Source organism: Odontesthes bonariensis, chromosome 18 (assembly GCF_027942865.1).
Source record: "Odontesthes bonariensis isolate fOdoBon6 chromosome 18, fOdoBon6.hap1, whole genome shotgun sequence".
Lineage (NCBI taxonomy): Eukaryota > Metazoa > Chordata > Actinopteri > Atheriniformes > Atherinopsidae > Odontesthes > Odontesthes bonariensis.
In genome coordinates, this window is record NC_134523.1 from 18,637,884 (window position 1) to 18,709,782 (window position 71,899).

At 39.5% G+C, this 71,899-nt stretch overlaps 4 protein-coding genes across 6 annotated transcripts; all 4 read right to left on the reverse strand.

Moving 5' to 3' along the window:
• Nucleotides 1-5,992: 5,992 nt before the first annotated feature.
• Nucleotides 5,993-26,965, reverse strand: LOC142368073 (uncharacterized). 2 transcript variants are annotated; one of them, XR_012767241.1, is made up of 4 exons: nt 26,737-26,965; nt 19,951-26,559; nt 19,583-19,773; nt 5,993-6,069 (listed from the first exon to the last, which is right to left on the reverse strand). XR_012767241.1 is itself a non-coding variant. In XM_075450124.1 (2 exons), exon 2 carries the CDS (start codon nt 26,330-26,332, stop codon nt 20,231-20,233), a length of 6,102 nt encoding a protein of 2,033 aa, XP_075306239.1. In that variant the 5' UTR covers nt 26,333-26,559; nt 26,737-26,965; the 3' UTR covers nt 19,878-20,230. The 2 variants fall into 2 exon arrangements, 1 of the variants encoding a protein (XP_075306239.1); XM_075450124.1 differs by lacking the exons at nt 5,993-6,069; nt 19,583-19,773 and having other exon boundaries at nt 19,878-26,559.
• Nucleotides 26,966-39,479: 12,514 nt separating this feature from the next.
• On the reverse strand, nt 39,480-41,649 carry LOC142367836 (zymogen granule membrane protein 16-like). The gene is made up of 4 exons (XM_075449856.1): nt 41,496-41,649; nt 41,344-41,396; nt 41,046-41,169; nt 39,480-40,825 (listed from the first exon to the last, which is right to left on the reverse strand). The coding sequence occupies exons 2-4, from the start codon at nt 41,393-41,395 to the stop codon at nt 40,474-40,476; spliced, it is 528 nt and encodes a 175-aa protein (XP_075305971.1). The 5' UTR covers nt 41,396; nt 41,496-41,649; the 3' UTR covers nt 39,480-40,473.
• Nucleotides 41,650-47,319: 5,670 nt separating this feature from the next.
• On the reverse strand, nt 47,320-51,159 carry abrab (actin binding Rho activating protein b). Its single transcript, XM_075449682.1, has 2 exons — nt 50,255-51,159; nt 47,320-48,739 (listed from the first exon to the last, which is right to left on the reverse strand). Exons 1-2 carry the CDS (start codon nt 51,016-51,018, stop codon nt 48,256-48,258), a joined length of 1,248 nt encoding a protein of 415 aa, XP_075305797.1. The 5' UTR covers nt 51,019-51,159; the 3' UTR covers nt 47,320-48,255.
• Nucleotides 51,160-53,545: 2,386 nt separating this feature from the next.
• On the reverse strand, nt 53,546-64,262 carry rnmt (RNA (guanine-7-) methyltransferase). 2 transcript variants are annotated; one of them, XM_075449294.1, is made up of 11 exons: nt 64,217-64,262; nt 56,921-57,098; nt 56,711-56,840; nt 56,383-56,508; nt 56,055-56,170; nt 55,733-55,914; nt 55,252-55,416; nt 54,938-55,055; nt 54,292-54,393; nt 54,176-54,209; nt 53,546-53,746 (listed from the first exon to the last, which is right to left on the reverse strand). In XM_075449294.1, exons 2-11 carry the CDS (start codon nt 57,086-57,088, stop codon nt 53,709-53,711), a joined length of 1,179 nt encoding a protein of 392 aa, XP_075305409.1. In that variant the 5' UTR covers nt 57,089-57,098; nt 64,217-64,262; the 3' UTR covers nt 53,546-53,708. The 2 variants fall into 2 exon arrangements, with proteins under 2 accessions (XP_075305409.1, XP_075305410.1); XM_075449295.1 differs by having other exon boundaries at nt 64,203-64,258.
• Nucleotides 64,263-71,899: the final 7,637 nt, after the last annotated feature.

Below are 71,899 nucleotides of genomic sequence, written 5' to 3' on the forward strand. Positions count from 1 at the left end.
TAAACTCCATTCGTTTCAGCATGAGTAAATAATGTGTTACCATGGTATAGCTTTCACTGGGTTTACTCTTAAATCTTTTTAATCTAATTTGTTAATATGAAAATTCAAAGTCCCACACAGAAGTTCATTTCTGATCTGAGTAACTATCATGCATTACTTACACCAGTTACTACAAGAAAGTGTAAGGTTGCATTAGACTTTGTGAACCACTTCCTCTGTGCCGAGCTTATTTTATACCATCAGGATTCCCTGTCACATACTACCCTCTAGTGTCACAACTAAACACTGTACCTGGGTTTGAGTGAGGGAAGAGCAGCACTAAGACAAGCAGGTCCTCTGCCATTAATGTCATGTTGACTGAGTGAATGGCTGTTTGAGACACGAAGCCCTGTGTCGTCTGCCCTATCTCCACTGCACAGCTAATTAACAGCTCTGGCATGCTCTCCCCAGCTCGCCTTTCTTTCTTTATGTCTCGCTTGATTTCTTTTGGCCAGAGCTGGCAGGAGATGAAAATTCCCTCTATTAATTAATCTGTAACACGCAGGGATGGGGATGAGACCCTGGTATTTTTGAGTGTGTCTGAGTGTGTGCTTGGAGAGGGTAGAGAGGAGCTCAGAGAGCTGTGGATGGTTGACAGAATGACACACAATGCTGGATGAATTATTGAGCCTTCATAAGGAGCCTCTGTTTTAAATTGGATTTACAGGCAATACCTACTTTACTAAGGAACATCAAAGTACACAAGACCGCAGTATGCAGTCCCTGACCTTGGGATTTGGCAGGGTCCATAAAGCATAGCAGGGTATTTTAACACCAAACAAGATCTATTCACCTTGGGATTGATATTGATTACCACTGAGATGTGGTGATTTGCTATGGATGTTATACCCATCCACTGAGTCTAAAAGGCTGTTTTATGCATCTTGTTTAATCTATGGCTAAGCCCTGACTCCATTACAAATCCAAGTGGGCACATGAGTCATATTAAATCCAATATGTAAAAATGGACACCGATGACATCACAAACTGAAAATTTTCCAACAGTTTGCCTTCCAAGAGACAAGCATGACATCTGCATTTATTATTTATTCCCATTTATTCAGCACTTAATGAGAGATGATCAAAATAAGGAGTCTGTGCATGGAGAGCAGAGGAATGAGCTTCAATGTCTTATATTTTTCTGCACAAAACCATTTCAAGCAATATCAGAAAATGTAATTTGGGTATGTTTCTGTGGTATCAACTGAGATATGTCCTCTCAATTAAATATTGAAAACTTTCAAGCCCTGAAAGCTGATATCAGATTAAACCCCAGCCAACAGTCCTTTGCGCTTGAACTCTCTGTTCAAGAGTGGTCTTAATTCAAAGCAAGATTATTCAAAGTTTTGGCTATATTTAATTTCTATTTGTTTTTTTGTGTTTTGGAAAAAAAAAAAAAAAAGTGTTTGGACCCCTTGACATATACACTATTATACTATGTACTGTATCACAAAACAAAGTGGGGCGATTAATAATTTAGGGTAAAATTGTTCTTTGTGATAAAACTGGATTTGAAGTCATATTATAAAATAAAGCCACACTTGAATACTTTACTGGCTTTAATTGATGTTAACATGCCAACATTCTGTAAGTAGTGGCGAATGCTACCCATCACGTGGCTCTGTCGCTTAATGAAACAAATAACAATTATCTATCTTTTAAAGCAGCACTAGCGAGGTGAGTGAACCTTAAAACTATGTGCTCCTGATTATTTTTGAAGTACACTAACATTCATCATACCCATTCCTAGGCCTGAAACACTGTGCTGGAGCGCTCGGGGGCTGAGATATTGCAGTTTTTAACTTTCCTGCCTGGCAAATATCTCGCAAGAATTACATTTTGCCACCATGTCGCATGATAACAGGCCCTTTTGCCTTAAACCTGTCACGCTTTCGTCAAAATGGGCACCACACTGTAGCAGATGAAGCAAATAGAACTGAGACAATGAGATCACAGAAAGCAATAAAAAGAGAGCAAAAGAAACAAGACAAGAGTAAACATCAGACTGGCTTCTATTCATTGGAGAGAGCTCAGAAAAAGAAAAAAGTAACCAACAGAATCCAAGAATGACTTATGATGAAGCAGCTATTGGTAATGAACAATTAGCTCCCTAGTCTGTTGCGTTTGTGTTGCGTTTTCTCTGCTTGGCTTTGTTGGTAAAGTAGTCAACATGTGGGTTTATCGAAGAAAAGTTTACAACAATTTTGAAAGCCTTACAGACGTCTTCTAAAAATCTAATTTTTATATTGGTAAACTTGGCACAAAAATTGCAGCATATATTCCTGGGCTAGCTAGGTTCCCTTCTTTCCAGGAAATAAAATATTTGTAAGGTGAGTTTTGTTCGCCTTGCTTCCTTTGCCCTACATATGTTTTATTAAGGCGATAGTTTAGCAGCATATTATGTCTGCTTCAGTTCCTGTTGGATTATCATGACGCCATTCTGCGTAAACTATGAATCAGATGAGGTTGACGCAGGGGCTGATTCCTATGATAAAATAATAGAGGGAAACAAAGCTATTCTGTTAATTCATATCATTTCTAAGCAAACACTGCATTGAAACGTGTTCATTTACTCCAGGCATTTGTTTTTGGGCTCTGCATCATGGCAAATACACAACATTATGACAGCAGCGTATTCATCTCTGTTGAAACATCAGTTATAACCTTATAATTCACCTCAGTCCAGTTTTGGACTAAGATGCAAATAAGTTCTTTTTACATTAAAACGTTTGGTCAGATTTCACAAATCTCATGCCAAAGTCTAGGATGTTTACAGTCTTCCAAAAGTCTCTCTGCTTGTTACTGTATATGCATATATGTTAGATATATGCAAATTACGTTGCACGAACTGATTTCCCACACACACCCCTTTCAAATGCTTCAAAAATGTAAATAAGAAAAAGCACACTGTATGACAGAAATATTTTTTGTTTGTTTGTTTTTTTTTTTGTCTTTTTATAGTGTTAGTTGATCAGCGATTTCATAGTCCATCAAAATATGGAGTCTGATTCCTGTGAGTCCCTGTCACATCACTGTACCTATAAATCTCTGAATGCACTTTATCTAATGAAGTCTCCACAGGAAGTCCACATCAAATCCATTACAGACACAGGACACTGAAGACTCCAAGCTCAGTTAATTAAATCACTTCAGCAAAAGGTAACGCAGTTCCGATCTGTCGCTGCTTCAGAAAGACTAATGTTGAGTATTATATGTTAACACACACTGTGTTTTCACCATATATTAACTGGCAGAAGATGAGGGCATCACCACACTCTATTTTCTTTTTTTCTTTCTTTTGCTGTGTGTGTCTTAACTGAACCCAGGCTCGGTCTGAGGGGCTCATCCTGGGTTTACATATTGGACTGGTCTCTGACTCAAAGTACTTCCATTTGCTTCGATTGACAGGAGAAAATCAAAGATTTTACACAGAGAAATGAGAAGACGAGAATGTATCCACATCAAAAGCGATCACCCCTGTCTCTTCCCACTGTCCCAGCCACAGGCTATTTCTGGAGAGGAAATAAGGCATTATTTTTGCATTGCTGATAAAAGGGTCCTTTGATGTATTATCAGGAAGACTGAGGAAGACTTGCAACACAAGCTCGCAACAATAGTTCGTATTTTCTTGTTCACTGCATGTTAAAGCTGTGGTTTGTACCTAAGATGTAGATATAAACATGGGGATTGTTTATTTAAGTAAAGAGCAGGAAGAAATCAGTGCAACAGACACAATGTCGTTTTTCTGCATGTTCTGTAATTTGACCACAAACACATTTAATACAGTGCTAAGTAAAAGTGTAATAAATGTAAAGTGAAAAAAACAGTACACGCTAAGTCTCTGCGTAAAATTTCCTCAATGAGTCTACTGGCTGCAGCCAGTGTTAAAAGTATCACCCTCTTGATTTAGCCAGTTACAGTAAAAAAATGTTTCTTAAATTATCATTAAGAAAAACATCAGTTGCACATAAATGGACATTTTAATCGTTTTGTTTTTTTCTCAGGGTATACTGCACAATGCCAGTGCATGCATATATACCTCTGACAAGAATATTATGTTGTTGGTCTCTTTTATTTGCCTTTTTGTTAGCAGGGTTATCCAAGAAGTTATTAACAGATTTGCATGAACATTTTACAATAGGTGGGACATAGACTAAGTGATTCATTTTTGATGCCAGCCAGAATCTGATCCAGGTTGTTTACAGATTATATTTCTTATAGATTCTCTACTGCTGTAGTAATATGATTTTAAAGATATGTATATCTTTTTACATCAGTGGAAAGACTTCCTCCTTTGCAGAGCCATGCCTATATGTTGGTTCACAGCTGATGTTTTGGATATTTGATATTTAAGTTGCTAAATTCCAGTATTTGGGTCGAAGTCTATTGGATATCAAACTGTTTATCCAATCATCGTTTGTATTTTAAGGACTTATTGTTTATATCTCAACACTAATTATTTGGAGACAATGTACTGATGTTAAAACATGGTCAGATGATTATGTGATCGACCTCTCCAGGCGTTTCTTTTTCTGATGCTGGGTGTTCGCACTTGAAACGTCACATGGAGGATTGATCCTTTAGTTTTTGCACAATCAAAATATCAAATGGAATCAGATTCAATTAAATGTTTTCTAATATTCTCATAAAACATCTTTCAAAGCAAGATTTTGCACAGTCTTTCACGCAGTGTAGTGTGTGACGTACATCAAACGGCAGGCAAAGTTAGCCCATATCTATGTCCAAATTTGATGGAACCTAAAAAAAAGAGCTAAAGGGAGTCAAACTTTTTGAACAAATACAATTTCAGTGTAAAGCTACTGTCAGTAATGTTATTGTCTGGTTTCTTAACTTTCAATGTTAGCCATAACTCTATCATCATCTAGACTGTGCATCAGTGAAGCTGCACTCCTCAGTTGCCAGCATACTGTGGTGCACCAAACTGGAAAAGCTGTACAGGATTGGCCTGTATCACAGCAAAGATTTGGCACTGATCCTAATTGAGCATTCATGCCAGACATCACACGCCACCGCAAGACTTCCTGTGTCCATATCCGAAGGAGTAAGAGACATTTTGGTGGCACTCAGGGAATCTCCACAATATTAGGCAGATAGTTTCAACAGTAAGGGCTGATCAGAGAATATTAATGAGTTGTAAATGCTAAAGAAAGTGTGGCAGAATATAGTTTATATAATCTGTTTATCTAACTGTCAGTAATATACTGAAGCTTGGGCATAATTAAAACGCAGCCCATTCTTGTTCTTTAGGTTTATTACTGCAGGTGTCTGATGCCTGATGAATTGGGGTGCTCTAATATTCAAGATAGGACACCATAGAATTCCCTCTTATGAACTGAAGACTTGTGCAAATGTGCAGTTTGAGATAAACTGTAAGTGAAAAATGACCAGTGATGTTGCATGTCCCTTGTCAATGATTATCCATTTTAAATTACAAGTACTTTTCTCATCTGTTAAAAACTACTGAATGTAACATAAAACATTTGATTGAGAAGATGCTCTTGCATCTTTATCCAGTTTTGCCTCACATTTACCATGTAGAGACTCAGAGTTGCTGACTCTTACGCCCCTCAGTGGTAACATCATAAAAAACATGAGGAGAGGAACTATTTGATTTATTCTAAACCAAAATTACATACTTGGTAAAAAAAAAAAAATCAAAGCAAGTGTGGGGACATACTAATGCTTTTACATAATGAAGTTTTAAGAAAAGCTAGTTTTTATATCAGAGTCATAGCTATAAAATGATTGACATTTATACCAACACCACTTCTGTGTAGTGTGTTTTCAGACCGGCTCTTACCTGGGTTAGCTCAGACTCAGAGACGGAGCGGTGCGGCGGGGAGCGGCGATGGTACACGGGGGGGCTGATGTCCTGGTAGCTCGGGCTGTCGTCGTCCAGCAGCACGGCCCCAGCATCCACCGACTCCTCCTCCTCCTCCAGCTGAGACGTCATGTCCTCGGGACACATCTGATGGTCAATGCCATTCTGGCTCAAGTTGCAGTGAACAGCTGAATGGGTCAGAAAATAATAACTAGGTAAGAACAGTATAGGCGGAGACATTCTGTGAAAGGATGAACAACTAAAAGAAGTAAAAAAAAAATGTCTTTTCAATACCCAGAAGTGTTGTGCTTAAAATGCAAAAAATTCTAATAAGACAGTCTAAATGTCATTATGTCATCCATACGCTATTTGATAGTTGTATCAAAGTTGTACTAAACTGTTGATTAACTTAACCATGTGTGCTACATTCTATTTTTGCCTTAGTCTGTTTGATTATATCCTCCATAGATGGAATTGATATATCATTACTGAAATGAAATCGTGAGCAATAAATGTTGAATCACAGATTGAAAGTTAGACTGTATAAAATACACCAGATGGCAGCAGATAGCTAGCCTCAGTCTGTTAGTTTACTGTGTGATACAGTCTTATACTCGCACACAGTGATTACTTCAGTAAAACACAAGCAGACAACATATAACTCAATGTGATCAAATGACAGCAAATACAGAGCCATGTAGGTACATTTGGATTATTATCTAATGTACAGCACTGTCAGGGACGTTATTTCTGACGGATTGTAACTCCAAGCTTAAAGGAGGACTCATAGAGAACTAACTACTCCAACAACTATGACAGAGAGGAGCAGATCTTTTGCAGGGGAGCCGTACAAGATCCTCACACAGCCTTTATCTCAGCATCATGGAATCAATCTTTAAATGAAGGAAAGTTCATAAATGTGCCAACTACTTAACACTGATCTATGAATCATTCAAGAACAGGCAGACACCTAATTCAAGGGAGGATCCTGTGTTGGATCTACGCAGAACATCCAACTTAGCAAAGAACCAATTCTACATGGTATTATAAGGCACTTTGTTACAAGCAGCCTGTCACAAGCCGTTTTTAAGGAAGGGAAACAGGGAGAAAAGGCTGAGCTATGCCAAATGACACTGGATTGAAAAGTTGAAGTTTAAGTGTCAGCAGGTTTGATGGAGGGATGAATCCTCCCCAGAGCCCAGACCTCAACATTATTGAAGCAGTGTGGGATCATCCTGACAGACAACGGAACAAAAGGCAGCCGACATCCAAAGAAGAGCTTTGGGATGTCCTTCAAGAAGCCTGGAGAACTATTCCTGAAGACTACTTAAAGAAATGACAGAAAGCTTTTCTAAGCAGGTTCAGGCTGTGTTGAAGAATGAAGGTCAACTTTCAGGCTTCTTAGAAAGCACTCAGTCTTTGTTTAATATATTGTATTTTCATCTATGTTTGCACAAGTTTAAATTAATAGCTGTACCTATTTTCCGTTTTTCTGGCAATATATAAAGAAAGCGTGGCATGGCTAAGACTTTTGCACTGTACTGTATACCATATGTATGAGTAAAATACACAGATACACAGTATAGTAAAGACTTTGAAGTGTATTGACTTGTTTGACCGGTTTAAAGTTTAATGTTGCAACCCAAAAGTTTTCTTTAAAATATACTTAAAAGCATAAATGCCAACACAAATAGAACAAATCTAAAAGATGTCCCCCTGAGCTCTCTACTGTGAAGTATTGTAAACCAAGAATAATAAATAAATACCACAGCAGCAGGTTTTTATCTTCAACTAAGTAATTCCTGTTGTGTTGTGTAAAAGAATAAGTCCAAAGCCACCACTGAGGCTTGAGAGATCAATCTCTTTAACAGCTATAAATCCATAAAAACTGGCACTAAAGCTCAAGTTTCAGCCAGACGACTTGAAAAAGTGAGATGTTGAAGGCAAATCCATGGAACTGATACTCATATCCGTGTATGAATAAATGTGCTTCAGGGCAGATTGTACACTCAAGACTGAGAGACGAAGGACAAACGTTGCATATCAGCAGCAGGTTCGCATTACTTCAAAGAAACTTGTATTATACTACTTTGTCATTTCCTCTATGAAGTGTTTATTTTTAGCCTCATTCCTCACAGGAAGTGTCAGGCTAGAGCACTATTTTAGTCTCATTGGGCAATGAGGTGGGCACAGAAGTGACAGCCAGGAGTGAGTTGTTAGGCATCATCTGTCTTCATGCAACCTGCCCACCAGTTCTAAAAACACAGGCGGCCCATTTCGTGGAAGCCGAAAATTCTTTCATCACACCTGAAGGCCGCTTCGGGTTGTGCCACATCTGTGGATTTGACATAAAGGTCAAAGCAACGTTCTCCAAAATCCGCACATCCTGCTTCAACAAACAGGCCAAATAAGTGAGCGACTGAACAGGGAAACAGAAGATTGGATACACATGCATTATATGGTCTTAACAAAACACTAAGTGATGGCAATGAACCATATGATTGTCCACTATAAATTACTATGTGGAAGACAAACTGGCATGGCTGAGATTATAAAAATGACAGCTAAACTACACATTGGTCAAATACTAATGTCAGTCTGTTTACTGGCAAAGTCCAGGAAAACAGCCAATTGGAGAGTTTTTTCAGACTACTGCCACCAAGCAATTACAACAAGTCCGACACAATTCAGGTCATACTGGAACAGCCCAGTAACACCAGCAACAACATCTAAGCAGTCATTGTGTATAACAAGAGCAGGAGTGTGGAACCCACTATGGGTGGCCCTGTTTAATTCTACTGTGCACATCTGGGAGACTGAGAGGGAGCACAATATGTGAGAATCATCCCTCCCACTTCTTGTGCTTGAGTCTTGTACTATTCTTAACAATGAAAATAATTCTGTGCAAATTTGAGCAGCCCTGCAAAGGTCATGTCATATGTGTCAAATATTGTCATAAGTGGCTGCATGGGAGAGATGGAAATCAGTTGTGGTTTAGGAGGAGTATGAGTTAAGACAGGGATCATAATCGTAACAACAAAGCAGTTTATTAGAGATCTAAACTGTAATTTTCTCATGTAATGGGATTTCTTTCTAAAGCACCCAAAGCACCTTGTGGTTTAGTCATAGGGTAAATAACTTGTGGAGCATCTAATTGAAACTGAAAGGTGCCTTTGCACAAGTTCTTACTGCTTTTTCTGTAGGAGGGATTAATATGTGTAATTCTTTATCAATATGGACCCTGACTTTGATCATTTTAGCTTAAAACTAAATCAGTTTTTTAAGATCAACCAGCTATTTAGTCATGAATGATCTGCCATTTGTATGATGTTATTACTTTGTTTGATGATGTTCTGTATTGTCTGGTCTTGACAGATGTCATATTTCTATGTAACTATCATGCTTGTGCATTTGTATTTTAATCTGATCCTATTTGTATGTACTTTATATGACTGAAAGTCACATACTCCATGGACAGATACCGCATATTAGCTACAGTGTGCAGCATTTGCTCATGCTAAACATTTGTAAAAATCAAAATACACAATAAAAAAACCTTTGCACAACCCTGAAGGAAAAGTGTCTCATGCTCAAATTTTGTGTAAATTCAGTTTCATTTTGTAGGTAGTGGCCATAGTGCCTCATGTACTCACATAACACTCACAGACACGCTAAGCTGTACGGCTGAGAGATCAGACAGAAGCAGCCTTACCCTACAAGACTAATGTCTCCAACCTAACAGACCTTTATATCATGGCGGGAACAACCACAGTCCGAAAAAAATTGAATTCCATGAAAATAGAGGTCAAATGTGGAAATTTATTTTTCTGTTTGTAAGGAAGATTCTGCGAATGCTGCCAAACTTTATGAAACGTGTTGGAGAGTTGAAGTGTGAGCAAAGCTATTAAGCCCATAGATTTCTGGTGTGGATCCAGTTCACTTTCTTTAAATGGTGAAAAAAAAAGGACATTGGCCGTGGCAGAGAATATGCCCTCAGAGCCCACCTTGTTATATATACTGTTGTCACAGAGCTCTCCTGGACAAATTTCAGTTTGATGACTGACTCACAATTTATGTTTCTGGATAAATTGCAGGTCAACTGTCTCAAGGCCTGAAAATAGAGTACAATGTTCTGCAGCAGAGGGGGTGAAAAGGTTTGAGGTTCTCCTTTTTACTTATTTATTGTCTTTTTTTGAAAAGAAAAGTAAAAGTCTCCAATAACCCACAAAAAGCAATAATAGAAGTCATAAAATTACTCCTCATTATCCTCATTATTCTCTCCCCTTCTTATCCAATTAACTATTGATTAATAATAATGATCAATTATGATCATTATCAAGAATGATCACAGGACCTGAATTATCTAGTTTGAGTTTGAGTTTATTTATTTAAAGCAGGGACAATACATATTAATGAACATATACATGTAAATATGCAAGATTATAGCCAATGGCTAATTTTCATCTTTAGTCCCTTTAGTCCCTTCGGCAGATTGATGTCAACAACATAGGATAGTAAAATCAATAAAACAACAGTAACAACAATTAGAATAGTTAGCCTTCATGGCCAGTGTGAAAAGAGGGAATAATTACAGAGAGAGAAAACACAATAGGACAGAAAAGAAAAAAGAAAAGCAAGAACAATAAAGAGTTTAGTGGATCATAAAACACATATAAATGTTTAGGCAGGATTGTGGCAACAGTGCTGTTCCTCCAATAGCCAAGCTTTAAGATGTTTGGTAAAAAAATCTAAAAAGCAGTCCAGCAGTAAAATCCTGCTCCTGCACTGATGCAGCATATCAAAAATCCAGAGTTGAATATGATATTGCATCAGTCCAAGGGGACCATTTCCTACATTTGGATTCATTTACATGGGTATTTTTTAACAGATATTCAAGGTTTTTATTGCAGTACTTCAGTTTATCTTAATATTTAATTGTGCTGAACTTGAATAAACTATGTGAATATTCCTTTCAACATGGTCCAACAATTTCCTTCCATTTGCACTTTTTTGGGAGAAATTAACATTTAAGATTTAGGATAATTATGACATTTAGTATTTGGTATAACAAATAAATATTGGTGACACCGATGTGGTTTTGTTGAAGGTATGAGATAGCCTGATAAAAGTAATAAAGCCACTATGTTAATGAAGCCCAGTTGTACTTCACATAAGACACCTAAATGAACAAGACTGCCTGCCTTCCAAAAACAACCCCCTGAGTCATTTGATCATGCAAACAATTATCTTCAAAGTATGTGACCTCTAGTGGTCATGAGAGCAACTGCATATTAAGCATATCAATCGGATCATTGATGCCAAAATGGTGATGGTGGTAAAGATAAACAAAGATTTGATTTCGAACTCTAAACAAGTCATAACTAAAGTGTTTTTGTAAAATGTTGTTCTATTGACCGAATGCAACCCAGAACCAAAAATTTAAAAACAAGTCTTTTGAGCTGCATATGCCTTTAGGGGTGACAGTTTAAAGAGCTGTACTATGTGTCATAAAAGGGAATGAATAAGCAATCTGAAAGTTTTGGTCTTGTGTATCTTGTCATGGGCTCCACAAAACCACTAGTTTTCTGATGGTGTATAACACAAGACACTTTCCACGTGAGTTTTTCTGATATGTCTGTAATTCTTCAGAGAATCAGCAACGTTCAAATATACTGAAAGAATTTCCCAAACAGAGCTGTGAAAGCTACAGCAAACCATGCTTCAACCAAATGTTACAGCTCAACTGTTCCATTCTTGAAACTTATTTAAGTAACCATGAGTTGACTGGTCGTCTTAATGCGCTGATTTCAATTTCCCGCAATTTCTGACCAAAAATATGTGAATGAGTGCAGCTTTATTGGAATTTGTATCAATATACACTAATACTCTACTATTTTGACAAAAGGTTCATAGCATGTACAGAGCTCTCAGGCCCATTTGAGTCTCGTTGAGATTATACATGCAGGAGTTATTCAGTCTCCAACCACACTGTCTGGCTGTGTTTGTCCGGTCCAGTTTTTGTCGGACCACCACAGGAATTTTATTCTTTGTCTTGTGCATGTAAATGTAATTATTGACAAAAAAGGCTCACATATGCATTAATGGACCATACCTTTCTATCATTGACAAATAATAAAAACATACGTGCTTTTTTTCAACCCTGATTAAAAGGCAGAGAACTAAGATGCCCTGTTTAGACTATTGAAAGAATATCCATGAGAAGGCCATGTTAAAAACAAACCCAACTTGAGATGCGGTGCACGAAGCATTGCTCCCTCTCACTGCTTCTTTATTCCTCTCTTCCCCCAGCTCTCTCTTTCCCCCTCTCCTCTTCCCCCTGACTCAATGTGCAACGTCTCTAGTTGAGAAATGAATTATACATCCTCTGCTAAGAGCATCTGAACAATAGTACAAGCAGACTAAAGGGATAGGTGGATGACAAGATGATGCAAAGGGTTTGGCAGAGGAAAAAACACTGCAAAGAGGAAGGACAGTGGCAATGTTCTTCATTCTTTCAGGGGCGAAAGGATGGGCGTATAGGGGGCTAGGAGATAGAGAAATGTTTTTCTTTCTTTTTTTTTTAAACGGCAACAGTTACTAAAAATAGCGCCATTACATTCTTCTCTCTGTCCTCCCTGACATGCGCCGTGAAAGAACTGTGAAGGAAGAGACAGATGAGGGAGGGCGTCTGCCTCTATTCTCCAACTGCTGTCTTTTTTCATAAATGAGATTCAGAGAAAAAGGAAGGAATGATTGAAGTTGTGAAATTATAATTTTTTCTTCTATCACTGCATAGCTGAATGCCTTCATATGGTCTACATGATGATTAAGAAAGAACTAGATTAGTCTCTCTTCATTACTGTAGGTTGACAAAAAAAAACAAATTGGAGAATTTCCAGCTGACAAAACCACATGCATACAAGTATGTGTATGCATACATACAAGTATGTGTATGCATGTGGAGGAGCAGATAATACAAATTTTATAACTAATTGTTTATACTGTATTATTACATGAGATCTTCGCACCAAAAAGAGTGCTTCCAAAAAGCCGCAGCAGTTTTGAATTTTGGACATTTAGAATAAGAGCACCTTGAAGAAATATCTTAAGGTTAATGGTTACGTTTTGGGAGTTTATGTAACAGAGCTGCACTAAATGGTTCAAACTGCTGAAATGAAAAGAAAAATAAAGGTATTAAAAGTAGTGCATGCATATTAATTCATTCACCTGTGCTACTGTATGAAGCCTTTTATCAGGATCAGGTGATGCCAGATGCTTTCTGATATAACTTATTATATTCAGTCAAAGTGTCATATGATTTCAGTTTATACACACCTGTGAAAGGCCCCAGAATCTGCAACACAACTGTAACAGCACGGTTCACAGTGATTGATTCTAAGCACTATTTTCACATCAAAATCAGATTTTGTAAACAAATATTCCAGCTCTTAGGCATGTCTGCTTTTGAGCGACATTCATCGTTTGTGAACACTTAAAAAACGTTTCATGTGACGTTCTCGAACATGTCCTGGACTCAGACAGAATATCTAAGATGCTAGATATTTTGGCATAAGAATGGGCAAAAAGAAAGGGGTGGCTAAATATACCAAATTTGTGAAGCATACCCCGACAGACTTTCAGAGAAAATTGAAGAGAATTGCTGCTAAAAGGGAGCTCCCGTTTACTGAGTTTGGATGGGGACTACTTACTGTATGCACATGAAAGTTTTCTGTTTTGGGGGAATAATTCTTGTTTGTTTCACATTCAAAAATATTTTGTGGCCTCAAAGTAGTCAGGTTGTTGCTATTTGTTAGCTGTATTCAGACCAGAAGCTTTCTGATCTCTGCCAAAAGTCTTGTTCGTCTGAGAGTGTAGATGGCTCAGACGCAGTAAAGGGTTACAGTGTTTGCAGTGCTGGAAAAAAAACTGCAAATGTCTAAATAGTTGGCTCTTCTCTTTCCGCCTGGTGATTATCAGTGCTCAAGATACTCAACGCTTGGAATCTAAATTGTAGATAATGGCACTGTTTCACAGCACGAGCTGGTTCAAAGAAAAAACAGTAGTGGGTCCATAATCAAAAGTGAAGTTTGCTCTGTGTGGCTGCCCAGTCTCATAGGGATCTCTTTCTTGTTGGCTGCCTCCCAGAGTGGAGCAGAATTAATTGTTCCTGAGTAAAATAAACTGTTTTGACCCAGAAACAAAGTCTAGAGAAGGAGGCCAGGGTAAGCCAGATGACTGTGGAGCTCAACCAAGTTATGAGGCCTTTTGTTCGTTACTTGCTTTCAACAAAAGGTGGAGCCAATCACAATCTGCTGATAGGCATGAACACAGAACTGGAAGGATGTGCGTGCAATCATTCCAAACTAACGGATCCAACAGAAGCTCTTGGGAATTTGAAGAGGTGGTATGGCACAGATCCACACAGAATGACATTTCAGTCCTCCGCGCAGCTGTTACTTTGTTTATATGTTTAAAAGTGGCTTAGAGCTGAATCAGAAATTCCTCTCTGTCACATGGCCGGATAAAAAAAATTTGACTCTTAAAAAAAATCAAGCACTCTGAGGATGAATGTGTGGACTGGCACATGTTTTTAACAGAGCTGACCAGTTTCCTCCATCTGCCATCCCTCCCCAGCTCTCCCACGCATTCATTGCTTGCACAGACACACAGACACACATACATGCACAGATCTGCATGTGTCCACAGTGACGTGACCTGACTTATTCATAACCGTAGAAGTAGATACGCAAAGATGCAGTGCTAATTCTCACAGAGTCTGCTCTGAGAGTGAGCAAACCACGTAAATCTACACTGGGAACCAAATGAGCTTGTGCACTGCTGTCAAAATTTGAAAAAAACTTGTGAGAACATTGTGAGTGTGTATGGGAGGTGCTTCTGCTCAGCTGTCTACCCTGAGGACTTTGGAAAGAACATCTCCATCACAGGGTGACAGAGAAGGCACAGCCTTGTTACATGATTACTTAAATACTAATTGGAATACTTTTGAGGAATAGAAAGGGACAAGGGAGAGAAGCTCATGGTCTTCAGTTTGGAATGTTTTGGACAGGAGCCTCTAGGAAGAGCTTGCTGCACAGTGAGATAAAATACCAGAGACAGAATTGACAAGCATATAAATTATCTCAAAAGCCCTCCACTGTGGTTAGGCAAAAAAAATTTTTTCCTACCATGTAAAAAAAGGGGAATGAGGATATTTTTAAACATGTTGCTGGAATCTAAAGTTTATTCAGAGCATTAGTAAGTGTCTTGCCTAAAAGCATTCCTGCATTCAGTGACAGTACATGGTTTTGTGAGCTAACCAGGTATTCCACTTTAAGATGCATATAGTTTAAATATTTCTGCCCGTAACACTGAAAAAATAAGCTATTTGTCATTTACCCTACTCATCCATGAGTCATCCACAGACCTACCATTTAGAGCTTTTTGTATGACATTAAAATTTATGATCCCGCTCTGCCATCTGTGGCTCAGATGATCTCAGGTGAACAAGGCATGTAGTGGGTCAACTCTTATGTGGTCATCGCTGGATTCAAGGGAAAGATTGGTTTTAACACTACTGAATGATTGATTAATTAATGGAGAGGTTCAAACTGCTTAGAGTAAATACGCTCATTACATTAAGTTCATTTTCTGTATTTTGATGTAATCACAGGCAAACCAGGTTGGTGCAAACAGGGCTAAAAATCAAGCCGGCTGTCAAGTCAGATTCACCTTGATATTATACATCATAATCATAACTAACACACCATGGCATTGTGTGATCTTTAATATACTGACTTTAGCGCATTAATCAACGGCCAAATCATGTGACTTGAACGTGCAAATCAAAATGACTCTATAGGATGTAAATTAAAGAATGGAACTACGGATCCTGCATGAGCCAGGGAAAAAAAACAGTAGTTTGTTCATTGCATCCACACAAAAACCATGCATGCATCTTTTCAGACACACAAACTGGTATGTACAGAGAAAGAATGAGAGGTGCAAATATGTGCACAGCTCACATTCTTTGGACACACAATTTCAGAACATTTGAAGTCTGATATGATGTACTGAACACGTTAAGATGACAGAATTTAGATTTGCTGTCTTTGTGCCAGCTGATGTGTGTTTTCTCTAGTTTTTATCCAGCTACTTTGTATTTGTCTCTGCAGGGTTCTGAATTTACAGAGTTGCTTGCTTTTGTTACTTTTTTCATTCAACAGATTTAGTTTTGGTCATGATTCAAGAGCTGAGACAACCTAATAAAACTGATTTTACTGTGTCTAATTCACTGATGAGTGTCTTTTTTTTTTATTCTCCTTTATGGCTACTTTCATTTTCATGTCTATAAGGTTGTGGTGTAAACTGCTGTTGTGAAGTTGCCATTTTGTTCCCTAAAATGCACATTTGGAATGTGTCCCCATTAAAGATTGGCTAAATCAGGTAATTAGTCGGATGGATGAAACTGCGCGCAAATCCGGAAAGCCCCAAACATTCGGTGCATGTGGAATACCATGAACTGGCCTTAATGCAAAGAAAGCCTAAACTCGAATATATTACCCAGGCTCCGCCCTCGCAGTGACGCAACACCTTCGGCTCTGCTACACTTACTCAGGCAAACTGCTCATTTAGGTGGATGGTGGATTTGTCGGGAAGCAATCAACTTTGAGCAGCGGCAACGGCCCAGGGTAGAGGCGTGTTCAAGGTAGTGACGTGGTTGAACTGCCACTCAACCCATGGATTGTACACGGAAGCGCTTCATTCAATATCAACATGGAGCAGCGTCAAGCTTTTGACACTGCTGTAGATGCTGTAATGAAAGTGTTCGACGGGAGATTCTCGTTAAAAATCGAGCAAAGAACAGCCCTTGAATCATTTCTTGACAGGAAAGACGTTTTCGCCTTGCTCCCTACTGGCTTTGGTAAGAGTTTAATCTACCAGTTAGCCCCGCTGGTAGCTAAATCATACGTCAGAGGAAAGAGTGGTGTGATTGGCTTAAGCTTAGGCACAGCCTTTTCTGGCCACAACCAGTAGCAACCCGAGGGAGGCGGGTTGACCAGGCCATTTCGAATCGTATTCGTTATGGTCTTGGTCAGACCAGAATCTCGAAGAGATTTGAAAGTCTATGTTAATCAGGCTACGAATATATCACTCTAGTCTAAAAAAAAAAAGTCTTGAAAAAGAAACTTGTGAAAACCTAAACAAAACGATGAAAAAATGCATCAATTGATTGGCATATAATTAACTTACATAAGCAAAAAACTTTAAATGGCCGCAAAATAAACTTTTGGCTTCACTGGTGTTCATTTTTCACATACACTCATTCGGTTAGTCTCTCTTCTTAAGTTGGCTGTTGAGACATGAGGACTGATAGCATGACTAACTATCAAAGTGAAGTAAAGTACTTAGTTAGCCAGCCAGCTAGGCTATCAGTGGGGCTTAATTCACCCTGACATCCTATCAAAAGTTAACTGAGCTCAAACTTCAGTCACTGCCCTCCACAACCTCCGGGCCTGATCAGTTACGATTGGTTGGTACTGTGTCAAGCAGGCGCAGATGTGCTCAGCTTTGAACCTTTCTGAAGTGCAGAGAGTGGGCAAGGATAAGAAGAGGCATATAAAGCCGGAGGAGATGAAAAGAAAAAAGTTGGATGGAGACAGAAAGTGAGAGCAAGAAGGACAGATAAAATGAGTCAGTGAGACAAGGCTGGAAAAAAAGACAGTGAAATGACCCACTTTAAAGCTAAAACACACAGGAGCCAAATATATAACCGTTATTCAGTTGCTGTGAAGCATGTATTCCTGGCTTAAAGCTGTTAGTGTTCTCTGCTTCAAAGGCACACAGAGAAAGGGTGACAAAAATAGACTATTAATTTAGAGATGAGTACAATCTATTAATATTTAATAAGAAACACAAACTTCCTGCATTTAGCTCACACAACAGGAACCATTGCAGACTAAAAGAAAAGTTTATGATTTCACTGAGTCTATTGAACCTTTTACCTTTTACTGCAACAAAGTTTGCTGCAACTTTACTAACTAGATTGCACCAAACGACGAATACATTAGTAGTCACTAAGTAGTCACTTTTTCTTAAATCTGTTCATGAATGGTAGCAACAGCAAAGGTTTAGACAAAAATCTGGATAATGCAAAGTGGCAGGCCTGCTTTATTCTTTCTATGAATGACTGTTAAGATCAAAGACAAGGAGAATATGAACAATATTTGGTGTCTAAAAGAGGAATTCTAGCATTTTTGCCAAGTTGTTCAAACAAAATAAAGACAAGCACCATTGCTGCATTCTGGGATTTGTATCACACGAGATGATTGTGATTTGTTTAAAGTAATCATTGAAACCAGAGATGATAATGGGTGCAGACGGCTCATTCTCCAACCCTGACACAACACTCTGCAGAATTTGGTATGGCATTGCAAGACTACATTTATTTAAGCTGTGGTTGGTTGACCAAAATAGTCATGCATAGAATGTAAAACCTAAATATTGTATATGTTTCAATTGACGTCCGGGACAGCCCTGAACTGCAACATAAGGGGTAAAGCAGATACACACATCAGGCACAACATTTAAAGGTGGGGTCTGAGATCTTCGAAAAACGGTTCCTGCAAGCTATATTTTTGAAAATACACAACCTTGCCTCTCCCTTCAGCCCATCCCTTGAAACCACGCCTTCAAAACACATGAACGAGTCACGAGTCTGTGAACGCGCAGGGGGGAGGGGTGAGGGGGGCTGACGGTTGATTGGCGTGTCAGAATCCAATGGAAGTAACTCTCATCATTACTTCTATTGGTCAGACATTTCCTCTTGCTACACCCTCTACAATGGACTAAAATATTATTTTTTTTCCCCAAACATTCTATTTTAGTGGGTGCAATGGGGTCGTGAGGAGGTTTTCAGACAATATGATAAAAAATGCTCCAGAAAACATCTCATACCCCACCTTTAAACCACATTCCTAATATTATGTCATGTTTCCTTGCAAAAGAGCCCTAAACCTTTTTTTTTTCATGTTTATCCCCCTTTCGTTTGTCCTTGGCCACCTATTTGCTAGGCTTAATCTCTATAACTATTTGTTATAAATAATGCAACTGCAGTGCCTGTCTCTTTGCCTCAGCTCCCCACCAGATAATTCATTATGCAACCCAGTCTTCATGGTTCCTGCAGACCCAATTTGTTAGGATCTGTTACCTACCTTTAAGACTTTAACATGCCTGCTTTTGTCTGTTGCAGAGCAGAGATGCCGTGTGAGCCACTGTAAAGGCCCATAAAAACTGCAATATTAACACTGATGAGAGGCTTCGGAAAATAAAACAATGCTTTATCAGGTGTTGCACTTCCAGTGGAGTCAGAAACAGTCAAACAGACACGGCCACTTAACCATTGCAACCTATATTGTGGTTGAGGGGTGTATCTTGCCAAAAATGTTGTCAATGGAATGCATATAATGTACTATCAAGTGCAGGTCCTACTCCAGTTTTAACTGAAGCAGCGTCCCTGCATTTAAGAAACGTAACCTTGACCAAAATTAGTCAGATTTTAGCCAGCAGAATGATTATAGTTTTGCCATTTTCTCATTAATATATAAGAACTTCTTTCGGAGCCACTGGATGGATCCAGCTGATGGCTTCAACCTGTCCAGCATGCAGACTCCAGGAACACAGAAAACTTGAATTTTACCTCACCTGTCAAAACAGTTTTCTTTGCATCACTGTATCATATAGCATTATGCAGATATTGTCAAGTCCCACTTAGTTGACCTCCGAATGGACACACGGACAACTCTTGATTTCCAATTTTTATCAACTTTTTATCGTCCAACTTTTCTTTGTTGGTTGATCCAGTTGATTTTCAGAAAAATCATCAGGTTGTTAACCTTCGAACACAGAGAAGCAAGACTGTTAACAACCAAATTACACAGGTATTTTTCAAACGAGGTTTCACAATAATCAATCAACTAAAAAAGGTAAGTATAATTGAATTAATTAAATAAATCAGCTCAGTAAGGTAAGTATTCTACCAGTCATCAAAAAGAACAAATATAATCACCGACCATTGGTGTGTTGGAGCAACTTCTAGTGGGATCTTGCAGAGCGTTTGGCTGCTTGCTCTCTCCATGCAGCTTGTTCGATTCCTGAAGCAACTGAGCAGCTCCTTCCTTTCAGCTGCTTCCAATCAGCCAATTGGTGACCATTTTGCCCATGGCCTACTGGGAAATGTAGTTGCTCCGACTTTGACACCAAGTAGGGCAGGGGGCAGGGATTCATACGTGATTCTTGGTTTTTAACTTCACACCTCCCACTTGGCCTCATGGTTTCCTAAACCCAATGAGGTCACACTGGTCCTTCACTCCTTTGTTCTTCAGTGGGAATTAGAATGACAAGCCGTCTGACATCCCTATGTAGGATTGTGGCTGGGATTGGATGTTTGAGCCTCTTGGTTCTTGGGGTCGCTTTCTCCTTGTCATCTGCCTTCCTGATGGGGACAGGATAGCTGGGAAAGGTCCTCACAAGCACATCTCTTACGATGCCTTTGCTGTCAGTATTGGCGATGACTACTCTGGCCAGCTTGTACTGTCCTCTTAGGGCATTTTGGTCAGCCATCCAGACCACATCTCCGACAGCAACATTTCGCTTTTTGGTGTGCCATTTGTTCCTTATGAAGAGATGAGGTCCAGATAGTTGGCTCCATCTCTTCCAGAATTTGCTGACTTCAGTTTGAATCCTTTGCAGTCTTTTATAAGGATAACCCTCAAACTGGAAGTCTCCAGGGTCTCCCTTCGGGTTGGCACGCCCTAGGAGAAGAGAATTTGGGGTGACGTACTCCACAGAGTCTTCCCTGCTCTGGGTCCTTGCGTCAATGGGTCGCTCATTAGCAAGGTTGGCTGCCATGTACAGGAAAGTTTGGAATTCACCCCAGGTGAAGACGCCGTCTCCTCCAACATTGCTCAGGGCTCGTTTGACCACTCTGACAGCCGCCTCTGCAGCACCATTCCTGTGGGGAGAGTCTGCGGGGTGGATCTTCCAAGACCATTTTGTTCCATACTTGGCAGCCATGTCTTCAACTTGAGACTTGTCCAGTTGGTCAAGGAATGCGTACAGCTTTTCCAGAGCAGGTTTGGCTCCCACAAAATTTGTGCCAGGGTCTGACCAGAGCTTCCTGGGATGTCCTCTGAGTGAAGTGAATCTCTGATAGGCCAGCAGGAAGCCTTCGGATGACTGGTCACTCACTAGATCAGTGTGTATGGCACGGGAGGCCATGCAACAGAAGACGATTCCCCACACTTTTAGTTTGGTCCTCTTCTTGACTTCATCTTTCACTTCATAGGGGCCGAATAGGTCCATGGTGGTGAATTCGAAAGGTGCAGCTGGGCTGGTTCGCTCTGGAGGTAAGTCTGCCATGATTTGTTGACACTGCTTTGCTCTGCTCTTCCTGCAAACTATGCAGCTGTCAACTATCTTCTTGGCAATTCTCCGGCCTTTTATCACCCAAGCTGTCTTCCTCATCCGGAGAAGGGTTCCTGCTACCCCCTCGTGGTTAGCTTCATGGGATTCTTGTGCCAGCAATGTAGACACCCATGCTTCAAATGGTAAAACTGGCACGGCAGTCTCATCTTCATTGAACATCTGGATTCTCCCTCCACAAAGGAGGAGTCCAGTGTTCACATCTTTGTATACTGCCAATCTGCTCAGAGTTGTGTCTGGAAACGTTACACCTTCTTGAGTTGCCAGGAAGAGGTCTTCACGTGCACCTTCAAGTTCTGTGCCAGCCAACCCAGCCAGCTTGGGTGTTGTTGCCTCCCACTTTGGCTGTTCTGGGACTGGGTTTGACTTCCTCTTCAGCCACTGCTCAGCAGCTCGGCGTGTCCAGGCAATAATTCTGATCAGTTTGGTCAGGCTACTGAACCTTCTTTCATCCACAAGATGTTTAACCCAGCTAGTGGGCTTTCTCCTTGGCAGAGTGTGTTTTTCCTCTTGACAGGGACTTTCCTTCTTCTGAGCGGCCAGTGGGTCTTCTTTCTGCTGAGTCATCTTAGCTTGAGCTCTGGTCAGCGCAGCTGAGAATGCCTTTCTTTGGAGCTTGTTTACACTCTCCCTGGCCTGGGCTGCAACTTCTCCGGCTGACTGAATAGGCCACTCCTCCACTGGCCACTTCAGGAACTCTGGTCCATTTTGCCATGTGGATTCTTCATCCAGGACTTTGAGAGTGCCTCCTCTTGTTATGACATCAGCAATGTTCAGATCTCCACGGATCCACCACCAGTCTTGCACTGGTCCGGACTTCTGGATCTCACCCACCCTGTTGGCGAAGAATGTTTGGAATCCGTAATTTTCTCGTTGGATGGCCCCAAGGACTGTTTGACTGTCCAGAAGGTGGAACCATCTCTCCATCTTCATAATAGCATGTTTCTCCACATACTTTCTGATCCTGGCTGCAAAGACTGCACCACAGATTTCAGCTTTTACAGCATCTCCCTTCTGCTCCAGGGGTGTCAGCTTGGCTTTTGCTTCCACGAATCGAACTTCAGTTCCTTGACTTGTCTCCCATCTTACGTACATTACAGCTCCATATGTTTTGTCACTCCCATCAGAAAATGTGATGCCGTAAGGTTTTCCTTTCCAGTCAGGTGGTGTGAGGCTCCTGTGGAATTTCACTTGTCCAAGCTGGGCATATTCCTCAAAGAGCTGTATGGCTTCTTCTCTGAGCCTTACCGAGAGAGGTTGGTCCCAGGTTTCTTGAGTCAGCCTGCCACCCCCTCCTTCTTGGAATGCTTTGCGGACTAGAATTGCTCCCTTCTGTTTGACCGGTGCAACTAGGCCAATTGGGTCGTACAGTGCAGCGACTTGGCTTAAGAGAGCTCTCCTCGTCAGTGGGTTAGGCGTTTCAGCTCTCACCTCCTCTTCAAGAAGATCTTTGCCAACCCTCATCTTTTCCTTCCTCTTGGAAAAGTTTACTGCTGTCAGCATGTACAGCTTGTCTTCCTCCACTTGGTAGCCGATGCCCAGGGCTTTGTTCTCTCCTTCCCTCATTTGATTTGGAAGAATTAAGGTGTTCCCTTGCTCCGGCTTCAGGACATCTGCTTCAGTTCCTTTCCTCCCACTTTGCCCTGACCGGACCCATGGTTTGAGGAAGAAGCCTCCAGCTTTCAAGACCTCTTCAACTCCAGCTGTGATTTGGTCAAGTCTGTTCAGGTCATTGTGGGAGGTCAAGAGGTCATCCACATAACTGTCCTCTTCAATGACTCTGCATTCATCCTGCAGGTGAGTGAAGTTGGGCAGATTTGCTGTTTCCCTCATAGCCAATTGAGCAATGCAGCCAGCAGGTTTGTCTCCGATGTTCACCCTGGTGATGGCATATTCACCGATTTCCTCTTCTGGACTGTCTCTCCACAGGAATCTGTGCAGATGCATCTCTCGCTCTTCCAGCCAGACAGAGTTGTACATCTTTGTTATGTCTCCCAAAGCTGCATTCACACCTTCTCTGAATCTGAGCAGGACAGCTCTAATGGGGTTGAGTACATCTGGTCCCTTGAGGAGAAGATCATTCATACTCACTCCTTTGTATTTCTGGCTGCTGTTCCAGACAATACGAACTGGTGTAGTGACTGAATGAGGGTTTGGAGCCACCAAGTGGCTAACATACCAAACTGGTCCTTCCCACTTCTCCATGACTTCATTGGTGAGCTTTATGGCTGCGCCTCTTTGGACCATTTCATGGATCTGGGTTGCATATGCAACTTTCCAGTCTGGCTCTTTGCTCAGTTGCTTTTCCATCTTTAAGAAGCAAGCTTGGACTGCTCTTTTGTTGTTGGGGAGAGAGGCTGGATCTTCAGTCCAGGGATACTTGGCGTCCCAGTGTGGAGTTGGGGTGTGAGCATCCTCTTCCTTGTGGGTGAGTCCTCCTTTAATGATCTCAAACTCCCTCTCCTCTGCCAAGGTCATGTCCTTTCCTCCTGGAGGGCAGTTTCCACATCGGCAGCCTCCACATCTTGGCTCACATGCAGCTCCGATGCTGTCCCAGTGCCACCACTCAAGGAACTCACGGTTGCTGGCAGATGTAGTTGTGTGGGCCACATCCTCTTGCTGTAGCCAGCCTGGCTCAGATGCTGGAACTGTGATTTCTTGATATCGGACAGCAGCGGTTCTCATGGAGCGGGCGAAGTGGGTTCTTGACTCATATGCTGCCACTTCCACTTCTTCGAGCAAGTCAGGGTGTGCTCCACCAACTGTTTTGCCCAGGGGGCTCTCCCATAGAACAAGGTCACCGATGACTTTTAGTCTTTGGGGTGCGAGTCGTCCCTCGCGATGGCTTATGAGAAGTTCGACCTCTTTTGGTCTTTGTAGCTCTTCGAGCTGGACATCTGGGAAAAAGGTTTTCAACTTTTCAGGTTCAATTGCTTGATGGACCTTTGCAATTTGCTCCATTCCATAGCAGACCAGTTGATGTGCTTGTTCAGTCCCCTTGGGAGTCTTCATTCGGACCTTCAGGAGGTACCTTTTTGTCTTGACTTTCATGGTCATGCCTCCAACTCCATGTACGACCAGCGTTATGTTTTCACTTCTCAGGCCCAGTCTTTCGGCAGCTTTGTGAGTTATATAGTTTGTGTCGGATGCTAGGTCTATTAGTGTGCCAATCTTCTGACCTGCATTTGCTGTGACCATCATCAGCATCATGATCACCGGTAACTCAGTCAGCCCAGTCTCCTTCAGCAGTTCAGACTGGCTTGCTGCTTTGAGTGTCACAGAGGCTCTGTTCGTGAATGCCTTTCTGCACTGATCTGCCAGTTCTGGGGCAAGTTGTGACAAGAAGGCCTCCTGTTCCTCTGTGAATTTTCCTTTTCCTTCTCTCCCTCTTGCACCCTTGCCTCCTTCTCCTCTTCTGGCCTCTGCTGTCGGGCATAGGAAGTAGTGGTGGTCAGGTGCGCCGCTTGTCCTTTTGCAGTCTGGGTTCCTGCATAAGAAGTTGTCTCTGCAGTAGCCATCTGCATCATGATATCCCAGACATTTCTTGCACGCTCCCAGCTTCTTCAGGGCCGTTTTCTTCTCTTGTAGCTTCAAGCCTTTAAACTTCTTACAAAAGTATATCTTGTTGGCGTGTCCATCACCACCACAGATGCCACAGACTTCATCAACATCTTTCCTTGTGGCCCTGGTAGATGCAAACTTTCTTTCTTGCTTCCTGTCTGTTTTTTCCACTTTGTCCACAATCGTCAGTTGTTCAAGTCGTTCTAGTATTTCCTCTTGGTTCTTCAGAAACTTTAGGAGCATGTCAAAATGGTTGCCTGGGGTTACACCGTTGGTGGCCTCGACCATATACGTCAGCCAGTCTCTTTTTATGAAATCTGGTAACTTGCTTTCAATTGACTTGATGACTAAGGGGTTTTTGATGGCTCCTGAGTTTCCTAGCTCTGTCAGGTCAGCCAGGGCCTTCTCCACAGCTTGTATTAGGTCAATGACCCTCCTGGGCTGGTTCCCCTTGACTTGTGGCATCTTGTCCAGCGCTTCCAAGATTTCTACTGTGATTGTTGATTTGTTGCCGTATCTGTTCTCGAGGACCCTGAAGATATCTGTTGCTGTGGTGTAGCTGGACAGTCTTAGTTCCTTGGCAATGGATTCACTGACACTCTCCAACAGCTGGATTTTCCTTACTTCTGGTGATCCAGTGGGCTCCCCTTGTTTCTGAAGGTTCTCCCAATCCTTCTTCCACCTATGAAAGTCTCTCTTGCTTCCGTAGAAGACAGGTAGGGACGTTGGTTTTATCCTCACAATGGGAGGTGTTGGTTGGCCAGGTCTGCCGCTTGTACCTTGATCAGCCAGCCTTCTGGATGTGGCGAATTCGGCTTTTCTCAACTTTAGCCTGAAGTGTGCTGCTTTTAGTTCTTTAAGTCCGTCATCCATTTCGTGCTTCACGAGCGGAGGGATCCATTTCTCCCAAACAGCCATGGTATGGATGATAGCACTCATCGTCTCCTTCAGCAGGGTGAGATGAACGTCATAGCCTTCCATGTTGTTGCTTTCAACTGCTACATTTTCAGCTCTTCTAATGGCGTCCTCTGCCTCAGCAATCGCAGCTTCCAGCTCAGTTTTCCCGTATCTTCCCCAAAGGTTGGTCTGGACAATGTTTTTGATTTCCTCCATTTTACCTTCGGCTTCTTTCATGGTTGCTTGGATTTCATCCTCCTGCTGTTCCTCAAGCTCCCCTTCAGGGTCATCCTTCTTGAGTTCAGCCTCCAGGCCAATCCTGAAGTCCTCGTTTGCATCCAGCAGTGATGTGAAACGGTCAGCAAATTTTGCAAACTCCTCCTTTAGTTCGGATTGCAGCATGTTGCCTGCTCCTCTGGAGATTAGGTTGGCCAGTCTGGTTAGGTTTCTCTTGGCTGTCGTCCTCTCCTGCTTTAGGATGTTGACAGACTTCCCCAATACCTCTTCGGCCATCTTTATCCCCTTCTCTCCGGCGTCCACAGCTCCCCTGGGTCTTGAAGCCTCTAATCTTCACCGTCCAGGGCTGGTCCGTGGTTAACAACTGTCAAGTCCCACTTAGTTGACCTCCGAATGGACACACGGACAACTCTTGATTTCCAATTTTTATCAACTTTTTATCGTCCAACTTTTCTTTGTTGGTTGATCCAGTTGATTTTCAGAAAAATCATCAGGTTGTTAACCTTCGAACACAGAGAAGCAAGACTGTTAACAACCAAATTACACAGGTATTTTTCAAACGAGGTTTCACAATAATCAATCAACTAAAAAAGGTAAGTATAATTGAATTAATTAAATAAATCAGCTCAGTAAGGTAAGTATTCTACCAGTCATCAAAAAGAACAAATATAATCACCGACCATTGGTGTGTTGGAGCAACTTCTAGTGGGATCTTGCAGAGCGTTTGGCTGCTTGCTCTCTCCATGCAGCTTGTTCGATTCCTGAAGCAACTGAGCAGCTCCTTCCTTTCAGCTGCTTCCAATCAGCCAATTGGTGACCATTTTGCCCATGGCCTACTGGGAAATGTAGTTGCTCCGACTTTGACACCAAGTAGGGCAGGGGGCAGGGATTCATACGTGATTCTTGGTTTTTAACTTCACAGATATGGTAGATATGAAATACATCAGGAGAAAGACAACCCTAAAACATGTCTGATATTACACATCTTAGCAGAAGAGTAATATTCTTGCAGCTAACAGAAAAATTAAACTTCCTCCAACGTTTGCTGTACTGCTGTTATTCAGTTGCCTGATTAAATTAGCAAATTAATTAGCTCAGTTGCCACCCCACTAAAACACTTCAACAGTAGGAATTACAATTAACGGTTAAAATTATTTTAAGGCTGCCATCCAGCTGCTTCCAGAGCATTTGCATTGCAGCATCCTTTAAATTGAGGATAACACTAAGTGCTTAATATTGGTTTTTCAACTTAGTAAATGAGGAAGACTATAGAAATATTTCAACTTGAACAGATTTGTTTCACAACTACTCACCCTCAAAAACTGCATATTTATATTCAATGATGGAACCAGAGTTCTGATGCAAATCCAACTGAAGTGAAATCAAAAGAATTTACTTTGTAGCACTGCCATAACTACCAAATAATGACTGTCTTCACCTGACACCGACACCCTCCATCTGTGCCCACTGTTTAATCAGTGAAACACAAACTGTTTCAGATCTGCTGCTCCAATCAGTCAGCAGAATGGAGCGCAATAGGCTTCATGGTCATCAGGGAATGGAGCTGACACACTGCCAAGTTTCTGCACTTGACACAACAGGATGCCAAATATTCACAAAAAGCACAAAAGTCATCATTTGAGAAGGGAGAGGGATGTGCACAAAGTTCTGAAAGTGCTTTGCAAGGATGAAACGGGCAACAAATGACTGGAAGACTCAGCAAAATTTGTCTCCCCCCACGGGTTTAATTTCTCTGATGCTCAGATACTTCCCGAAGGTCAATAAAGTTACAGTATACAGTAGTTATTTTTCCACGCTATGCAATGACACAGACAAGGACTTATGCGGTCAGCCATGTTAGTGCTACATTGAAGTACACTAAAAAAGTCCTACACAGAGGTCAGAGGCTCCAGTACACATCAAAAACAAACTCTTCTCACCATCTTGTCTGAATTTGTAAGAATTTAGAGTATGGTATATATAAATGCTTAATGAACCAAACAAGCATTTCAGATCAGAGGTGAAGGATCTTTAAAAAAGCACAAAGATATCTCACTTAGATGCCTTCCTTCATGTGCCTATTTATCAGATCTAAATGTGGAAAGCACACATTTCCCTCTTTCATAAGTGTAATTCTCCCACATTATGTGCAAAAACTAAGTGTGTCAAGAGCAAAAAATGGCATATCCTGCAGATACAGGTGACATTTAACAGGCCGAGTTAAAAGTTTTAATTCCGGTGTGACACGAATGGGGGAATATTCACATTTCATCTTCATCTTATTGAATTAATCTCCTCCATTGTGCTGCGGTCACATAACCCAATCTCTCTGTAAAACCAGGAGAGTGTTGTTTAGCTCTGAAATCGCAGAGGTTTGAGACATTTTCCAGAACTACATCATCATCGTTCTTATCTGTATAAAGACATTTAAAGAGTTGCTGTGGGAAATGTTTACGCTCAAGGTCATAGAAGATCTGCTTCACTTTCATTCTTAATTATTCTACAAACTGATTTTAACCTGTTGCTCTGGGCTACCTTTTGGTGTGAGCAGCGGCTTGCTACCATACCTCTAATGAGTGTTTTGACATGAGTGCTTTATTGCTGTACTGTACAACATGATAATAATCCTTAGAACTAGGGTTTACACATAAACAAAGTAGACAAGACCCAGTTGTCCCTGTCTTCTGGATTTCTTCCACACAAGCTGACAGTCAGAAACAGTAATGCAAGCTGATTCAGCCAAAGCACTCAGGCCAGAGACAGATCCTGGTTAATTATAATGTGTGAACCTCTGATGTTTGTTCAACAGATTCATCCAGGTGATTGCACACTCATCAGCCCTCCAGACAATGTCAGTTTCTGCAAGTCTGTTAATGAGTCTCATTTGTGCAGAGTAACATGGCCGAAGGATTCATTTGTGCCTAGCAGTACTTCTGTTTTCTATTTTGGTTTTCCGCTTAGCTCTCATTCTAAATTCCAGGCAGCAGCAGTTCAGTGTAGTGCATCAAAGATGGCTGTAGGTCCACCCAGACAAGGACGATTACACAACACTGCTCTTCCATGACATTTGCTTCATCATTTGCCATCCTAATCCCGCTAAAAGAAGCTCTTCTGATGTAGCAGTTCCTGATTAACTTGAGATAGATGTAATCCTATTTCATCGACTCATATAAACATGTTTATTCCACTAATTCTATTCCAGGGCTAGATCCTGGGGATGGATTTGAACTGAGTTATCTGACTGGATGCACAGGCTGGCAGAGCAGGGCAGGACATATCAAGGAGGCTTGATGCACAGAGGCAAGTGAGACAAAGTGAAATTAACAACTTCAGCCACAGGGGTAAACAGGACATGACTGGACATGGTGTCCAGTCCCTGACTCTTTTCTATGTGTGTCTGTGAGAGAAAAAATGTGTGCAGGCATCTCCATACAATAAGCATATCTTAAAATGCTGTTTTCACAATGATAAAAACACACCTACACACAGAGTAAAGATTATCGTAAGTAACACAGCATCAAAAACTATTGTGCTATGTTACAACAGCTAAATTGCTCCAGGAGCCACTGAGCAAACAAAAGATGAGTTTGAGAGTTCAGCATAAAGATGATGGAAAATTATAACAGCTGTTTTAATTTGCTCCTGTGCCTCTCCACTTGTAAAATAAGCAATCAAAGTAATCAGTCAAGAGATGACATTGTCATCTGCTAGAATGACAGAATTGACATTCTTCCTGTACATTCTGTAAATGCTGAAATCTCTTGTGATCACCACCATTCCTTCTCAGCTATTCTTAGCTGAGCAATTAGACAATCAAAAGATGGTCGACAAGTTTTGTCGTCTCTACTTTTGAATAAACTTGTTAAGCTAGGTGGAGATATCATTTGAATTCTCAATCTACTCTGCTGAAGGAGTCAAGCTTGTACCCTCTGCAATACCAATGCTGCACCTTACCTCATGAAATGTTAACATTTCATCATCTGCCTGTCCTTTGTTAACATTTATGCAAACTGGTGTAGAATTTCTCATTTAAACACTTAAACGCAAATATTCTGAAAACTTAAAGAACCAACAAACATTTTAAATATAAAAGATCATTCTCAATGCAAGTAATTAATTGGGCTATTTCCATCGTTGTCTAATGGTAAAATGTTTTACCTTTTCACTTCTACGATCCCCCCTTGAAGTGTGATTCATGGTAGCATGCGGAGTATGAGATAATAGAAAATGCAAATGCTTCTGACGGAGACTTGTGTGCAGTCTTCAAAAAAGGCCTGGAGTGTGATAGCAGCTGCACTGGATTGTCTTAATTAACTTAAAAACTCATTTTCACTCCAACACTTTGTCCACAATGACTTCTGCCTTGTTTCTGCACGGCAAAGCTAAAGGACCAACAGCAGCACGCAAACAAAAACAGGAGTAACCTACAGCTTTTTAACATTACTCATAGCTGGCAGTAAAAAGCAACAGACAATCACGTATAACAGATAATCAGGTGTGAACACCAACACAGAACAAATTCAGAATCAAGCGGCACCTATACTTCATCACACCTCTGTGATGGCCAGAGTGTTCCCTGTCCAATAAAACTTTTGATTTCTTTCTCGGTCAGATAACAAATTGGACATACATACAAAATCCTACCCTTTATATGTCTGGCTGAAAAAAAAAGAATAGAAGTCACAAGGTCATGACTTTGTCTATGTTTGGAGGAGACAATACACGATGTCTCCATCTGTGCTGAAGACCTGAGGCAGAATGATCTAACACTATCTCACCATCTGGACAGAATAAGAACAAGTAAGAAAGCTATTACAGTCATGTGAAAAAGAAAGTTCACACTCTTTCAACTCTATGGTCTCACACATCAGAACGTAATAGAAAATAATTTGCTCCACACTCGGTCTTAAAATTAGGTAACTTTCATGCACAGCTCTCTTAAGCACAGCATTTCAGTCAGGTTGACGGCTGGGCTTTGACGGGACCATTGCAACACCTTGATTTTTTTTTTCCTTCAGACATTCTGTTGTAGATTTGCTGCTGTGTTTGGGATCATTGTCCTGTTGCATGACCCAATTTAAGCCAAGCCTAAGCTGTCGGACAGATGGCTTCACATTTGACTTCAGAATACTTCGTGGTGGAATCAATAACTGCAAGGTGTCCGCATCCTGATCATCAGCCCTCTACCACTGTGTTTTACAGCTGGTATAATGTGTTTATGGTGATATGCTGTGTTGGGTTTTCTTAGATAAATACATAATTATATTTTATAATATGTCATGTGTTGTTTATCTAAGATAGTATTTTTTGAATTTTAGGAATTTCCAGAGGATGGACTTTATTTTCACATGAATGTACATACACATTAAAGTATGAATGGAATTGAACAATCAATACACCTTCAATAACTCAAATTGATTTGACTCAAGAAGGGTATCAAGGACACTCTCTGATTGTGATGTGAAAATCCCCAGTATGTGTCAGCCAAGTTCACATTTCTTTCTATGGAAGGCTGTCAAAAAAAATGCAAAGAATACTATTAACAAAAAACATTCCTTCACAAAAATACAATTCTCCATACAAAGATTATTTTGAAGAGCAGATATTAACTTAATTCTAAGAAACCGGTAAGACCCACCCCTAGAGTATAAATCAAACTAATTGCTAGCCTGAAGTATCACCAGAAAAGAGCAGTGCACACGTTTTTGCATTTATACTTTGCCTGAATCTGCTGAACACAGCAAAGTAAAACTGAATACCAAAGTAAAGCTCAGATGGGGGTTGCACTTTATAGAACTTATTGTCCTCTCATGTGTTATAAATGATTTAATACATGACCTATATTCTCTGTCTTAAAGGGGTTGTTGGTGGAGCACAGAAATAGAAAACAGTGACACTGCAAGGTTCTTGTGGTTTATCACAAGCATAATCTTGAATTTAAAGTGATGGTGGTGCACAGCTTTGTCCCAAACAGGACTTTCTCACAAACTGTTGCAAACTTAAAAATGGAGATCACTGGTCACTCTAGTTAGTATGTTTATATGCAGAGTTAAGCTGAGCTTAGGTTATAGCTCAACCAGGCCATTTAATTGGATGACTGTGCTTGTCTCAGTATATTGGTACACAAGCATGGGGGAAGAATCCATCTATTGACCAAAGAATGCCAAATTAGTACCATGTCAAGCTGCAAATTGGACAGATTTACAGTTCTATGCATTTCCTACATTATTTATTTTTATCTTAAACACAAATGAGATGCAAGCTACCCCTTTTATGTCTTTAAAAGCCTTTTTTTCTTTCATGTATCAGTTCCTTCTGTTACTTACAGCTCAAAGCCAAGGTTAGGAACTATGGCAAATATGCCAATTTAAGTCCACCTGAACATCCATGAGAGTAAATCAACTTTCAACCACATTATCTGGGTGGGTTACTTCAAGACATTTACTCAAACTAACATGATTCCAATTATCTTATATGTCTAGATAGTCGGGGGTTTCATACAAAACCTAAAGGAACATATCCACTCACCATGCAGGGTGGGGCAAAACTTTCAGGACATGCAATCTGAAACAAGATTTATCTGACTAGAATAAAACCAAACACTCATATTACTTTCGTGCACTGCTTTCAGCTAAGTGTGAAATTGTCTCATGTTTTGTTATTCTCTCTGTTTGTCCTGTCTTTTTTACATGAGTGCATGTGTGTGTCTTTGCTGACTGTGTGGCTAAACTCCTGGGCTGTGCTCAGTTCATGTTTTACCTCATGACACATAAAGAATCACAAGTCGCTCTGAATAGTTGAGAGGAAAGGAGAGAGATGAGGTGAAGATTATTTGCTGAACTGATGACAGCTGGATGTTAACGTAGCAATAAAAGCTCCCAAATAAGTTTTAATTAACACAATATTCTTATTATATTCAGGGGCAGGATGATTTACAAACTGAATGCTGAGTTTTCCTCTTTTGCTGAAAAGAAGAAAAAACATAAACTGCTGTGGTGTTGATCATTATTACTTAATTATACATTATTATTACCCTGCAGAGCAGCAGAGCACGTTTTCTTGCACCGGAGGGAAAAAGGGAAAGGCTCCAGGCAAGCAGCAGAGGGGTGATGATCATATATCCTTAGGTCCCCAAATATTAAATGATGCAAATGTGGAAAAAGTTATTTTAAAGGATACATAGATTGATTATTTAAATTACAAAGAAAAAAATTGAAATATTAGTTTTTTTTATTATACTATTGTTTACTTTCACTCGCTGAGCAAAGGTTTTAGGCTGAAACACTGCTATAATTTGAAATTAGTCAATCTTAACCTGAAGATTCATGTGCGTACGTTCTGTGCTGGACTGTGGAAAATGTGCAGAGTCAGGACAACTCTGAATCTAGCGATCTCTTACATCAGGCTCAGGGGATTAGCATCCCCCTGTCATCCTCTCCTTACTCCTTTTACTCCACTTACAGAGACAGAGGGCTGAAGAAATTAAACTTAAGCGGTATAGTTAACAGAGTAAGAAAAACATCTTTTAATTGTGGTGTGTGGTTTGATTGTGTTTACTAAGCCTTGTTTTGCTGTTTGGATCAATTAAGCTGATTAAAAAATGGTAAAAGGTGATTTACTGATTTACTGACCCAGAGAAATAAAGTTAGGATTGATTGTGGAGCTGATGACAACTGGTCACCCTTGCCAAAAAACACCAACAAGTGCTATTTTGTCATTTTCTGATCTTCTGTCTGTTTGTCCATTTTTACCCATTAAGTATTGTAGCCCTGTGATTAGTAACCTGGAGCTTAGGATGGGAATCTATTGTCATCAATTTGGATTTTAGATTAAATGTTTGCAATCTAATACTAGATTGTCTTACTTATTTTAGGCTTTAAACAGTTCCATCGCAAATTCAGATCGTGACGTGTGTTGAGAAATGCAGATTTTTTTTCCAAATTGTGCCAGAAGTATCTGTTATTGCAGCTTCAGTGAATAGGGACATGACTCATATATCATCTTTCTCAGTGACACAAGTCAGTGAATCCCGAGTTCACTCAATATTTGCATAAATGCACAAAAAAGAATTGTAAGTTTCGCCTTTTGTGTTCAACAAGCTTCTCAATTTCTATCCTCATGCTCAAGTGGGAGTTTACCATTTCTGATAGAGGTGACGTGAATGCAATTATGTAAGCATGAGATTGGAATGATAAAGTGGATAAATTCTAAATTTTATTGTAGTGAGAGATTGCTTTGGAGGAGACAAGTATTTAAACTACTGACCCGGGTGGATAAAATTGGATGAGAAAGGGATGAAGAAATGGATAAAAATGTACAACAGATTTATATTCAGCTCTGAAAGAAAGTGTGCATCTGCAGGCAGCCTCAGCTCCCACCTTCTCTCTTTTACAGCTTGAAAGATGAATCTCAGGAGATGAATGAATGAAACTGTTCAAGGGAATATGCTGGAAGGTTGGCAGTTGTTGGAGCTGCCTCATCGTATATATCACTTAAGACATATTTCAAGTGAAAACAGACCTTAGTATCTTTGCACCAACATGCATCAGTATTGTGCACCTATGGGTCAGCTGTTAGCACAATAAAAAGAAGCTACAGCATCAGAGAAAGTACTTATACAAGACATTTGTTGATCACAAAAAGAACAATTGATGATCATTTTGCACTAGAGGGTTTCAGGTGGCCTTCAGTAGAGCATATCTTACTCCTAACTCCTTAAACCTAATTCACCATGAGATACACGGCTGACAGGAGAACAACTGCTGTGAAAAGCTCCAAACGTCATTAGCCACAAAAGCTCCATTCACAGCAGTAGAAATAAAATTTTGGGGTTCTAAACATGGAGAAATAATAAGCAGCTGAGTCTGTATAATCTGCATTATCAACACAAATCCACACAAAAACTACATTAATAAAACGCACAATGGACACTTGTTCAGGTGAAACTGCACAACACGTGGACATTGTGCACAAGGCTGTCAGAGATGAATAACCTGATCTTGGCTACAGAAACACCACAATGTCATACCAGTCATGCCTGCATTGGGGAAACACATTGAAAACAAAGAGGATGCATCTAAAGGCCTTTGTATCACTTGCATGCGTCACCCCAACCCACCTCTTCCCCGACCAACATACCTCTCATTGGATTCTGGATCCACAAGATCCCTCCGATAAGGTGAGGAGACTGACCGAGCATCCCGACGCCCTGACTGTATCACTGTCACTTTTCTAACCTCAAGTGAGCCCCTTTAAAAAACTGTTTGTTGACAATCACGAGGAGAAGCGGGTGACTTCCTCGGGCCACATGTGATAACACCTGCTGCCAGATGAGGAGCCTCTACCCGACTGGTCTGGAGGAGCAGACTGAGCGCACAAACGGCTCTCTGTTGCACCACAACATAGAATTGCACCGTGAATATGCTGTCCTGTCGCGCTATCAATTCCGCGCGTCTTCGGTATCCTCCACAGAGCACACAGTGCCAGGTACACCGGAGGTGATTATGCAAAAGGTCCCGCAAACCTGTTAACCAAGGAGTCTCCAATCGCAGAGCGACATCCAGGCAAACAGTAACAATGTAAATACAGACGGAGGCTGCGCGCTCACACCAGGATTTATGGTGTGTGACAAGCGCGTTGAATACCATGCACTTCTACCGCGAAATAATCTGAGAAGATGACAGCACTATGGACATAATGCAAAGAGAAGCGGTTGCAACATCACCCAATCACAGCTGACCCGACTGTGTCTGTGTTTAACCCCGCAGACCTGCTATCATCAACTATGTTCTGTTGTCTGGAGGATATTAGAACAACCGACACACCACAGTGAACAGGTGGGGGAGTCTTACCTTCGACAGCCATTGTGCTACTCCACAGATTTGGGCATTACTTGCAAGGCAGCGGGCGAAATGTAAAACTCAACGCTCTCTCATTGTACCTCGTTTGGTGTGTTATCATCACTTTGCTGCGGGCGAGCCGGAGCGCACAGCTGCTGCTGCCGCCGCCGCGCCTCAAAGGATCCTGGGAAGTGTAGGCTCACTGCTATGTTGAATATCAGGGATTTGGGGAGTTAAATCAGAGTTGCAAGGAGTCCGTTCTTCACACACCCTCCTTATGTGTGGATTGTGGATTTACGGGTGCCTTAAGAACTAAATATACAAATACTACAATAAATCACACAAATGTTTAAATGCTGTAGTCTGTTTGGGGGAATTTGCATGTCTGCTTATAAAATACATTTCTTCCATCTAATCCCTTTTCCATCCCAGTCCATTACAGAGCCAAACTCCAAATTGGACATAATGGAAATGCCTCAGCCGAGATTCAAAAGACACTCTCTTGCTGTCAGGTAACAATGAGTCAGTTTACATGCACGGTTGAATCAAATTACAGTTATAGTTCAACTGTGTTACTTAACTGGGCCACTGTCCTTTTCCCAGTGCAGGAGAGGAGAATCATGTTATTAAGGGAAGTGTGTCTAATGCCCTGATGCCACACGGCGTGGAGCCTAAGCCAATTCTAGTTTGATACAAGCAACCTACATCCTTCTTCCACACTATCAGTTAGTCCAGCTTTAAGAGCTGCAGTTTCATATAATGTTGGTTAGGGTTATTTAAACCACATCACCTAAAGGCTAGATGTGTTGAACATGCATCGTAGTACAGGCCCCTGGAGGTAGCCATTTTTTTGTTGTTTCTTCTTGAATTTGTATATTCGATGCAAAAATAATCAAAAGCTATATTCAAAGCAACAGTTGGCTAACCAAGCTGTCGGTAAAGGAACATTCTGAACTGCTTTCATTTTGACAGGCAGTAACAGAGGGAAACAGCTTTGTTTTGTACACAGGTTAGAAAACAAAATGAAAAGAGAGAAAACTAGTGGGTGTGAGAATGACTTGCTTTTACGGTTGGCTATGAGGAACAATTTCTTGGCCACCTGCAGTAACTTCTTGGAATCTTTTCCTCACAGTGAGGAATCCCAGGGCAACAAGCAAAGACTTTTTCTTTCAAATACACTGAGCTAACTACTAGGCTATTACTAACATATAAAGAATAATGTATATGAAAGAAATAAATGAATGAATAACCATGGACATGGTTGTGATAAATTAGTTAGATGAGTTTACGTTTATTCTTCAGGGACCACGCACAAGTGTATTATTCTCATTTTTTTATCAGATTTAGCCACTGGCTCATTTCCATCTGCAGTCCCAGGACAGGTAAACCCAATTCTTTCAGCAGTTTCATCAAGAAAGCAGTGCTAAAGTCTTTGAAGAGTCTCCTCATCAGAACATTTCAGGGTATTGTATGCAGTTTGAAAACTGCTATTTGATGGCCTGGTTTAGATAGTTCACAGTAATTATTAACTCTATTTAAAAGCTAGGAACTCACCTGTATTGTGTTGGGACCCTGCACTGCTATAGCACACGCAAAGCAGTAACTTGAAATTATTATAATACAGTTATCAGAGTTTTTTAACTGAGTGAATATGCTGTTTTGGCTGCACTTTCAACAGTGCATTCCAGCTGTCTATTGAACTATGAAACACATCAGGTTGGGCAGCCTGGTGACCCAACGTTTGGTGCACATACCACAAGCCCAGGACTGTTTCCTGCATGTCCTTCTTACACACTCTTCTATGTTTCCATTATATCTTCATTGACCCTGTAAAAAGCAATAACAACAGCTAAATGGTTTTTCGACAATACAGTATTGTCTATAAAGTCTCTGTGTGCTCTTAATTGTGTGATATTTTTTTCTGTACGTGTGTAATTGTGAAATGAGTGCAAGGGGAAGCATTGGGAGTCACTTTGGGTTACCGTGTCTCTATGGAAAGACAGGCAGTACAGGTATTACAAGTGACAGATAAACAAAGCGTCACACTGAGTCTTTCTTTATCTGACTGTCAGCCTCACGCAGTATCTGTGGATGGTGGAGTGATAAAAGATAATGCAGGAAACAGTACAGTATAAGGAAGTCTGTGCTCACACTCACTGGACTGTTTCCCAGCCTTTTTTACTGGCTGCTTCTTCTCTTTTAGGATCAATTCATCCTTTTTTTGTACCTTCTTGCAAGTTGATGAACAATGCATTAATCATGTGTGCGCATGGATGCGTTTCATCTTACTGTCTGCAATAATGAATTCTGCATGAGGACATGATATCATTCATGAGTTTAAGCGTACTAAAATAGTAAGAAATAGTAAGAAATAAAACATAAAATAATTGAATGAAGTAAATCAAATACATTCATTCTGAATATGTGTAAAATGTTAAATATAGAATTAAACTGTGAAATTTGTATTACAGTACGAAAAATACATAGATTAATAAACAAAACGTCAACATAATTCATACGCTTTGACTGTTATTGTTTTTTCAGTTTTTATATGTGTCATGGTTCCATGGATTGAGTGTCCTTTTAGTCACTCTGTAAACCATTGTTATACTATATCATCACACTGCCATTTTAGCATCATTCTCCTGCTAAATGCCCATCCAGCATGGCCTGGATGAGTCTGTAACATGGAATTAACTACCCTTGAAACAAAGCTAAGCTAATTATCTAATTGCTTAAGCTTCATACCTCATAGACAAACATGGGAGTGGAATATATAATGTCCAAAATACAAGTCCAGTGATGAAACTTTCCTTCATTTATAAGGAGACTGGCATAAAATTGTAAAACTCTGGTTCAACTCAACAAAGTGAGCTGTGATCAATACAAACATTGCTATTTCACTCACATCACAGTCTTTATAACACGTGATTTTCCATTCATATATACATAGAATAAAGTTTTTTTTTTAGGCACTGTGTATGGTGGCAAAAAATAATAATAATGAAGATGAGGATTTAACACGTATACTATCCAACAGTGCCTGAACAACTGAGGCAATAGAAATTAAATTAAGAAAATAATTTTCTTCTTAAATCAAGAAAGCTTGTAAATTGCAAAGTGATATAACAATCCATCTATTTATCTATCTATCTATCTATCTATCTATCTATCTATCTATCTATCTATCTATCTATCTATCTATCTATATCTACATATGGCAATTGATGCCATATGAAGCTTCTGATTCTTAAAGATTAAGGATTTACTCTTCTATGCTGTACTAAATGGTAAATGGACGGGACTTGTATAATGCTTCTCTGGACTAGCTGATCACTCAAAGCACTTTTCACACTACATGCCACACTCACACACTTCACAGTGCTTTGTACTAATCATTCATACACCAATGGACGCATCAGTTGTGAGGTTCAGTGTCTTGCCGAAGGACACTTTGACACCCAGAGAGGGGGGGGGGGGTTGAACTACTACTCTTCTGATTGGGAGGTGACTGCTCTTCCTCCAGCCGTCCCCACTACTGCAGGGTATGTATTCAAAGAAATAAAAAGCCCAACAACACTGGCAACATTTTGATGTGCAAATGATGCATTTTATTTGATATTTACTTCCCACAAGAACACATGCAGAATTTATAACATGAAGAAAAAAATAGCATTGATTGATTGATACAAATCAGCGTTACATTATACTGACATTATACTATACAAATCAGTGATACAGTTCATGAATCTGTTCTTCTTTTCAGTTAGTTTGTTAGTTTTAGTTTCTTGATTCAACCTACATTCATTGTAAAAAATACAACATCAGTCCTGTTGATGTTTTAATCACGTAACTGATTAAAGTCTAACTTCATTGTATTCTAACTTTTAAGTTGTGATTGATGATTTTGCGACTGAAAAGGTTGAAGGAGAATAACCGTGCCACATCCTTACAAAACTGAAGATTTCATATTTGCATTAACATGCATTCAAGGTAAGTATTGCTTTCAAAGTGTTGGGGGAAAAAAAATAATAAACCTCACGTGCCAAAAAAACACATTTCAGGCAGCTAATTTCCACTGTCCTCATCAGTGCTCAGCAGTGCTATCACTTTCAAGGACCAACCAGTGTGCTTCGATTGAAGTGATTCCTCCATGAACCCGGCCACTGATAATGCGCAGCTCGCCATCTCTGTGCCCAGGGTACATGTTGAAGGACTGGCCTGAGGGCTTTAATATTTACTACCCTGATATTTGCATTAAGATAAAATGACCAAATGAAAAAATGACAACAGAAGCAAGACAAAAAAAAAAAAAACATATATCAAAAGATATCAAATAGATTTTTTTAAAAGGGGATTATATTACTCCAGATCCATTTTGTCAAGAAATGCTGATTTCAATAGTACCAGAAAGCCAAAGTTCTAAAGAAAAGAAAAGAATGATGACTGTTTCACATGTTTATCATTTAATTTAAATTTGAAAATACCTTCAAAGAATATGCATAACAATTTCTGAAATTAAATTAGATTTTTAGGGTTCAGAAGCTGAAATGCAATTTTGCTCCCAGATGGTGTTGACTAATTCTCCTCTGCTTTTCGTCTACCAGAGCTGTTGTATAAGCCGACCCAGGAAGGATCAATGATAGCCCAGTGCGCTCCAATAGAGGTGATGCCTCCGTGGAACCGGCCGCTGAGGAAGACCAGCTCAGCCTGGCTGTGCTCAGGATACATGTTGAAGGAACTACCTGAAGGCTGGCCTACATACAGGGACCGGCCCATGTTGGTGGTGAACACTACAGACTGCAGGTAGTGACCGTATTTCCCTGAAATCTGGATGATGGATTCACCATCATACAGCTCTATTTGTTGGGGATTGCCATATGTGTAACCAGCAATACGAGACCAGACGAAGCCATATCTGAACTGGATGCTGATGAATGAAAAAGAAAAAGACAAATATCATGCAATAGGAGTGGTTGGAATCTGTTCCAAAAAAGATCATTCTGTATTGAAATATATTCTGTAATGAAAACAGTCCCCATGAATAGAATAGAATAGAATATGATTAATGTATTTGTATGAGTGAGACAAAACTCAATGCAGAACTTTCAATAAACAGCATTAAAACAAAACATTTGTGTTATATTTACCCTCTGATGTAGGAACCATAATATTCCCATACTCTGACGGCAGTGATCCTTCCTTCTCCTCTAATAGTGTATGAGGAGCCACTTCCTGAACCCACTGGCGGGGAAAAGGAGTAGTGGGGCTGGACTGCAAGAGAAAAAAAATTTATGAGTTATCTAACAGACATAAAGAATGTGAATAACTTACAAATGTAATTTTTTTAATTACTAGCTTTTGATTAAGCAGAAACTCGAAGACCACATCATCTAACTATAACAGGTTTGAATGATTAGACATTGTGTGCATCACATTGACACTTACAGTCAGCGGCAACAGAAGCTGCAAGAAGAGCAAAGATGGCAACAAAGAGCATTCTGTGAAAAGAAAATGCCATCCAGTTATTTAGTTCTGAGCATAAGGAGTGACCAATAATCGTAAAAATAGAAATGTAAAAAAAAAAAGAGTATTATTACCTGTCGGATTATTTCTCTTTCTTTTGGTCACTGGAATCAAAAGATACCTAAAGCAGGCATGGCAGAAAACCTACAAATGTGCATCAAATGTATGAAAACTCAGCTTCAGTGTGTTGCTGTGTTCTGCCAGATCAGAAAAGGTCCACCTGTTTATAGTCCACGTGATTGGCATTCTGGGAACGCCTCCTATTGGTCCTCGCTATCAATAAAAACAGTAACTGCTGATGAAGGATGTATGTGGTTAAAATGGGAGGTGCCTTCTGTTAAACTATTTGAGGAATTTCATTTAACGTCAACGTGTCGGTAATCTGTTGATCAAGGAAATTTTGATCAGCATGATTGTGGCAACCTTTGTGGCAAGTTTTGACTTTGTACAGATGATGAGTGCCAGCAGTTTTGCTGCACAATTTAACAACACCCTTCAGTCTATTCTGAAGAAGAGGGAACCCCCACACGTAGCAGACATAGGAGCTTGATCACAGGCAGATGTGATGCTCATAATGGCTTCAGTACATTTTAGTATACAAGACAAATAAAAGAGCTCGGTGCAAAGATACATTAGATACATAGACAGTTTTTTTTCCCGGGCTTGGCTCTGTGGAAACGGAAAGAACTGGTTCTTAGTTATGTACTGGCTCTGAACCAGAACTGGAAACACTTTGGTGGAAAAAAAACAATTTATGATGAGTTTGGAGTGATAATGAGTTGGTACAGCCCTATTCTTAAGTCTATGGCCTCCAAAGATACCAGAGCCAGGACTGTGCTTCTCCTTTATACACTGAAAAATGTTTTGGCACTTAACACATGTCATTATCTACATTTTTCTACAGAAACAGCATCTTTAGAAACTGGCACCTTGATTCAGGAGTTTTGCCAGTGGAAAGTCATACTGCATTCCAACATGTCTTTAATTGTTCAGACGGTAAAAGAGACGAGCTCTGACTATAACAGGAAATAAATGCATAATCAAATCTCGTTTAACAGCTTCATGTGCTCAGTAATCATCATGGGGAGTCCAACCGCCTTTGGACATTATTTACTGAAAAAGCCTTCACAGAAGGTTAATAACCATTTCTTTGATAAAATCAGATATTAAAGTTTAGAAACTTTAACTCTAACATTCACGTCAGATTTACTCTCATGTGGTGTCAACTAATTCTCCTCTGCCCTCCTGCTTAGTGTCCAGCAGTACTGTTGGTGAAGGATGAATTGACAACAGCCCAACGTGCTTCAGAGAAGCCGAAGCCATGATGCACCCGGCCGCTGAGGAAGACCAGCTTAGTCTGTTTGTGTTCAGGATGTATATAAACATTTCTTTTCTCATGTGTCTATGCATGAAATCTGCTCGGTATCTTTTAACTTATCTTGACTGTTGCTTGTTTTTAAATTCATTTGAAAGATTTTATTTGTTTCTCTTTATATTCTTTTATGTATTTTAATGTTTCTTCCACTCCCTGCTGCAATTATTGTATTTTATGTAAAGCACTTTGAATTGTTTGTACATGAAATGTGCTATATAAATAAATTTTATTTGATTTTGATTTGATTTGATATTGAAAGAACTTCCTGAAAGTTGTCCGCATAGAGACCCAAGTTGGAGGTGAACACAGCTTACATCAGATACCGTTCATAGTTCCCAGAAATCTGGATGATTGTTTCACTATCAGATAGCTCCATTTCCTGAACACTGCTATATGCATAACCAGCAATGTCACACTAGACAAAGCCTGAACTAGATACTGATATATGGAGGGGTCAGAGGCAAATATCATGTAAAAAAAAAGTGAAATACTGATACAGTGTTAACAACAGAAAAATAATAATACTGTAATACTGTACAGTGCCCATAACGACATGGCTGACAGCTGGAGAATGGAATGCACCAATAGACACTCCTCCACCTTTGCTAGCAAGTGCCACAAATGATTGAGCTTGTGTGTGCATGGTTAGTACCATGTCAAATGAAGGGGATGACAGACGACAATGAAACACTCCTGTTACACCAAAAAATGTGAGAGTTTTTGAATTTGTTGAAAAAATTAGAAGAAAAAAAAGATACTAGTCAACAGTTGGTGCTAAACAGGTGCACTACCACTAACCTGGTCACCTGCTGCTGCTGTTTGCTGTCCTTGAATGGGAAGTGTTGTGTTAAAGTCTTATTTGTGACATTAAATCTTTGTTATTAGCCTGCAAAAAAGCGAGAGGGAGCCAGGGATAAATGTCAGTTAACTCTGTTTGAAACAGTGAATGAGAAAATAAAAGCAGACGTGGATAGCTCACATCAGGATGATGCCATCACTGAATCGTTGACCTACAGCTGAGGACATGATGTCCTTCAGAATTGTAGCGAGGCCAGGTGTTCAGAGAACCGATGACAGTCAGCTCCAAAATTTGCTCAGTACAAATGATATTGTTTGAGTTAACGTTGTATTGATGACTGAGCATTAGTAGTTGACTTGTTTGTCTATTTGTTCTTGATAAAGTATGAGTATATATGTATATACATATATATTTCTGAGTTCTCCCAGACGTTTTTACCTGTTAAAAGACAATGTCGCTACATGCATGCTATGGAAATTGTGCATATAATATCTGATATCTTCACAGTCACAGAGGGACCTAATGAAATGTTTTATATGTACCGTCTGATGTAGCTATTGTTGTGTCTTATGGTAGTGATCCTTTCTTATCACTGTCCTTTCTCTTGAGCGATACTGCATGGCCTTCCTCTTTCGGTCCCCACTTACCTGTCTTACTCGTTGGACTGCCTTCTTTCACCACAGTTAAATTGTGTTGTGCATATTTCTATGCCCACCTGCCCACAACGACCACAAAAGAGGGAGGCACTTACTATGAGAGCATTTCCAGATGCATATCTCATCTATTTAGAAGTCAGTAACTTTTTAATCAAAGAAAATCTGCTTCATGATCATGTTCGTCTTGATCACAATTATGACATAATTTAATCAACACGATCATCGTGTTGATTAAGTTATGATTTTTGTTTAACTTTATGACAAGATTGACTATAAGTTCTATTTATCATTTATCAGTTTACAGCAAGGGAAGATGATAAACATTTCTGAACATCAGTGGGAGGCTGTGGTTTTTTAGGTGCCCGATCATTCTAAACACTACTGCAGTAATTGAATAATAAATGTGCAGTCTGCAAAAGATAAAACTCACTTTTCCTTTGTTAAATGTTTACGAGAAGAGATTCAATAACATGTATGATTTACTGAGATAATTTTTTTTATTTGACTTTCACTTTATTCTCTCGATGCTCAAAACGCGCAATTTGCAGGTTGAGTTCACTTCAGGAGTTTGGTCAGATAATGTCCTTCCGCATGTGTCTCATTCCTCAGATTCAGTTCCAGTAAAAGAGGGCAGGGTGGACCACAACAGGAAGAAAATCCATAATGAAATCTTGTGCGACTGATTCATGCTGTTACGTTTCTTTTTATGTCTGCTCACTTGCTTTCTGACAATGACTTTACTTGGTGTGGCATCGTACAACCGGCAGATCCACTACTTATGAATATCTACAGGAACAACATGCCTCATTTGCTACATTTGCTATAATTCCCTGAAGAGGCTTAGTTTATAATTAGTCTTCCTGGAAGCCAGGTCTAAAAGGGGAATTCATTAAATGTATTTTTAACCAGCTATGTTTTATAGTGAAGTCAAGCACTGTAAATGTAGGCATTCTTATTTAGTAAAAAGCTAATTCAAAGCTAATCAGGGACAGCTGCAGCTCAGCTGGCTCAGTCTCATAAGAAAACACAAAATAAGAATGTTTGTACATATGTCCAAACAAATAAAGATGCAGACATTGTGAGAAGGAAATGTTTTTAATGTCTGTTGTTACCATTCAGATGACATGACAAAAAGCTATATCCATGTATTCATTAATATATCAACCTAACCATGTGTTTTAAAACCCCTTAGAAATTACAGTATTTGAATTCATGTCTAAAACTAACCAAACATTTTCTCAATGCAAACAGTATAAATTAAAAATAATTATGGCAGAATAGCTTGAATGTGTTATAAGATCTGTACATATCATTTTTCAAGAGGGAATCATTTGTTGCTAATATGTTCAGATCGATTTTAATTTTACAAGCCAAATCCGTAAATGTGTCATAGATATGTCTTCAAAGCCACTGTCCATACAGTATTGTAATGGGGAAAGAAAGTGTCATGGTGATCCAGTGCTTTTAACAGTCATAGCATGTCATGATCTGTGGGAGACATCTGATCTGTGTCCCTGCCCTTTGTTTTCTTGTCTAACAGATGTCTAAACAAGAGATAGAAAGATACTGAAACCACACGTAGATAAAAGTTGGTATTCCACAAAAAAAACATGTTTTTACCCTCAAGAAACTGATTTTTGAATCAATTTTATTTAAATTTATTGTGGATTCAAGCAATTCCTATATAATTTTTGCCTAGTTCTAACTTTTGCAGAATGCAAGATAAACATACAAGCCAAAAAATAAATAAATGAAACTGTTTCTAAGACTGTTCCTTGTAAATTAAAGGAAAAAGAAGACAAAGATGCTGAGTATTCAGAACCAAGAAGAAAACAGGAACAGTCACCAAGAGTGACAGACAATAAATGAAACAAGGTTATCGTTATTGGGGTTATTGTAGATAGAGTGAGGTAAACATTGACAGAAACCTTGCCTGACAAAAGATCCAAAAATATTTGCAAATTTAGAACAACAGACTTAAGCCAATTTTTCACTCATGAACACAAGTGAAAGCGCGGAGAATCACATTTAGACCAAGTCAGCAATTGGAGGGTCACACACGCATCAGACAGCAGGTTGATTCGCTGTGGAGGGCGCTTTCTCATAAACACAAACACTCCAAATTTGTGGCTGGATACAATGCACAGGAGGCAGAACATGATGCTAAAAAGTTTTTGTTTACAGAATTTAATGTCAAGGACAGTGGACGTAGCTCTATACTTGTATCAAATTGGAAGCCGGAAAGAACCCACGCATACACGAGGAGAACATGCAAACTCCAGACGGAAATCCTCCAGCTAAGTGAAAACTGAGTTGAAAGCAGAATCCATAAAGCCCAATATGGCAGAGTAAGTCTTGGGTATCACTGTATTACAGGCACTGATCCAAGAAGTTGCACTTCAGGGCATGAAAAGCAGAGGTGGTACCATCCTCTGACTCCCATTTGTCACATTTAGGGTAGACAGGGGAAGATTTATTTCAGCTTGACCTTTCAACAGTTGATATAGTGTTTCATTTCAAATCATGTGGGCTGAGGTTAGGTATTAACAGAGCTTTTCTTCATTCTGCTCATCTCTTCACCCAGAACTCATGAGGTATTTCAGAGCCACTTACCTTGGCTGGTGCTTCTAGATAGTCAGAACTTAAAAAAAGTGATAAAGTAGGATATTAATTCCTTGCAATTTGAAATTCAGGATATTAAGACAAAAAAGTGACCTGTGAAGTTATGTTATTGGTGTTTGGCAACCAGCCAAGCTGTCTTTATTCAGTGGAAATACGTAAAACCAATTCCAAACAAGGCATCAGAACATACGACAGCAAGAGAGACATATGATGGCTACTACCATCATTGAGGGAAATTTTTTTATTGTAAGCTTTTACAATCTTCACAGGATCTTCTTTAGTTTTAAAATGGTCATGATAATCTTAGTGCCGTGTTTCTCTTTATTGCAACAGATGTATGCTGATCACATAAAAGACATCAAGGGATGCTCACATCCAAGTTCTCCACAGTTTGGAGGGGCAGCAAGGCCCTCAAAGATGACAAAATTATGATCTTTCTCCGTCACAGAGGTGGCGCTGCTACGTGAAGGTTAGCGCTACTCTACAACCACGAAAGTGGAGAAGAAAACAATGCCGCTGTCAAGAGCAGGAATACTGTAATTAATGATGTTGCTGCAGTTTTCGGATCATTTTAATTTTTTTATTCAGTAAAAGAGGTGACGGTCTGAAGCCCCCGGCATCAACAGAGTCTCTGCCCTCTTCTTTGCCTTCACGTATCTGTCCCGTAGCTTCTTCCACACATTCTTACAGAACTCTCCCTCTTTCCCCAAAGTTCTGCCAATCTCTGTGCACCAGTTTGGGGAGTTTACGTGCTCCCTGTGCTGTTTCACTGCAGTTTCGTACAGCTGCCTGTACAAACGCACCTCCTGACTGAGCCGGTCTCACATCTGTCCATCCGGTTCGTTGTTCTCGGCGCCGCCGAGTTACAAAAATCGACTGGTGCACGACAACGTGCTGCACCGTCTTTTCAAGGGAAGCGGCATACCTGAAACGTCATTTTGACGTCACGGTGCAACACCGCCGTGACAGACGCGGCAACCATGCTAGCGCCTTAACACAGCCTTAAGTGTGTTATTAACATACCGAGAGCAATACAGGAAGTGAAAAAGAGATATTTGATACTAGATGAAAATCTGTGAGCTACTCTAAATGGAAATTTAAGAAGTTAAAACGTAGAGAATTATATCTTCTGAGTTTTAAAGCTTCAAAAGCGTTGCAGATTTCTCAGGACACTCTGCATGACAGCTACAACTGAAATATCCACGAGGGAATAGTCTCCAAGTTTCTACTGAAAACTTCAGCAAACAGTTTGGGGTCACACTTTGGTTTAAATCCTCAGTCAACCCAGCCCGATAATCATTAAGATTATTTCACAAACCAGAGGGTGCCACCCAAGTTGCTGTAAGAGGATTTCCAGTGCAACTTTGATCCAGCTGCAAATTTCACACCAGCAGAGTGATGATCACTTCATCATCCTGACCTTGCCACAGCATCTCCCCTTCAAACGCCACCTTCCCATGTTTCCTGGCTCTCATCAGAATCCCCACTACCTTATCAGAGATCCGAACATATCTGTCAAACAGCTCTCCGAATGTGACACTGGTCTTTCCATCTGGGTCGGGATCAGCCATAGTCCTGATTACATAACACATGTCATCAATTTCACGATGGATATGTTGCTCGGCTCGTTTGGCCCTCTCTGCTGTCTTGGTGCCATCCTTGGGGCGTCCGTACCCCTCCTGGCCTTTTTGGAGACGAAGGGACATGGAGTAGTCATGGTCAAAGTATTCGCTGAAGGGGTTCAGTTTCTGGTTAACTGTGTGCTCTACAGCCCAGCTCTGCCAGCGGCTCTTTAGGTTTCCCACGGCGCTGTATGTCTTGGACAGGGCGTTGATCTTGTTGGCATCCTCTGTTTCCTTTTTGTACCTGCGTTGGAATACATTAAAAATCGATAAAAATGATTGAGGCAAACCTGTAGGCGAATAACAAATATGCATCAGGAAGAACTTTATATCTAACTTGTTTTTTTGTGTAAATGTAGACAAATTGATTGTTTATTGTGATAAAAAAAAAAAAACTGAAAACTAGAAACAATATTCACTGTCGAAATTAGCTCACTATTCAATTCACTATTCATGCAGTGTTGATGGAACATTTTCAAACACTTTCAGGTCCTGTTCACTCTTATCAACCATGACAAAGCAAAATATGGGTTTTGTTGTGTAGATTTTACAAAAAATAAAAGACAAAAATATCCCATTTAAAAAAGAACAAATAATCAGAGCCTTCAATTAGTATTCGGTTGGAGACCCTTTGGCAGCAATGCCAAGAAAAATGTAGAAAGAGGAAAAATTAGTACCACACAACTTCCACTAAACACCAATTCTTCTGGTTTCCAACTTAGGAAGGTGACATGAATATTGAGGAATGGGAAAAAGTGTTGAGAGAACTCCGAACTGGACTGATTCCATTCAAATTTCTTAACAGAGTTTACTGGACCCCATCCAGATTGGCAGTTGGCCTGGCGGACAGCTCAGAGTGCTGGAGGTGCCTGGTTGAAGGTGGCACCTTAGTACATACGTTCTGGAGCTGCTCTAAAACTCAGCGCTTTTGGTTGTTATATCCCCTTCAGCCCCAATCAGTTCATTCTGGGTGACCCTGCTGCATTAGGTCACCTGTCCCCACCTGATGAATGGACTCAGACTGCACTTATGCTGGGGCGGAAACTTATCGTTAAAGAATGGAGAGCCTCTTCCTCCACCAGCACCTTCATTATGATACTCCTCCCTTGAGCAGCTGGCTGCCCTCAAACGTTTGACCTATAGGTTACATGATAAACTGGAGGAGTCCAACTTAAAATGGGGTCAGTATCACTCGCACATCGAGCAGGTGGAACAGAGAGCTACCAGCAGTCCCCCCCTTTTTTTTCTTTCCTCTTCTTTATTGGTTGTTTTTTGTTTTTGCATTCTCCTAATTTGTATTATGCTCATAGTCTAAAGCTCTGTTTTCATATGAAAGTACAGTGTATACCATGGGCTACTGGCTATTGTGATTACCATTCTATAATATCTGTTGTTGTTTGTTTTGGGTTTTCTTTTGTCTTTTTCTTTTGAAAATGATTAAATGTTAATCATAGAAAATAAATTGTCCTGGAACAGTCATGGAAACTTATTCGAAATTTCCTTCCTGGACAATGCTCCTGCCTCCATTTGTTCATGATAATGATGCATAAATGAGGTATTCAGCATTCAGCCAAGAACAGTCCCGGCTTTCTGCCCATACTGTCAAATCAAAACAACTGTCTCACTCAAAACTAATATTGGCAGTGCTGTCAGGCGTCTCTGCTCAACACCAAGTCAGCACATTAAGGAACTTTTGCCAACATCTGCGACCTCCTCTCTTTGCAGCTAATGCTAAAAGAAGCACACTGACTATACTCACATGGAGACTTGGGGTCTTTTTATCCTCACTGAGTCTTCATCAGAGTCGTTTTGCTCAACTTCTTTTGAAATACTCGTCCTTTGTGTTTGAGCATCCTCAACATCCAGTTTCTCCTTCCCTGCATCTCTGTCTTCTTTGTCTATCCCGCAGCTGCGTCCCCCTCCTGTTCCTCCTCCTCCTCCCTCTTTGGCAAGATTTTGCCCATTCTCCACCTGCTTCCAGCTTTTGGTCAGAGAGGACACCATGTTGGAGCATTTCCTGCGGCGTGTAGGAGAGCATTTCTTTTTCAGAAGCCTGTCGATCTCCTCGCCCGGTGGCAGGGACTCCTTCTGTATCTTCTCAGTCAGGAGCCCGATGCCTGCACTTTTCTCTTGAACGCCACTGCTCACGGTCTTCACCACCTGCTTTGTCTTGATGCATGATGGCAGTAATCCATCATCTGAGGTCTTGACCTCATCATTGTTGGATGATCCTTCAGAGGCGAATCTTTGAGCCACTACACGGTTGTCAGAAGGTGTTTGGGTTTGAACGGGAGGAGGGTTAGGTTTGGGGACCCGTGTCTTTCTGGGTTCCTCAGCTGGTTCTCCAACTGACGTGGGAGCCCAGCCACTGGGCTCACTGGCCTGCTGCTTTTCATTATCCGTCACCCATCGCTGCCAGCTGCTCGTCAGGCTGCACACCATGCTGATAGTCCGGAGCTTCTTAATGTTTTTGTTGTTGGACGGTTTCCTTTGAGAAGCTTGGCAGCTCTGCTTGTCAGACATAATTATCTGTATTAATCACCTCAAGCACAATTAATCCTGTTAAATGAGCTGTTACATTTGCCTGGAAAAGCTCATCTCCTTTGCCTAAATTGCTGTTTTTGGGAGCTTTTTTCCTCCTTCTGTCGCTTCCTAACTTTGCACTTGGAGCCACAGCTTTAAAATAGGGAGAGGAAACCCTAACATGATGGTGGAAAGTATTTGAGTCATCCTGAGCAACAGACCTGATCGTCTTTCCCTGACACTAATCCCCCCTCCCCCCCTACTTACTCATGTTTCATCACAGATAGGGCTTGTAATTAGAGGTGAACTGGGCAGTGAAGCAGGAGGAGCTACAGTCACTTACCAAGTGCACCCATAGAAAGACCATCGAAGACATCTGATATGTATTTACAACACTTTCAGGCTTCCACAGATTTTCTGTTTCGGAGCAGATCTTCATTATGTGTTTTTAGTCACCTTGTTTACAAAAATGGCCTCACAAATTTAGATGACCCTGTATAGTGAGAGATGAGATGAATATCTTGTGCTAGCACTGTCTCTCCTGGTGAAGCTGGAGGCATTCAGAGCCTTAAAATAAGACAATATGACAGAAACAATTCCCTTTAAAACCTTAAACAATGAAATAACATGAGCTCATAAGCTTTATTCCTTGGTTTGTCCTAAAAATATGGTGATGAACATTAGCTATTAAACTGCCAACTAACATGGGTAAATGTGCAAATTAAGAGAAAGCATTATTTGTAGCACAGCAGTGAAGATTTCACCATCTTCTTATAAACGCATTTTCCTGTTATTGTGGCCTAAACGGCTGTGGTGCAGCAAATATTGTGTTATCTGGATTTAAGTAAACCGTCAGTGTCATACTGCAAAAATACAGAGGGGGGGTGTGCAGGGAGTACTCGTATAATTATAATTGCAACTACAAAGACGTTATGCAGCACAATGCACTTACATTTTTAAATATAAAAATATATATCTCAACCAGAATGGACCCTTCTGTACATAGCTTAAGCTGAAGCTAATTAGAGCTAATTTTAACAACCTCCAATGCTGGTGGGTACTTGGTAACAACGCATATTTCAAAGGTTGATGATAAGATATTTCAATGTCATTTGAGTAGCCGACTTTAAAAATAAATAAATAACCTTAACCCATTTAGAAGTTTGGTAAAAACTCTTAATTTTGAAAAAGATAATTAGCATTTAGCTTTAAATCCATTTTTTGGTAGAAAAAACAATCCTTAAGAGTATTTTTCAGTAAAAAAGTGTCAGAAAAAAATTGCAAACGGTGCAAAATGCTCATCAAAGCTTGATGAACGTGTGGCAGAAATTTAAACACAGCTAAATACCGGACACACCAGGAAACACGTCAACTGGGTAGAGAAAAGGAACAGGGAACTTCTTACCAAGGAAACAATGTGATATTTGCAGAAGACGATTAAACTTGTGTTTACTCATGAACTGGTTTAGTCTGGCAATGCTGCCGGGAAAGATCTCAGCTCACACGTCCACGTAAGAGAGCAGAGCAGCATCCTTTCTGACAGTAGTACGACTTTATATTTTACTAAACAAAGTCCAGATGGGCACACATAGTTCTGATTTAAGAGCTGCGGAGGCTTTATGTCAGGTGGAATGCATCATTTTATGTGTGATATTTCTGACCCATGTTTATAGATGGAGTGCGTTTATAAATGGAACGTGGCACACACACACACACACACAAGCAGCTGCTGGCAGTCTGTCATGAAGGGTGGAAGTGACTCAGCGAGCATCAGCGTAAGATCTTCTCAAACCAAGTCACTCTGATCATATGCAGCATCACAGATTCAGGTCTGAGAATAGGTCTCCTCCACCAGGACTAACAGGTTCACTACACCCTCCAGTTTGAGACAAAGAAAAATAAATGGATGCCATAAGTACAGTAGAAAAAAAAAAAAGTTTCCTTTTGCTATTTTTAGCTCCAAAGAAAACATTCCTGCTTTCACAAAGCTACTCCATTATGACTTTTCAGGCTGCTTAAAGCATTCATATGCACTTTTTTGTTCTTTCAACCATTCTTGCATTAATTACACTCAATCGATCTTTGTAATTAATTTACGACACTTAACGCTTCAGGTGATTGCTTCACTTGAAAATAGCAAAATAGACGTTCCCAACTGTGAAAATGTGAAATTAGTTTCATTAACTCGTCCTTCTGTGATGCTCAGTACTCGCATAAAAAAAAAAAAGTCTACAAACACCGAGAATACCCTGACAAAGACTTTGTCTAGACTTGCATTTCTTGGTCTTTTTTTCCCGTGTAATAGGCTCATGCCCTCTATATTAAGGCTACAGATGGCTGTAAAAGAAAATGGCAAATTGGTAAATATACTTATGCTTTTCCATCCTCATCATTAAAGAAAGGGAGCAGTTCTAAAACCTTGGACAGTGGAGCTAAAACTAAGGATGATTTGCCCTTAATCATTTCCTCACTGCGTTCTAAGACACAAATTCTGAAAAAAATAAATAAATACAAGATAAAATGAAAATGTAGTTTGAATTCATTTATCCAACAAACCTATTACAGTTCATAGATTTTATCAAATGCAACTTAAAAGAAAACAGATATACTGTACAAACGCAAACTGAGGAACAACAGAAGTGAGCAGCAGGGAGCTCCGCAACGTAAACAAGAGGGCTTTGTTTTCAGCATCAAGACATCTTCTGAAAGACGAACACCAAGTAGATACCTGCAAGCAACAGAGACAACAGTTGAAGGGTTAAACTCATCAGCAACTTCCATAAATCTTCTTCAAACTAGTCTGTTCAATCAGGGTGTCAGTGGTAATTAGGAAAGCAGAGAAGCTAGGCCATCACTATTATAAACTCAGTTTATCTATTTTCAGGTGCTTCCTCATGTGAACACTCGCAGCTTAATTGGTCATATGACCAAGAAACCATAGAAACGGTACGGCAAATACCGTGTGAGTTTACTGATCAATTCTCCTCATTGTGAGCCAAACAAGTAGATTCAAACACAACAAGAACAGAAGCCTGGAGTCTGGAGCCTGGAGTCTGAAAATACTTTAAAACAGCCATTTTAACAGCTTATCCACCGTTTAACTTTATCTGTTTAAAGTTTAAACAGATCAGCACACTGAGAGAAGACAGACACTTACCGGTTGCACCCCACTCAGATCTGCTCAGGGTTCCCTGCACACAAACAGACAACACTGTTAGAGCGTACACAACCAAACACACCGAGCCACGCTGCAGCTGTGTGCTGAAAGCTCACCACTGGTGGTCTCACTCCGGCTCTGCTGCAGTGCTCTTTAGCATGGCAGTACTCTTCTTTGCTGTCCGTAGCCTGTCGACCTCCGTCGTCACAGGGAAACGGCTAGAAACGCAACAAAAGTTAAATAAGTCAGAATAAAATCCATGTTCATTACGTGATCATTCAGCCACTAACTAGTACCACATATCTAGACCCATGTCTACATCTTTGTGTCAATGCTGGAAAAAGCTCTAGGTGCTCCAATTTAGCACTCTGGGTTGGGGGTAAAAAACACTTTGATTCCCAATCGTCAAGGAAAACGCTAACTGCAGCAACAGGGCCTCCTCACAATGGCAATGAGGGGAAACTTGTTTTGCTGGAAACGATGAGCAAATCAACAGGCAGATCTTTCTTATGGCACGATACAAATCTATGCCCACATTTGTGATGTGTAGGTTGCAGCTCAGAGGTTGTTTCCCATAGAAGAAGAGAATTTGAAAACAGTAACATGCAGATAGAAAAAGGGGACAACAATGCCGCTCAAAATGAGATACTTACCGCCAAAATGTATCCCTGTAGTCAACATTTGGGGATTAGGACTAATTATTTCAAGTGACGTAGGCAATTACTTTTGCAAACATCACATGTACAACTTAACAAGACCTACCTCCAAAGCCATCATCTTCATCATGAGTCTACGATGATGATCCTTCTTCACCTTCTCCTCGAAGAACTCAGAAAACCTCTGCTTCAACACCAGACGCATGTTGTAACGCTTTGCCATGCTGACGCAAAGAGGAACACAAGCACAGTACTTTAATTCCACAGTACAGAAACAGTATGGTAGAGAAAGTATCCTTAAATCGATGTCTGTAAACCTTAGCATTTTGTGTTTTTATCAGTCTGTGGAACGTCCACACAACACAGAAATATGTGCATTATTAAGTCTTGGTGAAAAACAAAACATAAATAAAATCTTACTGTTCAAAAAGAGGAAAGTAGACAAGAAACTCAGGGACGTCAACAACTTCCTCAAGGCTGAAATGATACTGGCATCCGAACAGAGGATAGGAACCTTTGGACTGAAAGGAAACTTTGAAGACTTCACTTCCAAACGATAGAGAATCTGATGCCTCCAGACGTTTACTGCAGCAAAGGAGGAGAAAAGTAATCACAAGGTCATTGTAAACGTTCTACATGTTTCCACAGTAACCAGTTCTATACAGGCTCTGTGAGGCAATCCAACCGTCGCTAATAAGCTGAATTATGTGATGCGATGCATCGAATAAAATAAACACTTCCAGTTTTTTGTTGATAGAAAAATGTAGTCACTGATTAAAAGAAGTGGTTGTTTCATAAAGTGAGGGAAATTTCTATAACCACCATCTATCAGTGAGATTTCCTGTTAGAATCAGACAGGAAGCAGAGTCGTGCAGCTTTACAGATACATTTTTGTTCTTACACGAGTTCATAGGCGTCTGGCGTGGTCCCAATGAAGAAGCCTCCAGGTTTCAGACGCTCACAGGCATTCTTCAGCATCATGTCTGCTTTCTGCTCGCTCTCAAATGAGTAATGATACACAAACTGACAGCTGCAGATGTCAAACATCTGGTCTGGGTCATCCAGCTTCTCTGACAAAACCTCCTGCAGAAAACAGGTCAATTGGGTGAAAAGAAGAAAAGAAATTGTCATACCTTGACGTCTTTTTGTGTGCTTTCAATCTAAAGACAGACAATAAAATAGTGAAAATCTCCGTCTGTGCTCAGGAACTTTTACAGTTCTACCTTTGAACAATCTGCGGTGATAAATTGAGCGCTGAAGATTCTCTCATTATGGTGACTTTTCCTTTTCATGTCTTCATAACGACTCTGGCACTGCTCCACTGACACGGCTGCTATATCTGAAAATAAAAAAAATATATACAATTATCAACATATATTTTAATGCAAAACAACTTCTCTTCAGTAAAATACCCCTGACACAAGTGGATTAAAAAAATGTGAAGGGGGTAACTTCTAAATGTAATCATCTGGAAGATGGATCATTGTTAGAAAGTCCATCTTAAAGGGGTTTTCAAAGAGTTCTGAGGATAAGACGGTAATAACTGAATACCTGCACAGACCAGGTGACCGATTCCTCCTCTTCTCCACTTCAGTAGGTCTCCTCCTTTTCCGCATCCAAGGTCCAACACAGACACCTGCCTGTGTCCTGCCTCCCGTACCTGCTCGAGGATCTCACCTGTTAATAATAACAAAAAGATATATATATATATTTTTTAACTTACAAAGTAAGCAATAGTCTAAAATTTCCAACTGGCTAACAGTTATAATGACTATTGCAGGCTCAAAATGATTTTACAGACTGATCGTATGTGCTACTGAGTGAAAATCAGACAGTGATGACTGGTGCTCTGGCAACTAATATGTTTACTGATAGTTACCGATCAAGACACTCTTAAGCCAGTTGTTAAAGTTCCTCATGAAGAAGATCCTGCTTTGACTTCGAACCACCAGACCAACTTCCTGCAGCTTGTTGTAGTGACTCGCCACCTTTACACTGTGATCCGACCCCTGAAGGATCAATAACAAATCATCAGTATTCACACTGATCAGCCATCTGTCCGATCAGTCACTTGGTCGTTCAAGCGTACCTGCTTCTTGGTGGGTGAGGTTTCTTCTTCTTCTTCATCATCATCATGTTTCCTCTTCATCCCTCCCTTCTGTGTCTGTTCTTCTTCTCCTTCTTTTAAAGTAACTCCTTCCTCTTCTCCTTTCTGTTCCTCTCCTCCCTGCTTCATCGTTTGTGTCTGAAGAGACATGTCTTTTACACTGAAAACAGTGAAAGGAGGACAGAGCAATCAGGCTGATTTGAGCTCACATGTGTACCTAAGGTGACCGGATGTCCCGCTTTGTGCAGGACAGTCACTCATTTTCATTACTTTTCACATTGAGACGTTGTCCCGCATTGTTATTGACATTCAGATAGTTTTGAAATGCGTATTTTATAATCTGGCATTTATCAAATGGCTGTGTGGAGAAAGCAGTGAGGGCGTGGTGGGGCTGTTTGATCATGTCAATAAAATGGGAATGCGGACTCAGGTTAAGGGAGCCCAACAACAAAAAATTATGCAAATCAGGTCAGAACGGCACCAGCATGCAGCACGAGATATGGTCGAAAAGGGAGGAAAGCAACACTCGTAGGGCTGTCGCGGTTGAGGAATTCCCACTGCGGTGAGTCAGGGCAGCTCAATATTGCGATATGCGATATTATTGTGCCATCTTTTTTTTTTTTTTATCTATCTATCTAGCAAATTCATTTGTTAATTACTAAATTACTAAACTCATTGCAATATTTCCTCTGAAACATAGCACTTACACATTTAAAAAAGGTTATAAAAAGACATGGCAACTTTATAACACTTTATTTTATTGAAAGCAGAACAAAGGGCGGTAACGGCACAGATGCAAGATGCAAGTTGTTTCTCCTACTGATTGAACTTAAAAACAGAATTCAGGAGAAGGCTGAAGTTGAACTTTTAAATGCAAATAAAATATGAAATGAACTAAAAAAAACAAGTGCCTGTTTTGTTGTTTTTTTAAATTAAGTATACAAAATGAAATGTACCAGGCACTACAACTTCACACACACAAAAAAATTATATCTCGGTCATGTCCTTGTTACGCGCATGTCCTTGTTGAACTTAAAAATAGAATTCAGGAGAAGGCTGAACTTTTAAATGCAAATAAAATATGAAATGAACTAAAAAACAAGTGCCTGTTTTGTTTTTTTTTAAATTAAGTATACAAAGTGAGATGTACCAGGCACTACAACTTCACACACACAAAAAATTATACCACAGTAGCAAACGGCACCATCTCCTCAGCCAGATACCGTGTAACAGCACCTGTTAGGCGTTTATGTCTGTCACTGTCTCTTCTGTATCTGTCGGCTCGCCCCAACATGAGCTGCTCCGCGACTCTGTGTGGCAGGAGGCGGCGGCAACCGTGCCGCAATAGCCGGATGATAGCTTGCTAGGTGAGCCTTTAAATTAGTTGTGTTCCCTCGTTTCACTTGAACCGTTTTTCGGCAGATTTTACAAATCGCCTCGTTTAAAAATTGGCTGGTTCACCCTTTTCATTTGGTTGAAAGCCGAAATGCTCCCAAAGGGGCGAAGTAACATTTGCTTTCGATACTAGTGCGGCTTCCATTTTCTCTTTCTAAAGTGTGTTAAGTTGTGGCGAGATCAGGTCACGTGCGGTGATGAAAAAGTAGTTCGTCAAAACGATCGTCAAACTTCTGCTGGAAAGCATATTTTGCTATAATTTTTTTGTGTGTAACATCTATGAACAACAGTGACCACTCGGTAAGTTTCAAAGCTTTGCAAAACGAACGTTTAATGTTGCTAATAGGACCGTGCGCATGTAGATTGAAACCTGCACGGACGCTATCGAAAATACGTGCGGTGATCGCGGTGACCTATCATGAAGCGTGGTGGGCGTCGTCATATCGCGATATTTCATTTTTGCGGTTATTGCGACAGCCCTAAACACTCGTACAACTAAGAAAAGAAAATGCAGCTACAACAAAGACAAAGATTATGCCCAAAGACAAAATGAAGATATGGTTTTGATTACTTTAGACGCAGAAAAAGCATTTGACCTCGTCAGTTGGAAATTTATGTTTGAGGTATTTAATAAAATAGGATTAGATGAAATTTTTTGTTCATGGCTAAAAGCAATATACAGCAACCCAATTTCTAGGGTAAAAACAAATGGCACAATATCTAGAACAATTAAATTACAAAGAGGCACTAGACAAGGAGATCCACTATCCCCACTCTTGTTTGCTATTTATATAAAAGTATTAGCAGTAGCTATAAGACAAAATACACATATAAAAGGGATTCAAATAGGGAAAGACCTACACAAATTAGCCCTATATGCAGATGATGTTATTATTTATTTACAAAACCCTACAAAATCTTTTCAGGAATTAAAAAAAGAAATTCAAGAATTTAGTAAATTTTCAGGATATAAGTTAAACGAAAGTAAGTGTGAGGTATTAATTATCGGGAAAGAAATTGGACCAGACTTGAGAAAATATTTTAAGTTTAAGTATACACAGAAAATAAAATATCTGGGCATTAATATTAGTAATAATTTAAAAGACTTATATGAAATTAATTATGGAGTAATGGAACACAACATAAAACAGGACTTAAATAGGTGGAAGATGATCCCAGATGGTATTTTTGGAAGGGTAGATACAATAAAAATGATGATCCTACCACGCTTTTTATTTTTGTTTCAGGCCCTGCCACTAAGGATTCTTGAAACCCAGTTCAAAGAATGGAATAAAATCATTTCAAATTTTATATGGAATAATAGAAAACATCGAATTAAACTGCAGTCATTAACTCAACAGAGGGAAGAAGGGGGTTTAGCGGTGCCAAATTTGGAAAACTATTTTTACTCAACGCAAATCCAAATAATACTGAAATGGATGAATAAAAAACAGGAGTGTAAGTGGATTAATATAGAAAAAGAAGTCTCAACCTTATCTCTAGGGACAGTACCTTTTTTAGAAAGTAAAACACAAAAAAAGTATACAGGACATAGCTTTTGTATTTTTAACACCATAAGGAACTGGGAAAGTTTCTGTAAAAAAACAAAAATAAGAACTAATAATGTATATCTAAGAGAAATGGCACATGACCCAGACTTCCAACCGAATAAAATGGATCAAATCTTGGATTACTGGGCTGCTAAGGGTCTCATAACTTATGCACAACTTTTGAATAACCACATTGTTGAATCATATGAAAACCTTATACTTAAGTTTGAGTTGGATAAGAAATATTTCTTTAAGTATTTACAAGTAAGAAGCTATATTAAGGAACACCCACCAGAAGAAACAGAAAATGAATTAATCCAATATTTAGGGGACAACAGATTCACAGGCAACGGTAAGCTCTCAAAAATATATAAAATATTACTAAAACTGACCAGTGTTAAAATGGAAGTAAAACAAAAATGGGAAGAGGAATTGAATTTTGACATCACAATGGAAAACTGGTTAGATTCACTAAAAGGAAATATAAAAATTACACAATCAAGATATTGGAATGAATTTGCATGGAAAATACAACAGAGATTTTTCATTACACCGGAGAAATGTAGCCGAACGCAAACAGGGAAAAATTGCTGGAGGAACTGTGGAGAACAAAGAGCAAACTACAGTCACATATTTTTTGTATGTCCAGTATTAAACACATTCTGGGAAGGATTTGAAAAAGCTGTGAAATACATCTTGAGTATAAAACAATCCCTGACTGTAGAGAACCTATTAGGCATTAATATCTCAAGTAAAATTAAACCAACAAATCAAAGGTTATTCCATATATTGCGTATTTCTGCAATAAAACAAATAACAAAAGCGTGGAAACAACCAATACCACCAAACCTTGATAATTGGTATAATACAATAGAAAATATTTTGAATATGGAGAAACTTACTTTACGCTCCAGAAATCAATTACATAAATGGTATAAACTATATCCAAATAGCATAATACTTAAAATAACAAGCTATTTTAACAGAACAGATTGAAATAAATATAATTAAAACAAAGCATCCACCTACTAACCCATACCCCCACGCATACACGTACATGAACACGCACACACACACACATTTATGATCTATCTATCTACTAAAATATTGGGCGGTTTCCTCTTTTCTTTTCTTTTTCCTTTTATTTATTTATTTATTTATTTTTCTTCTTGCCCCTCCCCCTTATTGGCTTTGCGGTATGAACAATATATGTAAGCCGTTGGATTTTATTTTTCCTTTTACTTCTCCCCGGCACTTATCAGTTTACTTCACTTGTTACCATTCTTTATGGACAAAAAAAAAAAATGTTTGCAAGATGGAACTGCAATCAAAAGAAATGTTTCTATGACCGTGTGAAACTTGCAATAAAGTATTAAAAAAAAAAAAAAAAAACAAAGACTGAGAAACCATCTACCCCTGGCTGAAACCAGTGCAAGGCGATTCTGGTAAAGTTAGAGAAAATACAGGAAAGGCATATCCTTATTAAAGCACTATAATTGAAAGAGCAGTTTTAGTCCTGACTGTCTATCTAGGGGCAGAATAGAGATGTTTCTTTCTTTAAAGTTATTTTTAGACTAACTCGATGCATTGGTATCCCACATTGTCCCACACAAACAGTCTTTGTCCCACATCTGGTGAATTGGAATCTGGTCACCCTATGTGTACCCTATTTAGCTTAAGTGATCGCAGATCCATAGAAAGAGTGAAAAATGGCAAGAACTTTAAAATATATATACTTAGCAGGAGAATGGCTGAAGCATGGTTACATGCAGTTGAGCCAAGCTATGGTTACAGCTCGACTTAGCCATTTAATTTTACTAACCGAAGTATGTCCAAAGCCATGACAACATTGGAAAATGTTCAAGAAAATCCGCTGCTTCAAACTTATTCGGTCGACTGCGTTTTTAAAAGTCTGGTCTGCCTGACTTGAGGGATTATGTCTATAAGTTCATAATGCAATCTTTTGATGTGTCATAAGAAAGATTTTTCTTTTAATCCATTAGTTCAGCTGTAACCTGATGGAAGAAAATACAGGTGACACTGAAAATAAAATTATGGAATATTTCATCAACAAATTCGTGTTCAATCAGTGTCGTGTATGTTAAAAGTTGTAGACCAATTCATTTTCTTTGACTGATCATTGGCCCTGGTAGAAACAGTACTAGGGTAAAGCACCAATATGCAATTGAGCTTCACTTCTTTAAATGAAACAACCCAACATGTCCTTTTACATCAACTGAATGAATCAAGAATTTAAAATCTGCCTCAGACAGAAGTTTCAGCCTTCAAGATCAGAGTCAAAGGAAAATAAATCCTACATTCAAATAGGTTTAAATGTATATTAAAGACTTAAAGATGAGCTTCCCTCATCTCCAGATTAACATACTCATATAGTTTCACTAAACCAACCTCCGAAAATACACTGACGCTGTCTACAAGAGATCTGAACCATTTAGTCGAATGAACTTAGAATCTTGTCTATTGTTTTTCCAACAAACTTTTGCAACAAACTGCACAACGATTGGTGCATATGTTAGTTGTGAGATGGTCTATTTCTTCCAAGTGTAAGCAGGTTTAAGTTAAGGTAACTTGTGATGACGCCGACGGTAGGGTGTTTTTATATGGGGGAAATTTTGTGTCAAAAAAATTAATATAAATATGAACGAATTTATAAATGTATATATAATTAATATAAATATAAAAATGTGACAAATAAATGTATATATGTATATAAATATACATACATTTGTAAATATATTTTTGAGATTTTAAAATAAATATGCTTGACTTTGTGTGTGCAGTCTGGCAGTCTGCATTTGTGGATCCATTTTTTGCTCTCCATGGCGTAATTTTGACACACTCCTACTGTGCTGCACGATGCACAAACAAATGCATGCCGATTTGAATGTGAACAGCGGCACAGCCCTCTATTCACGGAGCATTCACCAGATGGCAGTGTGCACTTTTCCTAAATCCCTTTGGCTAGGCAGAATGAAAGGTAAAATGTATTAAACTTATTAGTCCAGGGTATTCTTCATTAAGACTGGTCTGGAGCTAGCATTGACGTAGATAGAATCAGAGTAGATAGAACCTAGGGAATCTTTGATAGATTCCGATTCAGGTTCTCGGTCAGTGGGAGAAAGCATTCTGACAACAGAATAGCTATTGATGCTAGCGGAGCTGCTATGACTAGCGTCATTGATGATATGTTCTGAACATTTAGATAACAAATATAACACAATGAACATCAGCTGCACTATGTTATAAGCTGCAGGTTTCAAAGCATGAGAAATCGCAGGTTGTAGTATACATTACATTACATTTTACCTTTCATTCTGCCTAGCCAAAGGGATTTAGGAAAAGTTATAAATGATTAAACTACTAGTCATACCCATCCAGTTTTTCCACTTGTCGACTCCATATTAATCGTCCAAAGCCTCTGTCTTGGACTGCTAGGCACTGCCATTGCCCTGTGCCTTGCACACTGCCATCTGGTGGATGCTCCGTGAATAGAGGGCTGTGCCGCTGTTCACATTCAAATCGGCATGCATTTGTTTGTGCATCGTGCAGCACAGTAGGAGTGTGTCAAAATTACGCCATGGAGAGCAAAAAATGGATCCACAAATGCAAACAATGGATCCACAAATGCAGACTGCCAGATTGCACACACAAAGTCAAGCATATTTATTTTAAAATCTCGAAAATATATTTACAAATGTATGTATATTTATATACATATATACATTTATTTGTGTGTCACATTTTTATATTTATATTAATTATATATATATTTATAAATTCGTTCATATTTATATTCATTTTTACTCACATATATCTCGATCACATTTTTATATTTATATTAATTATATATACATTTATAAATTCGTTCATATTTATATTAATTTTTTTGACACAAAATTTCCCCCATATTTTTACAGTTTGTTATTATACACACAAATCAGAAGCGGGACTTCGAAAAGGAAGTTAGGTTTCAATGGTTTCACGGTCACCGGTTAGACTGGTTTTCCATTGGTGGCTTGCAGTGGGGCAGAACAGACCTTACACAACCTTCAAAAGAAAAACAAAACCGATTGGAACCTGAATTAATTCAGTTTTAACCGCTTATGTTAGCTATCAGCAGTTAGCGAGCTAGCACCTTTGTAAGTCCATTAAAACACCAGTGTATTCTGCCAGAACTGAACCGTAATGAGGGTAGAGCCCCGTGTAGAACTAAAGGATCATTTATCAGTAAACACGCCATTTAACTTGTCTTCGAGGTAAAAGCATACCCAAAGTATTAGAAAAGGAAAAAAACTGACCAGAATGTACTCACAGTGTTCTGCAGACACGACGCGTGCGCTCTAAACAGCTTCCGGTTTCGGAGGCGTCATATTTGTGCGTCTCATCCGCGACACAAGGCGGCGATGTAAACATATGAAATAACGGCAGGAAAAAAAACTAAACACTCATTAACAAGAGTTTTCAGAGGGGATAACACTGTTTGCTTGTCGTAAAAATGAATAACTAACAAACAAATAAATTATTTTGATTCAGTGTTTCGTGTGGGAATTGCCATATGTTGTTTGTTTTTTTAAATGGTGTACTTGTGATGGGAAAGTGATCCAGCACATCCAGCAATTAGAGCTGTAAAACCCTTCTACGGGTGTTCAGAAAACGAACCATCAGACAGATATTTATTTATGTATGTAATTTATTCTTGTATATCTATAGTTTTTTCCAAAAGTCAACATAACCTCTCTGTGAAAAAGGCAGCAGTTTTACTCAAAAACAAGAAGATAAAGCCTTTTGAAATTTCACTAAGCTTAAAACAGTTCTCCAAAAACTAAATTATATAGATAAACATACAAATACATGTTAACACACTCAAACAGCTTTTGTTATATGGCAGTGTCATAAAGTAAGGAGATTAATGCTAAAGCTGTATTCAAATAACAATTTTTCAATGCAATTCTACTTCTAAATGTTCATTATTATTTTTATAAACAATTCAAAATATTGCTGTGCATTTGTATTGTCTTGCAGTCATTAAAAGTGGCAGCAGCAGTAAAGCTGGTTAAAGATACAAATCAGTTGGCTCTAAGATTGGCCACTCCTATGCAAGTTGACATTCTGGTTCTTTTGCCAGATAGCTAAACAGTTCAGAAATTGTCATTAAAAATCAGCTCATTGAGACTTTTTGTCATCGCATAATTGCTTAAAGCATTTTCAGATTGTTGCTCGGCTCATTAACTTTGTATATTGTATTGATTTCTTTCTTTGTTACAATCAAACTTTTCCTTTAAATGACAAGTTTGTCTTTTATCTGGCACATAAGAAACCTTTCTTGGAGGCTAAGTCTCTCCACCATGGGCTCTGCTATCCTCCCAATTGCTACACTGTACTGCATCTCTCTCTTTGCTCTGGTATCAGGTATGCTGCAAAATCCAAAGAGATTTACTTGCTGCTGATAGGATTATTCAGAATTGTGGGAGCCTCTTTGGAAAAGGGTTCCATGTACTAGATATTGATGTAAAGTATATTTAAATGTCCTACATTCCAGTTTTAGCACTTACCACAGCGGCTGTCATCTGCTTTCACTCCTTCACCAAGTGAAGCCAAGGTAATCCCAGACAAGCTTATTAGTAATTTTGTAAAGCCTCTTAATAGATATAGCTTATTTAAAAGTTTAATTTTTAACATTTTTCAAAAAGGAATAGAGTTACAACAACTTATTTGCTGCATGAAGATACAAACAAATAACTGTACTTCACGACTATTTGTTGTCATTGTCTGGGGCAGCCAAAAGCATGCATGTTTGTGCACAAAAGTTTCGTTAGAAGCAGCAATGTTACAGCTTTTCCTCCACAGACCAACCCACCTTGTTCAATTAGACTCCCAAGTTGGTTTATACTCAGACATAAGGGATTCAAAAGCTATAGTAAGGTCTCCAATTAGGCCTCAGTTTTGGTTTTGGAAAAGAAAAATCAGAACTCTGTATTTCCAAATTCTAACTAGGAAAGTTCAACTGGAAAACCCCCTTGAATTGGATTTCTGACTAAAAAGGTTGTAGGAACATCACTACCTCCGACCACATGATCCTACACACATATAAAGTGGGGATAGCTGCATGAATAAACTGGTTGTTAGCACTTCTCATTAAATGGTGGTTGCACACACAGCACTGTCTACATCACCTCTATAAGTGATCAAACTGCTCTGTTTTTTAAAAATAAAAGATATTGTATCATTATCATTAACTGGTATTGTTAAAGATTACCTTAACTGACCAATGAGCAAATCCTGGTTTTCTGACTTACAACAGGAACGTCACACATTATTTGGAGCTGCAAATAATGTGTGACGTTATTTGCAGCTCCAAATTTGCCACTTCTGATGGAAATGGAATGCTGCTCCAATGCACATTGCAATTTTAATATAGGTCACATAATAGTGTATAAGATAATATTATTATAACATCATTAATAAGAAACAGTATTCATTTTTAACTTCTCTGATCCCTCCTGATTGTTGTTGCTCAACTGTTTTTTCCAACAACCACTAACTTCTGTTGTGTGAGTGTTAGGCGGCATTCTTGGTAGCACATACATATTAGTTTGCGTGGCTGGAAGAAGCCTTAAATGCCTCCATAACCATTGTTGATGATGGCATCATGCTGGAAAAGGGGTAAAAATTATCAGGTTGTCATGTTACAATCACTTTTTATTAAAGCTGTAGACAAAAAAAAAATCTATAACCACTGCAGAATCATTTGACCTGAGAATAAATGCAGACTTAAGCCAGATGTTAGAGGGTTTTTTGTCTGGCGCGAAAGGCGCCATAGTGTTCCTGATCGTTGTTGGTGTTTGGGTCTGTACAGCTTCAGGCTGGATGAGTAGATGCAGACAGACACATTGGGCTTCAGTTTTATATCAGCTGATCCTGGATCACTTTCATGCAGTGATCCTGTCTGGTATGTCTGTAATTCATCCTGCTGATGGCGATCTGAGAGATGAGACTTATTACTCTGCTGGCAGACGCCGAGGCTTGCTAGCTCACTTTTAAGATCAGTTATCCAGAATCCAGAAAACTAATAACAGTCTGAATACCTCAGTTTAATGAAAAGAGCCAAAACATCCTAGAGGACATGTCCTTAAGACAGACACTATTTTGTCGTGTGATTTATCAACTGCCGGCACATGGAGTTTAACCTCTATTCTCATGGTCAGTTTGATAAGTCCATAACCCAGTGAGATGAGAAAAATAACCCAAAGAACCCCACACATTTGACCCTGGAAAAACTCACATAGTTTTTATGTGTAATGATTACAACACTACGGATATCTACTTGTAATGTCTGCTATATCTGTTTAGAATTCTGTTTTTGTTCTTTAAAGAAAAAAATAAACATTAAAAATCAAATCCCTAATTTGATTGAGGCTTATTAATGCTCTTTACAATCATCCAAAGATGAAAAGGCACTTAAACATGATTATCATAAACTGATAATATGAAGTTATATATTCCGATTCTTGCGATGGTGATTATGATGCAACCTCAAGTGGTCATGAGAGCAACTTCATAAAGAATCCATGAACAGTAATGTTTGCATTGTAAAAAGAATGTATTTTTGTCCTAACCATGATTTTTCTGTCTTATTTGCAATGTCAAAATATAATTCAAATCTCAGAAAAAAAGGCATGCACATGTTTTAGTATTTTTATGCAAAGACGTTTTTTCAGCAACCATGGCTGCTTTTTTTCTCATAGCTCCCAGATTTACTTGTATGGTCATTCTCCATGAGAGCTACAGTATAAATAGCATCCAGCATGACCATTTTTAAAGCAGAAGTTCTGAATCACACTGATGACACTTTCTTTTTTGTCTTCAGCAAAATGTAGTTTTGGTTGTGAGTTCAAGTTGACCCTTTTCAGATTCCCTAAAGACTCAACAATATTGGGTCAGTGAGTTCAGTAATTTTTCCTGTCCAGCAACACAATCTGGAAAAGTTTGGAATTTGTTTACTACACTTCACATATGACTGTATCATGAACAAGGCTGTTCCAACACTAAAAAGGGGATAAGTCTGAACCTCAGTCAATAAGTAAAAAATGTTTCAGATCTCGTGTTGGCATAAGGTGTGTAAACGTAATTTAATGCAAACATCATGGGTAGACTGAGTCAAAAGTCTAACAGTACTTCTTGTTATAACATTAGTTCACTGGGCAACGGAAAGTATCCATTCGTTGCTTTTAAAACTGCTATGAAACATAAAGTTGCTCACACAACCAGCTATTGTTTACTTTTACAACCCCCACGCACTTCACATATTGAGCACAAAGAAAAGCCATTAGAAACAACATCTTTGAAAATCTAAGGTATTGTTCAAAGTTGTTTTTTTTTCGCAACATCCTGACTGGCAACAGGAGTAGTGTGTGTTGACAATTCAATAGTATCCCTTCCTCGGTCCCCTCAGCAAGTCTCCAGAAATTTAACCAATCAGAAGTCCCTTTAGTCAAATGTCAGGAGGACGCTCCCCCAGGAGAAAGTTTTCCTTCGTTTTGAAATAATTGCAAATTATTTGGAGTTATGACAGGTGCAAAACTAATCTAAAGTTTCCTAAGATTAAGAATTAAATGACTGGAAATTATCAAGCCAGGTCCACTTTAATGTTACATCTAATCTGGTGTTTCTGTTACTTTTAGTTTATACTCTGTATTATACTACCTCGCAAACTCACAGTTGTTTTATACATCAACCTGGTTTTAAGATTAAAATGTGTTTCCTATAGTCATCCTGCGGGACACCCTCAGACAGACAGAGGATGGAGACATGGATGGATGAAAGCATGGATGGACTGATTAATGGATGGAAGCTCTATAAACATGTAAATCTGACCTTACAGTGTTTCAAAGCCACTGTGTTGGCTGAATGAAGCAGTGCTGCTTTAAAAAGCTTCTTCAGCCGTTCAGTCGACTCTCCGTTTACACAGAAAGACGTTTTCAGACAGAAGAGGCTTTGATACACAAATACCACAAAACCCCCGCAAAAAAAACCCCTTACCTACCCGGTGCCCCCTGTAAACCCCCTTACTACCATTATCACTATATGTGTGTGTGTGTGTGTGTGTGTGTGTATCTGAGTGAGGAGAGATGGAGGTCTCCAGGGATAGAATCTATTTTACCTGCTTTTCCATTATGGCAGCACTCTGGCACGTATACACACACATATACACTTGTATTACCTGTGTGTTTCCAAGGTGACCAACCTTTCTACCCGTTGTTCCACATAAAGTCAAGAAGAAGTCTATTAGTTGTATTCACCAAACAGCTTTCAAAGCTATTGTTGACTACACATAAAAATAATGTTATGTATGAAGATAGAACATCTTTAAATTCCACCTGGAAGGTTTCTGATGAAAGGGATAAAGAGGTTTACTGAAGTGTACGTAACCACATTATTGATGCAGTGAAGCTGCCCTCAGAAATAAAGATATTTATGTTAAAATTACATCTAAACATGATTTAAACATGACCAAAAGACAAAATAGGACCCAAAGTTGTTGTCATCCCATGTCCGAACTATTAGTGCAATTTCATGAAATAGTAGTTCACTATTTCATGAAATAATGCCATTTATATTTTTGCACAGTTTTCTTTTACAAATAAGGACAGGTTAGTTTGGTGAACATTATCTGTTTCTGTTTTAGATTAAATGTCCACAAGGTGGCTGTTTCATTGTCAATCTGCTGTAGAATAAAAAAAGATTCAAATCTATATGGCTAAGTCATCTGATATGTTTGACAGCTGCAGACTCATTGATAAACTCGCTGATAAGGAAACCAGTTAGGACTTTTTATAGATTCAGGGTTGTGCAAGCTGTTAGTGGACTGGCTGTGGTCAGCTGTGGTCCAGGTTCTGGTGGCCCTGTTTGAGTAGCTTTTAGCTTTGGCTCGCATTTCTGAGAGAGTGACCATTTTCTACACCAGGTGAGACACTGACTACTCATACAGTAAGTACTACACACAATTCTACTTTGAAAAAAAGAAAAAATATCCTTTTAAGGGCCTGCTGCACATTTTGACTACAACCTCCAACTTGTTTTTGTTTTTGAGATTGAGCAACCCTCAGAGGATCAAATCTGAGGTGGTCTCGGTCTATAGTGGATCTGGTTCCAGGCGAAGCATTATTGTTCTGCTCTGATTGTTCTTCAGGTTCTATCAGAGGATCTGAGTCGGTGAAACTCAACCTGCTGCTAATGTCCACACTGAGTTTGTTTGTTAAAGGGGGATTCCCTGAACTGTGAGGACGCCAGGAAATTCCACAAAGATTGTGGGTGCGTGTGTGGCTTCTCTACTGTTGTTGAGGACCACCTTCAGTTATAAACTAAGGTCAGTACATTTCTTTATTGTCAGGAAAATCTTGATGTTCTTTTGGAAGTATTGAAATAAAATATTCACAATAGAAATCCCTTGTTTTGAAAAGTTTTTCAATTCTTTCCTCAGTATTTTAGAGTTGGCTGGGTATGTAATTGTGGGCAAAGTAAGAACGAGACTGGCAGTCTGACAAACAAGTGTCCCATTGGAGTACTTTGCACACAAGTATCCAAACTCTGTTTGGTAATCAATCAATGTGTTTTAAATGTTATATTCAAATCAAGTCCCTTAGATTTATATGAAAATATATGATCTTCCAAGTTCTCTAAATTTTTTCACATTATTATATAATTTAGTTTGGATTCACAGTCCTCACAGATACAGAGAAACTTACCTGTGTGAGTCTTCTTCACCTCCTCCTTTTGGGCATTAACATAGAAACCTGAAACTCACATTCACTGACAAATACACACCAACAAACACACACTCTGGTCCGTCCTCTGTCCGGGTGACATTTAGGCAGATATATAAACCACCGCCAGATACTCAGAGCCAGAGGATTCCTGCAGTCTAATTCTGACGTACTGTAACAGTCACCTGTCTGCCTACCTGAGCGTTTATCTGCCTGCCTACCTGTCGTACTGATCAGGGACCTGTCTGACCTCACACCATCATGTTCAGCAGGTATGTCCATCCTCTGCTCTGTGTGTGTTAACACTGTAAAACAGTGGTAATGTTAAAAATGACAACTCTCCACAGACATGCACAGCACATCAGTGAGTGAGGCTGTAAAACTCATCTTTATGTGGCATTTGTATGGTATAAAAGTCCTAGTTTGGTTTTATAATCTGCGATACCTACTCTCTGTGTTACTGTATTTTACTGTAGTGTTACACTGCAGAATACGTAGAGCTCACATTGTGTGCAATGAGTCTATGTTTCGATTCAGGGGTGTGTTTTGCAGGTAACAGAGAAGCAGATTTCTGGGGCACATATTACTGTGTGTAAGGTAATCGTACATAGTTTTTTTAAGAGTGAAAACAGGTGTACTTGAAACTGGTTATACTGAAAATTGGACTTATTCTAAAATGAAATAATAGATCATCAAACAAAAATCAGGTTTGACACCAAAGGAGTATCATCATGGGCTGACTGTCTCTATTAGAAAATCTGTGTTGCTCAATCTGAAAGTTAATAGTTAATAGGTAAAGCTTACACTAACACTGATCTGATTTAAATCAGATTGGTCAGTTTGTTGTCATAATGATCAACAAAAATAGGTAAATGTTTGCTTGCCCATGCACTTTTCACAAAACCTAATTTGTTTAGCTTTTGGCTGTTTTCTGTCTTGTTTTTGTGATGCAAGAAGGTAGACAGATGCTGAAGAAAATTTGAAGATAAATTATGAGGCAGCACACCACAGCTACTCTCAAGTGTTCAGTCTGACCACTTCATATTGGCATCATAAGGCCACTACAGCATTGAGACTAAACTTTGTGTTTGGATTGCAGGAATGTTGTTCTTTTCTTCTCTATATTCGTCTTGCTGGTGGAGGGAGACCTTGATTCCAATGGTGAGCTTGCATCTGCAAAGAATCTGATTAAAAAATATCTGCAAGTGAATTTATTTTTGCTTAATCAAACT

Excerpts from the sequence above, each read along its gene's own strand:
- LOC142368073 (XM_075450124.1), bottom strand. The coding sequence starts at position 26,332 with ATGGCCGAAGAGGTATTGGGGAAGTCTGTCAACATCCTAAAGCAGGAG.
- LOC142367836 (XM_075449856.1), bottom strand. The coding sequence starts at position 41,395 with ATGCTCTTTGTTGCCATCTTTGCTCTTCTTGCAGCTTCTGTTGCCGCT. Across the intron at positions 41,170-41,343 it reads AGCTTCTGTTGCCGCTGACT|TCCAGCCCCACTACTCCTTT; the intron begins GTAAGTGTCAAT and ends TTTCTCTTGCAG. Across the intron at positions 40,826-41,045 it reads TATGGTTCCTACATCAGAGG|CATCCAGTTCAGATATGGCT; the intron begins GTAAATATAACA and ends TTCATTCATCAG.
- abrab (XM_075449682.1), bottom strand. The coding sequence starts at position 51,018 with ATGTCTGACAAGCAGAGCTGCCAAGCTTCTCAAAGGAAACCGTCCAAC. Across the intron at positions 48,740-50,254 it reads AAAAGACCCCAAGTCTCCAT|GTACAAAAAGGAAACAGAGG; the intron begins GTGAGTATAGTC and ends ATTCCAACGCAG.
- rnmt (XM_075449294.1), bottom strand. The coding sequence starts at position 57,088 with ATGTCTCTTCAGACACAAACGATGAAGCAGGGAGGAGAGGAACAGAAA. Across the intron at positions 56,171-56,382 it reads CGGTCACCTGGTCTGTGCAG|ATATAGCAGCCGTGTCAGTG; the intron begins GTATTCAGTTAT and ends TTTTATTTTCAG. Across the intron at positions 54,210-54,291 it reads CCGGAGTGAGACCACCAGTG|GGAACCCTGAGCAGATCTGA; the intron begins GTGAGCTTTCAG and ends GTTTGTGTGCAG.